Source organism: Ictidomys tridecemlineatus (genome assembly GCF_052094955.1).
Source record: "Ictidomys tridecemlineatus isolate mIctTri1 chromosome 1 unlocalized genomic scaffold, mIctTri1.hap1 SUPER_1_unloc_2, whole genome shotgun sequence".
Taxonomy (NCBI): Eukaryota; Metazoa; Chordata; class Mammalia; order Rodentia; family Sciuridae; genus Ictidomys; species Ictidomys tridecemlineatus.
In genome coordinates this window covers 1,109,509-1,181,597 of record NW_027520943.1, presented here as the reverse complement: position 1 = coordinate 1,181,597, position 72,089 = coordinate 1,109,509, and the positions used below count along the sequence as shown (strand labels likewise).

General features: G+C 40.8%; 1 long non-coding RNA gene across 9 annotated transcripts; it reads right to left on the bottom strand.

Moving 5' to 3' along the window:
* Positions 1-20,591: 20,591 nt before the first annotated feature.
* On the bottom strand, positions 20,592-46,564 carry LOC144372190 (uncharacterized). 9 transcript variants are annotated; one of them, XR_013432223.1, is made up of 11 exons: positions 46,363-46,561; positions 36,735-36,789; positions 34,831-35,006; positions 34,485-34,732; positions 29,256-33,799; positions 28,168-28,236; positions 26,793-26,952; positions 26,496-26,617; positions 24,979-25,137; positions 24,460-24,822; positions 20,592-24,002 (listed from the first exon to the last, which is right to left on the bottom strand). It is a non-coding gene; the product is annotated as an uncharacterized LOC144372190 (long non-coding RNA). The 9 variants fall into 9 exon arrangements; XR_013432219.1 differs by adding an exon at positions 36,247-36,337 and having other exon boundaries at positions 26,793-33,799; positions 46,363-46,564; XR_013432222.1 differs by having other exon boundaries at positions 28,168-33,799; positions 46,363-46,563.
* Positions 46,565-72,089: the final 25,525 nt, after the last annotated feature.

Genomic DNA, 72,089 nt, shown 5'->3' with positions numbered 1-72,089 from the left:
TTGCAGAGGCTGGCCTAAAGCATGTGATCCTGCTGCTTCAATTTCCTGAGTTGCTAGAATTAGTCATGTGCCACCAAACCCAGTTTACAATCTCTGTTCTAGCCAGTCCAGTGGTGCACACCTGCCTTCCAGCACTCAGCACATTGACATAGGAGCACTCAGCACATTGACCTCAGGAGTTCAGGACTGGCCTGGCCAATATACTGGGACTCCACCTCAAAAAAACATAAAAACCACAAAACTGATTGTCAATTTTTCTTTCCTTCTCCACCTCTGTGGATTGAATCCAGGAGTGTGTTACCATTGAACTACAGGCCTATGATTTTTAGTTGTTTTTATTTTTTATTTTGAGACATAAAACAATTATCTTCCAGTTACTGATCCTTGACTTGTGATCCTCCTGCCTCAGCCTCTTGAGTAGCTGAACTTATAGATGTGCACCCCTGTACCAAACTCTATTATTAGTTTTCAAGTATGCAGTAAATTAACTGCAACAACCATATTGACCACTATATCTCCAAAACTTACACATGTTTAACTGAAACTTTGCAATTTATGACTAATATACTAGCCTATTAGGACTAATAATAAACAAGTTCCCATTCTATTTTATGAAATAGTTTGAGGTGCACTTGGTATTATCCAGGCTGGTAGGCATCTGCCCCTCTTCAGCCCTTGCCAGGAAGCCAGCCAGGTCTATGATTGTTACTGTTGCCACATTTTTAGAGTCAGAGACATGTTGAATGTTTTGCCCAAGGTCAAAGAGTCAGGCAGTGTTGAGCTTGAGTTCCTGAGCTGGAGTCTCCAGAGTGCAAGGATCTTCCCTTCCAGGAGGGAGCTATAACAGCCCCTCTGAGCCTCCACTCATGCCCAGAAAACCCACTTCTCTGAACCTAGGACAGACAGCACAGCAGCCATAAGAAGCAGAAAAAAATATGAGTATATAACAGGTGTGGGGGTCTTAGCACTCTTTTCAGGAGAGTGAGTGAGGGCTCAGGCACAAATCCCCCACATGTGGCTCAGGAGATGAACTTCTGTGAGTGTCCTCTCATTGCTGGGTGTGAAGGGAGAATGAGAGGCCAAGCCTCCCCTGAAAGCCTCCCAATACATCACTGAGCTAATGGTAAGCTAAACACAGAGTCAGTACATGGGGGCTCTCCCTAATGTTCATCCCACAGATCACATTCAAGTCTCTGGGTGCCTAGAGGCAGGACAAAAAAGGGCTGGAACCACATCACTGCAAGAGACCATGGGGGGCACTGTTGGTGACCCATCCCATTGCACTTCTAATGCTCCACTCTAAATGTTTCATATCATATGTGAAAAAAAAATTCCAATAAAAGGTAAATCTGGGGGTGCTGGGGTTGTGGCCCAGTGGTAGAGTGCTTGCCTAGCATGCATGAGGAACTAGGTTCAATTCTTGGCACCATATAAAAACAACTAAAATAAATATATGTGTCCATCTACAACTAATACACACACACAAACACACACACACACACACACACACACACATACATAAATATAAAAAAACCAGAATTTTCTTTAAAACAAACTATTGGAGTAGTCTCAGTCCTCATTAATAGCTGAGGAAACTGGGAACCAAAAATGTAAGGACTGGCCCAAAGCCAATTAGAAAGTTAGTGTTTCAGTCTTTTCTTTCTCTTTCCAGGGTCACCTTAGTGTGCTCTGAAGCCCTGTGACCTGGACCCTGCATCCTCCAGGTCCATAATCCCACTGTTATGCCCCAAGTGCTTCAGCTTCATGGCTAGCCTGACATCAGGGGCTTCCCCCAACACATGTGCCACACACAGACCCCCATGTCTCAAAGCACACCCAATACTCCTCACCTCCTGTAAGGGTGCAGACTTGCCCCTCCTTGAGGAGACTGAGTTGCAGACCTGGGCCCAGGAAGTTCTGTAAGATGGTGTGCTGAGTAGTGCACATCCATTGGCCCCCAGTTGGTACCCTGCTCCACTTGAAGGCATACAGCCTCCAACATGTACCTGCGAAGCAACAGACCAAATGCAAGGAGTCACTACCCACCTTGGCCTGGTCTCCTTTACCACTCTCACCCCTCAGCTAGAAAAGCACAGAGCCGAGGGCTCTCATCCAGGAGCCTTATCCAGGCTGCCATTCCCCTGTACCACATTTCTTGGGGCAAGAACCTACAACGACAAGGAAGAGTGAAATTCCCAGAAACTTCTAGAGCACCCTGGAGAAAACCCCAAAGGATGGGAACAGTGAGTGTCAGGGCCTGGGAGCTGGGGTCAGAGACCAGGTAAAAAGATCTAGCTTCACCGCACCCCACCAGCCCCAGGCAGGGTCCACCACTTGAGCCCTTGGTTTACCAACTCACTTGGGTCACAGGGGAGCAAATATCATGATGGAACAGTTCCTGGTAAAGCCCTGGTCAAATGTATTATCATTATGGAGGGAGATGAGGAAGGGAAGAGGAGCTCAGAATCAGAAGGACTACATAAGATCATCTCCCAGTGACTCTCCCTAAGTTGGTCAGGTAAGCCAGGGCTCAACCTGGGCCTGAGGCCAGGCTCTAGGTACAGGGGTGCCCAAGAGTGAGTGACCCAGGCCCTCCTGCATTCTGAGGCTCCTAGGAAGAGTGACCTCCCTAGACCCACTTGTAAGTAGCTCTCCCCATACAGTTCTGACCCAGCACCCACCTCTCCTGCCTTCTCAGGGTTCCTCATCCCCTTTTGCCTCCCTTTGCAGGATCCTTATTCTGTCTCCATTGGCCACAACTGTCCTCTCACCATGTTCTTCCATGTACCTTTTAAGATCTTTCTAGTGCTGTTCTGCTCAACTGATCCAAAGATGGTGTCACCACCCTGCTCCTCCTTTACTCTCTGAATCTTGATTTTTTTCTAAAAATCTACCTTAACTGAATTTCACCATCTGGGAGAGCAGTGGCAGTGGAGGATACCCAGACATATTTTCCTAGTGAAAAAATCAGATTTTCCAGGAAAACATGGGCTGCAGGCCTTCAGTATACAAAGCAGGAAAGGTCAAGCTCAAAGGTCATTTCCTTCCCTGGACACTGACTGTCATCTTCTCTTCCTTATTCCACTTTCTTCTTCTGCTGAGTCCATCCATCAGCCTCAACCCCTCCTCCTTCCAGACCAGGTTGAGTTTCACCCCAACTTCAAGAGCTTCAGCTAGCAAACACTCTGTTATAATGGAAAGTGGCCCAGCAGCACCTCTATCCACCCCCAATTCTCCCATGGCAAACATATGAAGACTTTGATCTTCAATACTTTTCTCCACCAGAAGGAAAGATGATTCCACATCAGAACAGTTCTGGAATATGTCCAAAAAGCAACATGAATCATGTCCTTTATGAGGTTATGCCTCTTTTAAGGTGTTCACAGCACTTAAGAAATGAATATACCACCAGATGCAGTGGCGCACACCTGTAATCCCAGTGACTTGGAGCATCACAAGTTCAATGCCAGGCTCAACAACTTAGAAAGGCCCTCAACAATTTAGTGACACCCAATCAGAAAACAAAATATAGCAAGGTTGTGGATGCAACTTTGGTGGTAAAGCACCCCTGAGTTCAATCCCTAGTACCAGAAGAAATAAATTAATAATGGCAGATTATTTTAAAAATTACAGAATTTTTAAACCTAGAGAAAAAATTTTGATTATAATATATATATATATAATGTATAGAAAATATTGATTGTACATAAGGTATAAAAAATGCTTCAAGGAATGATAATAAATTCTTAAGAACTGATCAGTAAATGTGAATACCTTCCTCCCCCCACATGGAACCCTATCACACAAGTGGAATCCAACAGCTCTGAGGCACACAGACCAGCCTCTCTCACTGGCTCCACTCCTGGGACTCCTGCTTCAATTCTGTGTCTTAAACACCCTCACACTCCACAGGACCAATATCCAGCAGCAACTTCTTCTTGCCCCATCTTCTGACCAACTTCCTGCTGCCTCTCCTTCTTCCCCTTATCCTGGGGGATCAGGGCATCAGGCTTCTCTGTTCCTTTCTCTCTTTCCTTCTATCCCCAAATGTTGATTGTTCTGTTTATTGGTTCACTCATTTATCCAGGTGTCTTTTCTTTGTGTGCTGGGATTGAAGAATTCAGGCCCTTGCACATGCTAAGCACAAACTCTACCACTGAGATGCACCCCATCAGAAGTATTTCAGGGCATCAAAAATACTTCTCTCAAACTGGGCACCATGGTGCACATCTATAATCCCAGTGACTTGAGTCAATGAGGCAGGTTTGAGACCAGCTCAGCAACTTAGTCAGACCCTGATTCACAATAAAAAATAGCAGGGACTGGGGATGTAGGTCACTGATAAAGAGCCCCTGGGTTCAATACCCCGTAGCAAAAAAAAAAAAAAAAAAAAAAAACACATCGTCCAGTCACTGCACGGGGGTGGAAAGCACCCTGCAAACAGCATGGCCAGCATACATTCAGAGCAGTGAGGTCAGCTGCAACACGAGGCCCTGAGAACCATGGGAAATGGCCAGGGTAGAGTAGAGAGAGAGAGTATCATAAGAACCATGTAGGCAACGCAGCTCACAGCACCCAGGTATATTCAGAGGAGAAGCCCAGAGAATTAAGTGCTGAGACAGCTACTTCTGGTTTCAGAGGCTGTGTCCAGTTCAGAAAGAATAGTCTGTTGGCTTTGGCCATTAATGAGAGCATCATTCTGACAGCAAGGGTTGGACTGACCCGGGCCAGGAAGTGAAGGGTGAGCTAGTGAACAAGGGCAAGTCTTTCAGGGAATAAGACCCAGAAGGTACAACAGGTAAGGGTGGGACTTGTATGGCTTTTAAGATGAGGCACAAACATATGTAGATGACCATGGAAAGGAATGGTAGTGAGGTAATAGCAGCACATAGGGCACTTTCTGGTACCAGCCACTGTTCTATGTGATTTACCTGATTTAACCTACAATTTCCTCTTTTATTACAGATAGGAAAATTGAGTGACCCAGTGGCTAATTAGCATACCCAAGGTCTCCCTGCTGTTCAGTTCTAGAGCTGTAATTTGAACTTATGTGGTTTTTACCAGAGTCTTTGCCACCAACCACCAAACAAGTGACTACAGGAGGAGTTGCAGTCAGGGAATGGAGTATGGTGGGAATGAAAGTTGGAGCATGGGGTCAGTGCCTGAAATTAGTTCTGCCAATAATGGAAGGTAGCCCTGTTTGTTGAATGCCAGAGGGCAGACCACATTTAGGTCCCTTGAGACTTGAGGATCCTGGTCTTGGAGAGTCTCTCTCTGAGCAGAGGAAAAAGGCCAATGGCCTCTGGCCTGACCTGGGATGGAAGAACCACATGATAGAGAAAGGGAAAAGGCTGCCAGCAAACTCAATGATATACTAGAAGCTGGAGAGAGGAGAATACAGGCAGACCACAGGGCTGAGAAAAAGGGTCAAGCATAGGAGTCACAGGTGGGAGAGGAAACCATATATGGCCGTGGTGGGGTCCTGAATATAAGGATGGGAGGTGATGAACAGACAGCCTCCTCTGTCTGTTCAGCTGTCTCAGGGTCTTCAGCTTCCCCTCCCCCACTGATGCTGCCCACCAGTCTTCCTGAAAGAGCCTTTAGTCAAGTGATTTCCATACTAAAAGAATCCCATGGCAGAGATGCCCACTCCTATCATTCCTAGTTGAAGCTCAAAGAAAAATAAATATCACAGAAGGTGAAGAAAGTAATGAAACTGTTCCTCACACAGGAAATGAGGTTCCAATCAGAGGGAACAACAAGGAATGTTGGGGAAGAAGCTTAGTGGTCTTGCACCCCTGACTCAATCCCCAGTGCTGGAAAAACAGCAAAACTAAGGACTCCTGCTCTTTGGAAGATGCTATGAAGAAAATAAAATGATAAGCCATGAAATGCAAGAAAAGATTTGCAAAACATAGATCTGAAGCCAGTATAGAGAACTCCTGAAACCCAGTAAGAAAACAACACATTTTTTTTAAAATGGGCAAAAGATTGAAGCAAACACTTTACCAACAATATACTCATGGGTGAGAAGACATGAAAATATGTTCAACATCATAAGTCATTAGGAAAATACAGATTGGAGCTCTAATGAGATACCACTACTCATTTATTAGACTACAATTTGAAAACAAAAAGAATAGCAATAAATTACAGTGTCAAAATCTAATGAGGATGTGAAGCAACTGGAAATCTCATTCATTGCTGGTAGAAAGTAGAAATGGTGCAGATGTTTCCTAAAAATTCCCACATATGTTTACCTTATGACTCAGCAATGCCACTCTTAACAATTTATCCAACAGAAATGAAAAGTTATGTCCACATGTCTCTGCACCAATGGTTGTTATAGCAGCTTTATTTATAACTGCCCAAAACTTGCTGGGCACAGTGGCCCGTGCCTGTAATCCCAGTGGAATGGAAGGATAAGACAAGAGGTTGGCAAGTTCAAAGCCTCAGTAACTTAGTAACTTAACAAGGCTTTAAGCAACTTAGTAAGACCCTTTCTCAAAATTTTAAAAATTTTTCAGAAAGAAAATATAAGGGTCCTGATGGTGGGGTGGGGTGAGGCTAGGAATGTTGCTCAGAGGTTAAGCACCTCTGGGTTTAATCCCTGGTACAAAACAAAACAAAATAAACCAAAAATAATACTACCAAAAACTAGATACAAAGTAAAAATCCTTCAATAGATGAATGTATAAATAATCTCTAGGGAAAAACAATACTATGCAGAAAGAAAAGACAATAAACTACTGATATGAGCAACTACATATATGGATCACAAATGTGTCATGCTCAATGGATGAAGCTAGACTAAAAAGCCTACAATGCCATTTATACATGATTCTGGAAAGAGAAAAACCACAAGAACTCAGAGATGAATGGATTCTCTGGGGTAATGGAACTGGTTAACCTTGATCTTGGAGGAGAGTATACAATGTCATTAGTCAAAATTCCTAACTATAGACAAAAAGAGTGAATTTTACTGTTTTTAATTATTCAACAATAAATGACATTTTTACAAAATGTTACCATGCTGCCCAGATTTCCACTCTTTCTAAACTACTTCCCATGCTTGATGATCTTTCTAATCTTGAGCCCCAAAGGATCAAACTCATTGCCCATGCCACCTTGTGCTTGAACTAGATCCATTTCTTCATCATTCTGTTAACACCCTACTTTCAGGTTTCTGTGCCTTTCTGCAAAATTGTACCTCTCACAGTAAATGCCCTTCTGTCTCCTCTCTAAGTGCACACCAAGGACACAAAGAGGGACATGTTCTATTCTACAGCCTGGGTCTTGCCAAACTCCCAGTCTCTTTCAGTCTGCTATATCACTCAGGACTCACCCCTTGGCTCACAGAGTTCCTGGGTATCTCCCAGTGTTATTCTGATTGCAGGTTGTTTATCAACAAAAGTAATTGATGTACTTACTCACCTCTACACCCATCCCTCAAATAACTACCACCTAGCACACCCAGCACACAGTAGGCTTTCAATTCAATGCACCCAGGAGGGAGAATGTCCAGCAACCTCCAGGGTATGGAGATATATAAGCTGAATCTTCATAGATGGGTCTGGAAGGACTCCTGAGGCACCATCAGGGCCAAGCCTGCAGATAAAGCACAGAAAATGCCTAATTGCAGAGGTGCAAGTTGCCTCCACACAGCCAAGGGCACAACACTCATACCACTTACCTGATTCTCATAGGGTCGCCTGGCATTGCCCACTGCCACAGCTTTGATGAACAGCTTCAGAATTAGGGGGAGAAGGAGGGCTCCTGCGGGTATAGCCACTAGGATGCTTTGCACAGGCTAAGAAGTGAAGCCATGGAATAGCTCCTTCTTGGCCCAGCATTTCACCCACATCATCCCCTCCATCCCTCCCACCGCAGCTAGCACCGCCCACCAACTCTCACTCCCTGGACTGGACAGTTAGTCCAGTAAAACGAAGTGAACCCTAACTTCACCACAGTGTCCTCCCACCTGTTCCTTTTCAACTTCTTTTATGCTACTCTGTGGTCCCCCTAGATTCTTAACTTCACAGGCATCCTAACCCTCCCATATCCCTGACTCCACTGGCCCTCCACATGTCCTTCAAAAGTCCTCCCAAGTGACTTCTCCCTCTAGCCCTGCCCTTGGTCTCCCCCATTCCTTCTTGGCTGTTCACCCCTACTTCTCCACCACACTAGCTCTTCACACTGTGGGCCTTTGGGACTGTGTGGATACATCATGGTATAGTCCAGGAATGCCATGTGCCTCCTGTGCATGATGAAAAGCACACAGGTGGCCAGCATGGCACCCATGTAGAGGCACAGGGACAGGAGGAGTAGCAGGTAAAGCTGGATGTTTGATGCCTCACACAGTTATTAAAACACCTGCAATGGTGATCAAACTTTTAGGGGAGACGAGGCAAGACTGAGGATCCCTATGGAATGGCCTCCATCACCCCCTAATCCTGAGGCCTCCCCCAATTAAGCCCTCTAGGCCTCCTGCTCTTGCCCTACACACAGGTTCCATCTCAGAAAGAACCTGGAAGAACCTGGCATTTCCAGGGTTAGAGCACAGTTAGGACCCCATGGCTCATCAGGTCACCTGTCCTGAGTGAGGTGTATAGAGACAAAACCTGCCTGGTGTCGCTTGGAGCAGGATATAACATCTCTGGACCTCTGTTTTTACAGAAACTGAATCAAGATAAAAAAACATCCTCGCCCATCCAGACATATGCATTTGTGAACCCAAGCAGGATGGGCACATCAGAGAAACACACTCAGAGCCCAGGAAACTCTCCAACTGGGACACCCAGACCAAGACAGGCAAAGATCCCCAGGATATGGCAGCAGTCAGCTTAAAGGGCTGAGGATCTAGTATCAGCAAGCCAGGAGAGAGGACAGTCACTACTTTTCCTCCCCAACTCCACCAGGGCCAGCACAGATGAGCTCCCCTCTTTGGCATATCAGCACCTGTGCAAGCAAGGACAGCCTCCATGGACAGCTACAGACACAGAGGTGATGACATATATAAGTGACCAACAGAGGCTGAGAGCCACTTGAAGCACTCTGGGAACATGGTCTGATAATCCCATCTGGCCTACTCATGATGTGAGGTTCCTGGTCCTGTCAAAGTGCCTAGGGACAGGTTGGTGAGTGGACAGGGAGGAGGAGCACTCACTTCCACACAGACGTCACAGCTTTTACAGTGGAAGGTTTGAGGCAGAAGTTGAAAATAACAGGTGGGACACCACAACATTTCGTATAACCTGCCATTCACTCATGCCATGTAGGGAGCCTCAGGGTCCTGCTCAAAGGTGCCAGGCAGGGAAAGAGGTTTGGGCAGTGGAGGAGGCCCTTGTATCACTCTGCTGCTCAGGGCAACCCATAGCATCACTGGGAAACAAGAAGGTGGGGTGGAAGTAAACAGGGGAATCCTGGTCCTTGTTGAGCAAGCTGACAATTCAGGTAGGCGGCAGTCAAAGAGAAGAGGCTGTCCGGCCTCAAGAGCTCTGTATGTTGCTCCCCCTTTTGGAATAGTAATCAGTGCTTGGAATTGTGTGAAATGGGAAGGAGGAGGAGTGAACTACATGGTTTTTGAAGAATATGTAGGCCTCTCATGCCAGCCTGTCTAGGCCTCTCTTCTAAAGCAACTGGGAAACCTTCAGGGATTCTGTTTTTTTCACACTTCAATGACTTGGGAAGTGAAGTGTCAGGGCCCAAGTAATGATGACAGAATAAGAAGGAATCCTGAGGTCACAGGTGGGGTCAGCCCTTTAGAAATAACCCCCGTAGGCACCAGCCCTTTGGGTGCCATATCCCTCTCCCAGGGTTCTGAGGCCTTACCTCTGTGTAAGATGCCTGGGTTCGATATAGTCATAGAAATGAGGCTGTAGATAGTGAGGAGGCAGAGAAGACCCATGGCCACTGGAAAAGCCCACTCTTTTTTGGGCCAGTGCTCATCATCTGAAACAAGGGCCAGACTCAATTCTAATCTGGGAAAACCCAGAGCCCCCATGAGGCCCTGCTCACCTGAGGTCAGTCTCACACACCTTAAGGTCAGATCTGAATATCCAGGTAGAGTCAGACCCCATTTTCTTCACCAAATATCACCAGCATTATCAGCCTCCCATACTTCTCTAAAAGCCTCAGGCTCCCCAGGTCTCTGTGCTTCTAACTAAATATCCTCCTTCCCCTCCTGGCCTCCCTCCACTTCCCTGCCTCTGCATTCTCACTGTCTATTTCCTGTCTGTCTCTTGGTGAGAAACCTGACAGCTGGCATGGAGACTCATGGAAAGGTGAAGAATATTGTGCTCAGAGAGACCAGTGCTGTCACAGTCAAACAAGCCCAATGTCTCAAGAAAAGCCAGGATATGGCTGGGGGTGGGGGTGGGGACCAGAAAGCTTTTGAGATACTCATGCTCTGATGCCTGCTCTCAAACAAATGAGAGCCAACCCCTCCTTCTCCTGGCTTGGCACTCAGAGTACCATGACTACAAGTGTGACATCAGAGTGGTTCCAGAATGGGGGCTGTAGCTGCTTTCAGTGCCCTCTGAGAGCAACCCTCACCTGAATTCACATACACACCTGTATACTGGGAAATCCTACTTTTACAATGGTGGCTTTGTTGGAGCTGGTGAGGATGGGATCTGGTTTGTCCTCCAAATGTTCATAGGCTGGAGAGTTGGTCCTGGGTGTGGCAGTGTTGAGCTGGTAGCACCTGCAAGAGGTGTGGCCTAGTGGAAGGTAATTGTGCCACTGGGGATGAGATCCTTGGAAGGGAGTAATAAACTTCTCATGGGCCCCCATTAGTTCCAGTGAGAGAGGCTTGTTATAAAAAAGAACAAGACTCATGCTCCCCAGTTTCTCATCATGCAGCCTGTACCCCTTGCATTTCCTCTCACCTTGATGCCATTCACCATATTGTGAGCACTCTCACCAAAGGTTAATCACAGTGGCTGCCAAATGTTGGACTCTGAGCTAAATAAACCTCATTTCGTTATGAAGTACCCATTCTTGGGTCATTTGTTAGAGCCAGAGAAAGCAGGCTAATACAGAGACCATGTATTATGGTTCCAGGGGAGATGGCATGGGGAGAAGTTTGGTGATGGTTATCAACTCTCAGGCCCAGTGCTAATTGAAGTAGGCAGTGCTCATTGCTCATCCTATCTCTATTTCTTTCTTTTTCTTTAAACAGAGTTCCAGTTTCAGGAAGGAGTTATCAATCTACAAAACTAAACAACTTCCCAGTTCCCCTCAAAATGAAAAATAAAATGTTTTGGGGATGTGACTCAATGGATAAGCAACCAGGGGTTCAATCCCTGATGATGATGATGATGATGATGATGATGATGATGATGATGATGATGATGTTGTTAATGATGATGATACTTGTACATGTTTATGGCATACAACATATTTTGAATCATGTATATACTGAAGAATGGCTGAGTCAAGCTATTGAAGATATACACTCTTTCATATACTTATTTGTAGTGAGAACCCTTAAAATCTACTGTCTCAGTCATTTTCATGGGTATATAACATTACCAACTGTAGTCATTCTGTTGTATGTTGTTATTAACTGTAATCATTATATTGTATATTAGATCCTTGAAACTCATCCCTCCCATCTAAGTGTAATTTGATCTCCTGTGACCAGCATCTCACCAGAGCAGAGCCAAGCCACCCTTGGGCCCCTGGCAGTCACTACTCTGCTATCTATTTCCTTTTTTATACATTTTAAAATGAATGATAGCAGACTGCATTACAATTCCTATTACACATATAGCGCACAATTTTTCATTCATTCACCTTGATGGGATTAAGACAAACCAAAGATTAAGAGATTCTGAGTGTGTCAGTGAGGGTGTGTTTAGGAATGATTGACATGTGGCATAACAACTGAAGTGGAGAATCTCCCTAAAGTGGGTCAGAACCATCCAATAGCATGATGGATTGAATGGAATACAAGGTGGGAGGACAAGGAAGCAGTAGCAGATACAAGTGTAATTCTTTTAGGAAGGGTTCTTGATTGCTGCTGCCATCACTTGAGAATATAAGACTCCCGCTTCTTCAATCCTGCAAAGTGAGCTCTGCCATTAATAATCTAAGTAGTTTCTGGAAGCCTTCTGTTTCAGACTCTGAGAGTACTTTTGATCTCTCTTGTTTTGGGGTCTTCAGTCACTTGTGCAGCTACTGGTTCCTCCAGCTCTAAGCCTGCAGATGGCCATTGGGGACTATTCAGTTTCTGGTCAAGTAAGCCAATCTAACCAATCCATTTTTATAATTATACTTCCTGTTCATTCTGTTCCTCTGCAGAGCCCTGACTAATACACCTTCCTGGTCACTGTTTCTGCTTCATCCCAGAAATTTTGGTATAATGTGTTCTCATGATTATTAGTTATCCTCTATCTTATGCTTTTTTCCTTGATCAGAATATTATTTTATATGCTTTTTTGCTTTTGACAAATTTGTGAATTTTCACTTCTATTTTATTATATATTTCTAGCTTTATTCTATTGAGGGTTTAGAAGATACTAATGTGTGTAAAATATTTTGCTGAAAAAATCTCCAGTATGGGACATAAATACATTTCATGAGGGATTATGGCCTCATTTACTCTAAAGAGCCCAAAATTCTCTGATTATAATATTGGGGTTTCATTTTTCAAGTTATGAATTGGATGGAGTTTTGGATGAGGTGATAGATCAATCCGATTATAACACCAGATCTGAAACCCAAGAATCATTTGTCATTTTAAATTTCTTTTTGGAAGTATTCCTAGTGACAAGTATTCTACAACACAGGCAGAGTTCAGGAAGGAAAAGGGTTACAACAAAACCAAGTTGTGATAGTCTAGGTATTGTGCTGACAACCCTGCTGAAGCCAGAAGAAAAATGTCCATTTTTCAGTGTCTTGTATGGAGCAAGACTTCCTATTACACAGACTAACAGATAATTGATGCTGTTGTTAATCTCATTAAGTGAGTTCTGTAATGGAATTTCCTTTCAGAATTAAAGCAAACACCACCCAGGTTCCCAGTGTGGTTGGACACTCACTGGAGGCCAGAGGAGTTTCAGAACACCAAAGCTGCTGCCTGCTGAGTCCCACATGCTTGGTGGTACCTTGTGTGAGGCCCACAAGGCCATGGAGCAGCACTTTCCCTGCTGTGTGCCACAGGCTTTGCATTCTGCAGACCAGGCACCTGGGCTACAGAGGCCTCCAACCCTGAGCTTAATATGTCCTGGGCCCTTGTCATTGTCCTTCCATATCCAACCGCCAGATACTTCCTATGACTACCAAGACTTGCACTGCAACCTGCATCCCACACCCCAAGCGCATCCTCTCTGGCATTGGTCATGGAAAGATGACTTTCCCTGGGCACACAGCACCTTGAGCCATGGCACAGAGCTTCCTGTCCTGGACTCTGTGTCTGCAATCCAGAAGAAGCCCCAGGCGCCCCCAGGAAAGTCAGGGGTCTTCAAAGTGCCTTGCCATCGACCACCTGCTGGGTTTTTCTTGTTTTCCAGGTGCGTGGGTGAGGGATGTCTAGAGCCCAAGACCTCTGGTGGTGACCCTTGTAAGAGTCCTCTTCCCCCTGCTCCCATCAGCATCCAGGAGACAAGCCAAAGCTGCTGGGAGTGGATCCAGGCCCTTCTGCACAAGACTCCCTGAGGCTGCTTGAGTCTGCAACCTTTGGGACCCAGATGCACTGAGATTTCTCCTACAACCATGTTTGGAGGAGCGTTTTGGAAGGGATCATCTAGAAGTAACGCTTCTGTTTGCTAGTCCACCATGGAGGCTTCAGAGCTCTTGTGCATTTTTCTTCTGTTTTCTCAATAATATTGTGTCAATGCGAAATTCTTGGTTGTAGTATACTCCTGTTGGGGATGTTGGGGAAAGAAGAGTCTCAGAACACTGGGTGGTGAGAGACCAGGTCTAGATCTAAGGGGTTAATTCTAAACCTAACGGGGCCCTCCCTCATTGTTCTTTCTCTGCTTATTGGCAGCATGATTTGGTGGTGTCTCTAGGTATCCAGAGCACTGGTGTATTGGGTGTTGTACACGCACTGCATCTCCAAGTAGATACACAGCAGCATTGAGAACCCAGATGAGAAATGATCTTCCTTTGTTACCCTGCCATCTAGTCCTCCCAAGACTATTTAAAAGGTGCTTTCACATCTTACAGTTGACTAACTGCTACCTCTGCCTGTCTTCCTTTCAAACCCACCTACAATCTTCTTCTTCTTGGGACTCACAGTCTGCCCAGGCAGTCAAGATTCAATGGAGTGGAGCTAGGGTTGTGGCTCAGTGGTAGAGCACTGGCCTAGCATATGTGAGGCTCTGGGTTTGATCCTCAGCACAACATATAAATAAATAAACAAACAAACAAACAAACAAACAAATAAATAAATAAATAAAATGTATTAAACAAAGATTCAAAGGACTCAAGAAGCCAGAGAAGAAGATCAAGACTAGCCAGGGAAGGGCAGGCAATCTGCCCAGTCTGAGTCACAGCTGCTACTATACCCTTGACTGTGCTCATTGTGAGGCCATTCAACAGACCTCAATAGCTAGACCTCCAAACTCTAGGCCTTCGTATTCTCCCATTGGCATAGATCCTCCAGAAGACTCCACCCAGAGTGTTCTGCTGCCAGGGGTCCTGCAAAGTAAGCTACTAAAGATGGCCTTCTTGGACCCAACTTTGTCTAGCGTTTACATAATTTGAACTTGAAATCATGGATCTTTGGTTTTTTACAACCTTACAAGATGTATCTCCAATAATTTTTAGTTTTTGTTTTGAGACATTATCTAATGAAGTTGCTAAACAGTTTTTTGAATTTTCTTAAAGTATTTTTGTTAGGTGTTTATAAACTTTTTATTTTATTTGTTTGTATGTGGTGCTGAGAACCAAACCTATGGCCTCACACATGCTAGGCAAGTTCTCTATCACTGAGCCACAATCCCAGCTCCTTGATTTTTTTTTAATACCACAATTAAACTTAGGGGTACTCAACCACTGAGCCACATACCCAGCCCTATTTTGTTATTTTGTATTTTATTTACATAAGGGACTCACTGAGTTGTCTAGCACCTCATTGTTGCTGTGGTTGGCTTAAACATCACAATCCTCCTTGCTCAGCCTCCATAGCCACTGGGATTACAAGTGTGTGCCACCCTACCTGCCTTGTCTTGAATTTGTAGTCCTCTTGTGTCAGCCTTCTAGGTCACTGAGATTACAAGCCCGTACTATCCTGACACCTGGCAGGATTTATCTTTACAATCAATTTATTATTCAGGGAGCCAGAGAACTGTTGCTCATTGATATTTTACAAAATATCAAAATGTAGCTACATTTTTGCTCCAGTGAATTAACTGGAAACAAAACAAAACAGTGAATAAATTAATTGTAATAAACATATACCAAATAATTTTGTTATGCTAGAATATGCTAAGGTCTTCTACTATATAATTCTGGGAAGAAAGTGGATTCAATAAGTTTTGTATTTATAGCATCTATTTGACTAAGAAGAAAAGTGAGGGATGACTTCAAATTGCATTAGAAACTTTACACCCAATAGTATATAAGAGAATGAAGCAGTTTGATTTTGAATGAACTCATGAGATGGCAGTTCCCTAGGTTTTTAAATCCAAGTATAAAAGGCTAATCCATTGGATTGACAGTTATGTTTGTGTTTATTCTTGGTATTGGTCTCCTGGGATGAAATTTCACCCTGAGTTTTTTGCATGCACTCTTAGTTTGGCATTCTTGTTTCAGACCAAAGCTCTTCCTTTCTGCCACCTTCTCTTTCCTTTCCCCTCCCTCCACCCACTCTTTCTTCTTTCTCCCCTCTCTCTATTTTTCAGATACTGCACACAACTTTGATAGATCCCAAGCTCCAGGATGACCTCTGTGACTTCTATGGCCAATGCAGCTCCAGACACTGGCTTCTTCCTGGACCTCTAGGGAGTTTTTGTTCCTGAATCTTTTCTCCTGCTACCTCTTCTCCTGGAATTCTACAGCTCTTTCAATGATGTCCTCCCCCACCACGTTTCACCCAATCTGACTGCTGATGTGTTCTTACCTTAAAACTACACGACTTTTTTTCTGGAGCAAAAAGTAATAATGCTTGTGGGCAGTGTGAACCTGTAATCTGGAAAGGAGAGTTCAGACAACACTGGGTATCCAGAGTTCTTGGCTGTTATGGTGCAAAGTGGAGCCATGAAGAGATGTTTCGAGGTGAAGTGTTTGAAATCATAATTGAAGATTCAGAAAGAGAGCAAATTGGGATGAGTATTAGGGAGAAAAAAATTGATGTGAATGAGGCAAAGAGAAAATAAAGTACATAAGATGGGATGCTTTAAGCTTTTGAAAGTACTAATTATTGATAATTACATATTATCAATGTCAGTCACTCCAAATCAATTAGAAAAATGATGAAAATTATGGAACTCTTCAAATTCTCGCAGAGAAACACATAACATTACTAGCTTTTTAGTAGCAATGTTGAGCCTAGTCTCACCAATGTTAGACACCAGGAAATTAAAAGAAACACATATTTAAAAGGCATATTAGAAAGAGTTAAAAACTTTCATCACAGGGTCCAGGGATGTAGGTCAGTGGTGGAGCACTTGCCTAGCATGAATGAGTTCAAGGATTTGATTTCTGCTATATAAAAAAGGAGAAGGAATGTTCATTATAATCCATGTTGTTAAAATTTTGGCAAAGGACTAGGTTGTGGCTCAGTGTCAGAGCACTTGTCTTGCACATGTGAAGCCCAGGGTTCTGAAAATAAACAAAGATAATATGTCCTTGTGAAACTAAGAAAACCATTTTAAATAAACATTTTTAAATAATGTTGGCAGAAAGATGTTCCTCAATATTGGTGTTTGAATGAATTTGGTATGCAACATAGCCATGTGTTTTAACAATTTTAAATACACTGTTTTGATATAGGAATTCCACTTTTAGGAATTTATTGTACAGATTTATTCACAGGAAAAAAAACTCTATTAAGGAAAAAATAGTGTTCTTTCATAGTACAAGATGAAAATAATCCACTTAGTTAGAAATAAAGCAACCCTTAAAATCTCAAAGGGAATAGACAGCATAGAGGTTCTAGGACATATTAAATATCCTTATAAATCTAAGAGGTAGAGAGCATTAAGGAATGTAATATATATCTAAATTGTTATGGTATTTAAAACATGGCTCCCTTTTGATATGGAATCACATAGATTTTACATCTCTAAACAAAGATAATTATGCTACAAAATTTTATACATTTTGTATAGGACCTTTAATAAAAAATATTTGAAAAAATCATTCTCTAATTTCATATTTTCCACTTTCATTCTCTTTCCTGTACTACTGGAAATTATTCTAGTGAAATGAAATTTAAGTAATGAATATTCTAGCAAAGTATTTAGTAAGACTCACAAAAACTACAAAAATATTATGAGATTTTAGTTTGCAAAATGGATGCAAATGATATCAAAGATAATTATATAAGAACTTTATAAAATTATAGATGGATGTAAAAGTTACTAAAGATTATTCAATGACAAACTTTTAAATAATACAAACATTACTAAAGACAAGTAAATGTGTCATAGTACAGTTAAGTGGAGGTCAAGTCAGGAGATAATTCCTCTTACTGGTGCATTCACCAGCTAAGACCAAAGCACTTGGCCTCCCTCTGTGCTACTTATCAAAGACTGAGCCTTCCTCAGCCTGGGGAATTAGAACACATACGGTGGCCCTCTGCCCCTAGCAGAAACCCACCTGATCCTTTGGCATTCTTTTGCCTTAAGGTACTCATTCCTGAACTAAAAACTTAATCAATACATTAAATTAAAAAATTATTGTCAAACACTATGGTTTTATAAAATATGCTGATGTTATATAACAGGTGTTATATTATGCATGATAATTATTTTTTTCTTTCAGTTTCAAAAGAAATAAAAACAATTTTGTAGGACCATAATGTATTTTAAGGCCCTAGACACTTTGCACAGTGGATGGGTGAGCCCTGCCTGAAATCTTACTGATTTATGTTAACAGCAGCTAAGGCTCCATCTCTAGAGGGCCAAGTTATAAACCTACTACAAAGCAGAGTTTGTTTGGCCCAAATGAATTGTTAAGAAGCAAGTTTGTGAAGGAGTCTATACTTTTATGGATGTTCTTAGAGCTCCTAATGATAAAAACTACTTCTCCTTGGATCATTGTGACAAAAAATGTGATAGTAAAATCCACACTATAACTTCTTTCTCTCAAATATATGCCACAGAGATTTTTTCATGGATCAGTTTTAATTCAAGATCATGAGACTTTGATTATATTTCAGAAAAATAATACCATATAGAAAATGAACGTGAACATAATCTGAGGAGTGTCCTGCCCTAAATTTAAATAAAAAAAATCACCATTTATATAAATGTAATAATTTGAAATAGTTAGGGATTGAGAAAGTCAGCCATAGAGGTAGTTGTGTACTATCTCTATGCAATATTGATGTTGCCCATTATCAATAATGATATTTGATTATTAATGTTGCCCATTATCAACCTCTAAAATGTCTTTAATTCCAGCTACTCAGGAGGCTCAAGCAAGAGGATCATAAACACACAAGCAACATAGTGTGACTCTCTCTTCCAATATAAAAACAGCAGGAGATGTAGCTTGGTGTTAAAGTGCCCCAAGTTCAATCCCAAGTTGCAAGGAGTGGGGGGGGGGACTTTTAAATGTCAGGTTTTTCGTTCTTTTGTTATCTATTACTTTATTTTGCCCATATTAAAATTTGGATTCTGCAATCTGAATACTCAGAAAATGAGAAATTATATCCCATCTGATTCAAATGTATAATATGTCAAAGTCATTGTACTGTCATGTGTAACAAAAAAATTATAATGTGCTATGCTATGTAGTTTGTCTCATCATTTTCAATACTGAAAGCATAGTTGTATAAAGATTGAGACTTCTAATTTTGTTTTATGTAAATAAACCAAAGGAAAGTACATTATTAAAATGCTCGATATTTTGGTAGACATGGTGTATGTGTGTGTAAAGCAGTGAAAGGTTCTCAAAAATGAAGATGTCATTTAGTACTATTACATTTGTAAAATATAACATCTCACAAGGTCTGGAATCATTTTTGCACAGTTACATATGTGGTCATGACACACTATAGGTGTTTTTTCCCCCCTTGGTGGTGCAGGTGAGTGAACAAAGAGCTTCATACATCTCTATACACAACTACAACTCCATTGTGTGTGTGTGTGTGTGTGTGTGTGTGTGAGAGAGAGAGAGAGAGAGAGAGAGAGAGAGAGAGAGAGAGAGAGAGAGAGAGAGAAAGAAGGACTTTTAATTTTGCTGTCACTGGCCTTGAACTTATTTTCCTCCTGCTTCAGACTCCAAATCCCTGGGATTACAGGCCTTGGCCTCTGCACCTATTTTCCTTTGTTTATTGTGGAGGCTAAACCTCGAGTTGTCCCCAAGTTTCAAGAAAATCCATGAGAGGGAGAGGAAGAAAAGCTGATTTAGATTTTAGCTTTTTAGGAAAAAGGATGATCCTATTGGAATCCTGTCTGTATATCTGAACCACAAAAATACTCCAACTTCTTCTTGACCTCTACTCCCATTCCATGCCACAGACAATTGAGACTCAATTTAGCTGATGAGAAAAGCAAGGCAAACAAGTCTGATCTCACTGTTCAGTAAGACCTAGCACCTAAGCCCCTCTAAATCCAAATCCCCTCAATCTAAAACCTACGGGGTTTCAGGGAACAGGAAAGTTTAAAAATCCATGTCCATGCTAATGAAGGCATTACATCCCATCAAGCTGAGCTCAATGTATAATTTATGTTTTTATCTTTTGAGACAGGATCTTGTTCTGTTCTCCAGGGAGGCTTCAAAGTCCTGGGCCCAAGCAATGCTCCTGCCTGAGCCTCCTGTGTAGCTTAGACTACTAGTAAACAACACGGCACCCTGCTGATGATAATTTGATAAAGCTACCTGAGCCAACTGACATTAGGCATATGACCCCACCCAAAAGCTTTCAGTTTTGGTGGATCTTAAAAGAAAATCTGTAAAGTCTCTTAACCTAGACATAGCCCACCAGGGCAGGATTCTGTCACTGTCTGGACATGTCTGACCTAGAGCTGATGTCTTGGATCCCATGATTGTTAACTCAGAAGTCCCAAGACTAGAGATTTCATTTTGATGTCCTTCTTAGTTAATAAAAAATTAACTGTAGACCATTTAAAGGATATTTATTGATGCTTATTCTCTCTCCTCTTCTGAAAGGTCACATTCAGTTTTGAGAAGACACCATCAAGTGGCCACCCAACTATACATTCTGTTAGCACACTACCCTCATATCTCCAGAGATGGCATTGAGTTCAGCCACATATCTGAGCTGGGTAATTGGCTCCTTCATGCCCCAGACCTACCTATACAGCTTCCCATCCTGACCCTTTACTCACCCCCTCCACATCAATAGACAAGCAGTGAATACAGGAATGGCTCATCATGAAAAATTCAATCACATTAGAAACTAGAAGAATTCTCAGTTCATCTAAAAGAAGAGTTCTTTAACAAATTAATTACACAAAGAATTTTTTTATTCAAGAACCTTAATATCATTTCAGAGATAAAAAACAAAATGAGGGATGATTATCACAGCCAAGATTTCAAAGTGCCTAGGCATGCAGAGCATAGTCCCAGTGCATGAGTCCACAGGGGCTGTATGAAGGTCCCCAGTGGTGTATTTCAGGTTCCTTCTAGGGCTTTGGCTGAAGGGCATTGTACTCCAAGGCATCCTCAAGATGAGATTCCTTTCCTTTCTGGGTTCCTCTGGGATGTGAGCCTCTGTTTTCATCAGCTTCTAGGGACATGCTGGGCTCCAAGAAAAGGCCTGAGTGTGGGTTTGTCCAATTGTCCAGGCACTGGCACCTCCTGGTTAGTTCAGGACCCATTGGTCCCACTGACCATAGTGTTTGCAGATATTTGAGGTGACTAGAGCTCCTGAGAGGTTTTAGTCATTGGCTGCTGGATGGTCTTGAACTTGGTGCTGGTCCATCTCAACTCCCTGCTCCTGTGTAACAACACATACTGTTAGTGCACGACCTCAGTTCCCCAAAGACAGCTCCCTGCTCTTTGTAAGCCCAGTGAGGCAGTTGGCTTACTGGAAAATTCACATCTCTGCAGCTCTGGAGGCACTGGGAGGAGTGGCAGCTTAGTGAAGGAAAATTATCTGAGTTCAGGCCTAGGGGAATGCGGGGCTCTGGACAAGATCTCCTAAAAGTAAATGATCTCCAGGTTGACTGACAGACTTCCATAGCTTCAGCTTTCCTACCATGCCAAGGTGTGTTTTTACCTGGCCTAGGAAAAGGACCAACTCATTCAGTCTGGTATGGACTGAAGCTTTTCATAGTGTTCTGTCCAGTAGTTGACCTCACAAGTAACACCCAATCATGTGGGAGGGACATTCATTTGCATCATACATTGATTGAAGAACCTCATAAGATTAAGGTGCAAGTGGACCAATCCTGAAGGCATTTTTGAAATTCCTTGGTTTTGATTGAATTAGGGAAAGGATGCGAGGATGAGGTAGGATAGAAGCAAGCCTCTAGTTCTTTCAAGTTTCAATTCACTCCAAAAATTCTTTCTCTATTTCAAATAAACATAGAAAAATTAACCATCTATGGTGGTGCACCTCTGTAATCCCAGCAGCTTGGGAGGTCAAGGCAGGAGAATGTTGAATTCAAAGCCAGCCTTAGCAAGGGCAAGGTGCAAAGCAACTCAGTGAGACTCTGTTTCTAAATATAATACAAAAAAAAATTCAAACTCACTGGTCTAATTCTGCACTTAATTTTTGTTAGTTTTTCGATGATTCTCGTGATTGAATATTAGGCTTTACCACAGATCTTTCTCTCAGCCCATTTTATCTTGTGTTTAAGACAAGATCTGGCTATCTTTCCTAGGATGGCCTCAAACATCTGTATTTTTTCCCTCAGTCTCTTGCTTTATTCGGATTGCCTGCAAGGGTCACTACACCTAGCTAGTTCTCCACATATGGACTTGCTGGTTTCAGAGACCAGACTCAGTGGTGCTGGATCATACTCTTAAGACCATGGATATGCATACCCTTGATGGCCTTGACAGTTTCACTGTGTTTCAAAAGTGAACACAAATATTTGAACCTCTTGATTTGCAAGATTTTGTGGAGCTTTTTGTATAAACACAATAGTGAACCATTTTCACACATAACTTTTAACAAGTTATAGGAAGAGGATTGATTCATTCTTCAGGAGATTATATTTTTAATTGATGTAAAAAGTTTCAGGGGACATACCCAATTGTATTTAGAAGAAGTTTTAACATTTCCTCTTTTGTTTTCCTTTTTCTTTCTTTCAACTATTTTATTAAGTATCATTGGGTATTGAATCTAGGACTTCATGCATGCTGGCAAGCACTCTACCACTAATCTGCACTCAAAGTCTCCATCTGCAACTTATTAAGATCTTTTTATGTACATTTCATCTGCTGCTTCAAATTCTGACATAGTAGCCTCTGATGAGCCTTAGCACACCCCAACTCTCTATTGTTCTGCAGTGGACATTTGTATTGCTGCTGTCCCCATAACCACACATAATTGTCTCTATGAACCTGTGGGAAAATTTCTCTAGAACAGGTGACGATTAATAAAACTGTTTCATAAAAAGTGTATGACCTTAATTTTACTGATAATTGACAGATTGTTCCTTAGGGTGCAGCATTTATTTTCCAATAGTGATGTGCAGTAATGCATGCACATATTCCCCCAAAACACTTGGAATGACCCAGTATTCTAACATTTGCCAGGGGTTTTGTGGCTCTGTAGAGGTTTACTCTGGTGCTGATGGCTACCTGTCCAGTCCTTTCTAATTTCTGAAACTCTCTCTATGGGCCAGTTGCTGTGTGATTTTTGAGAGACATTCTCTGATATTCAGTCTGAAATCTGCTTTTGGTTTTTGATCGGATTGCTAATTTTCTTTATCCCTTGTGCATAAACTGTGTGTGTTCAGTGTGGGTTCCTAAAGACTGAAGAAATACAATCATGCTATTATATTAGACTTTGTGCCTTGAGCTTATTATAATCTCTTTTACTTTTGAAAACCCCAGAAGAATGGATACATAAAATATTACATTTCCTGTTGGGCTGGGGTTGTGACTCAGAAATACAGTGCTCACCTAACATGTGTGGGGCCCTGGGTTTGATTCTTAGCACCACATAAAGAGAAATAAAGAAAGGTATTGTGTCTATCTAAAACTGAGAGAAAATATTTTAAAATACATATTCTCCATAAAAATAATATTTAAAATTTTTAGGATGTTTTTATAAGGTTAGTTTTATATAATTTTTTCTTTGAGAAAATATACAGGTAAAACAAAACATGTCTTTCAAAATTTCATCTAGATACTTTATAGGTTTTTTTCTGTGTAAGCCTTTCCATCAAGAAATACATTGTTTAAATAGAGACATTTGTACATTTTCTATATAGGTTAACTCATTACCACAGGGATCCAGGGACAAGAGGCAGACATTCTGCCTTCCAGGACCTCTTCTCCCTGGTTGGTATTAAACTGGATCACAGTGACACCACTCAGAGATGCTAGTGTCTGAGAAGCTGTGCTGGTCAGGGACAGCCTTGTGGCTGTCTTAGACACTGAAGACTCCAGGCCCTTCCTTAGGTAGATGCAGGATACAGATATTGTGCAAAGAGACACATTTCCCAGCTAAGGAGCTCCTATCATCCCATACTTTCTTTCCTATACTTCGATATATTTGTTTCAGGCTAAAATTTGGGGATTCTTTGCATTGCCCACTCTGGATACTTTCCATATCTCTGTCCACCAAAGGAGACCATCTCTAAGGCTCCAATGTCCAGTCCACAGCACAGCTCAGAATCAGAGCTCTGTCTCCTACTGCTTGCAGCACTCCTCCATCCTCTCTTCTCTCTTCATTCTGCCTCCTGTTGATCAAGAGAACCAAATATTCATGAGAGCCTGTACAACAACATCAATTGCCTATTAGAAAGTAAACAAGGAGACTTTGGTAAGTGATACATCTTACATTTTTCATGAACAGAAGTAAAAACAAAATCTACCAATCTGAACACTCAGTACTCCTAAAACTCAGTGGTCATGAATCAGGGTTAGAAGTTTGCATGTCTCTGGAGAGCCTGTCTCAAGGACTATACGGATTTTACCAAGAGAAGCTGCCAGGTCAGGCGACTGTCTGGTTGCTTTGCAGCATGGCACTCTCCTGAGGATGAATTTGAGTTCTTTGATATCATAGGCATACGGTTCTGGAAAGGCAGGCAGGGAGAACTAGGGATGGTTCTATGGTGTATGGGCGCTAGGAAAGTGTCTGGGTGGAAGGAGACCAAATATAGCAGCCCCCATGGCCTATATTTTAGGCTTTCCCACCTGGGTTCTCCCAGCTGAGGACAGAAAGTGGAAGCACTTCCCAGAATCTTCTAAGCTCAGTGACAAAGGAAACTGGGATCTTACTGTCACTCTGTAGATTTCAGAGCCTGCTTGTCACAGGAGTGATTGGTTTATGACTTTGGCCTCTAGATCAGAAGAAGCAGTGGCAGGGCTGAAAGAGGAGGGAAAAAATTGAGTGGCTGCTCAGCATTTGTTATTTATTGATGGCCCACTTGAATGAACAATTTCAAGGTAGAGTTCATTATGTTGGATGATGATGGTACTCTTGGCAGCAAATTGCTTCACAAGGTTGGGTCCGATGAACTTCAGTAGAAAAGCAATCATCTTTACTGTCCTGTATATCTAAGAAGAAAAAATTTAAAAATAAAAGAAAAAAAGAAGACAAATCATCTTGGATGTAATTATAATAAATCTAATTGGTATGAGTAATTCATTAGATTAAGTAATTAATTAATTAGATTAAGTAGATTAAGGTTAAAATATTTCACAAAGGCTTACTCATTATGAAACACCAGATTCTCTGTTTTCTTTGTGTATGTGAAATCCCATTATCACAGCACTTCTTCAGGGCATGTACCTTTGCTTCTACAAAGGCTTAATTCATTATCCAAAATCACACCAAATGCAATGCTGCAACCGAGTCCTCTGTAGAGAGTCCTGTTAGGAGAAAAGATGGAAATCAATTCTCCACTCTTGATTGGAATTCTCAGCTACCTGTTTTGTTTCTCTACTGATGAATTCCTAAATTAAAAAGACTAAGGGGAATAGAAAGGTGGGGTGGGGGAATGGAAAGCTATACTCTTCAAATATCAAAAAAAAAAATATGGTTCAGACTTAAATTCTTATCTCAACATTTAATAGATTAAAATGTGATTATAAATTTAAAATTTTTAAGTCACAGCTGGTGGACATTATTCAATCTGTGAAGTGAGAACAAAATTCTTAATTTTGAAACTTATGTCTTAGGATTCTAAGAAACCATAGGTCAGTCCAGCATAGTTGTGTCACACACTTGTCATCACAGCAAATAGGAAGCAGAGGTAGAAGGAACAAAAGTCTGAAGTCAGGTGAGGGACTAAAGGAGACTCTCTCTCAAAATTATAAAAAGCCTGGAAATGTAGCTTTGTTCTAGTGACCTGGCTTCAATTCGCAGTACTGAAGAAGAAAAAAGGAAATATGAGCAAAGTAACAAAAGTTCCTGAAACATAGTACAACAAATAACCTTTGTAAAGGTTTGATCATTCTTACATGATCATACTGCTTATTATCTTAGAAGCATAAACCCAATGAAGAACAAAACTGTGGCCCTTTAAAACATCTCCCTAATGTAAAAGAATTTTTCATGTTTTACTACCAGAGCCCCTTTATTGGTATTTTCTTTTAGCCACAGAGCCTTCCTAAATATCCCAGGCTTTCTAAACATTGAAGTCCTCCCACCTCAGGTTCCTTAATAGTTGTGATTACAGGTATGGCCCACTGTTGCAAGGTTACCAGAAATTGGTTATTAAAAAATTATCAGAAGCACACATATATTTACATCTTATAGAAACACCGGGCCCCCTGTTTAATGATCCCTTCAATGTCATCAATGCTGCATTATTATTCAATCAAGCATATTTCAGCAAGGTGTTATGAAAAGAGCTACATGTATGGCATGTTCTCTCTCAAATGTAGAATTTTAGAAACAAAAAGTTTACTTGAATGTAGAGTAAGGATTATTAGGGTCTAGGAAAGATTGAGGAGAAGATGGAAGACAAGTTGGTGGAAGTCACCAATGCCCTTGGTATGAATGAAGATATAACATGAACCCCTTTAATGTTTGTTGTAAATATCTCAATAGATACATTTTAAAACAATACAAAAAATGAACATGAAAAAAACTAATTCTTTTCTCTCCTGTGGGAGCAGGTGCAAAATTCTGTAGTACTTGAGTTCTACCTGGAAAGAGACCACAATGTGGGGGGAAATTCCCCACCTTGGGATAGCCTTGAGCAAGCAAGAACCAATCCACTTACCTGAGGGTTGCTGAGAAGGATCCTTAAACTCACAGAAATTACTTCCTTTATGGATAGGATTGGAGGCTTCTGTATAAGCACCTATCAGGTCTTGGCATCCCCAAGCTACTGTAGATGAGGTCCTAGTCCCAAAAGATCAGTGCATGCAAAAGTACAGAAGGAAAGATGAGCCTGTTGGATACCACATATGTCTCCCAGGGGCATTCCCACAGCTTTTTTGGTCTCTGAAACCCATTTCTATTTCAGATCCACTGCCCTGCGCTGCCAGCCCCACACAGGAGCCCTGCAGATTCACACCTTCCTTGTTTGGGTTGGAAGGTACAAGGTGGAGTGGTGTCCAAACTGAACCTGGAATATCCAGCTATAGTAGTGTCTTGGTGCAGGCACACTTTCCATCTGTGCCCTTCGTATTCTAGACCTTTAGGAAGATTTTCAGATTAAATCAGCTTCTTTTGGTCTATAATAACATAATGAGATTTGTATTAATGGATTATAGTAATTGTGAGGGATTTTCTAAAAATATTTATTTAGTTGTAGATGCACACACAGTATCTATGTATTTTTATGTGGTACAGAGGATTAAACCCAGTGCATCACACATGTGAAGCAAGCACTTTACCACTGAGGTATGGCTTCAGCCCAGAGAATTTTTCTAAATGACATTTTATCCACTCTTTAGATAAAAGAAAAAAAAGTAAGTAGTTATTTCATGAATTTAGTCAGTTAGTTGTAAAGGAGAAGAGCAAAACCCTCAGTGAATGGCAAAACAAAAGTCCCTTCTTTTGACATTTGCCTTTAGGTTAAGCCCCAACTTTTGTCTTGCCATTTTCAAACTTAAGCTCTTACCAGCACCAGATTCTGAGTTGGGCCCTGGCTACTATGCTACTCCTATCATTCAGAATCCTATAAGTGAGTTATCATTAGGTTTATCATAGAAAGCATATCATTTCTTATGAAAAATTGACATTTTCCCTTTTATCTTGTTTTATTCAGAGTGAGAAAACTAGAGGGAAATATGAAAGGCAAAGGGCAAAATATGAAAAAATGGTCTCCTCTCAAGAATGAAGGAACTGGCAGGGGTTGTAGTTCAGTGGTAGGGGGCTTGCCTATCATGTGTGAGGCACTGGGTTGGATTCTCAGCACCACATAAAAAATAAATGAATAAAATAAAGCTATTGTGTCCATCTGCAACTAAAAACTTTTTAAAAAAGGAAGGAACTTAAATTTGATTAACAATTAGAAGTGTTTGAATAAATGATCTGCACACTTCTTTTACTGTCATTAGATATAAAAAGACAGACTCTTGATCTCCCATTGTTTATTAATGTTCTAGGTTTATGAAAAAGTTTTTAGAAAATAGAAAAAATATCTTAACTCATTGCTTAAGAGATCCTGACAAATCGTAGAGTGTACTTATTAATCACTAAAGGCCACTGAAATGAAAACAATGTTACTGAGATGTAAAAAAATTTTAACTACCTAAAATAAAACTTTCTTTTGCAGCAACATCAATACCCCAGAGTATATCCTAACATTTGAAAGGGTGGATGTTGGAGCATCATGGTGCTGAAGACCAGTGTGTCTCACTGATCCAAAGCAGAATCAAGAGGCAGAGGTTGTTTTGTCTTGCCTGCCTAATGGCTCATTCCAACCACGCCTATTCACACCTCACCAAGCAAATATCTTCACTTCTGTTCTTTTCAGTGGTGGTAAGTGTGCTGCAGCAGCCAGCAACAGGGTCCTGTTTGTGAATGAAAAACAGGTAAGGCTGTCTTAGCCTTCCCACTTTCTGCCCTGTGGGCCTGGGTCCCATTGGCTGTGGATTGTAGTCTACTGACTGCTGTGAGCTGTTCCCTGCTGGGAGGCCTTCACCTGAGAGCAGGCTGGAACTAAACTCTCAGGCTCCCCACAGACCTACTGAATCAGAATCCCCTGTTAAAGTATGAGCAGGTGATTCCTTTTGGTATTAGAGTTTGGGGAGCACTCTGGGAGCTAAAGAATGATTTTCTAAGGGTGTGGAAACCAGAATTAGACAAGCATCAGTATAGATAAGTAAATAAAGTCAGGTCACATCTAGGAGGCCAATTTTGAGTGAGTCTGGGAAGTGGGAGACTGTCCCTGAGGGATCTTATCAGGAACCTGCCCCTGCTCCAACCTGTTGTCAAAGTAACCAGTCTCAGGAAAATCTCTGCCCTACAAGGAGCTATAAGGTTATTAGGGTGTTTTTCCTCTACTCCATCCTGCCCTTCCACCTTCAGCCTACCTATTTCCCACCTTTTGGCCATCCCACCAAGCATTCCTGGGCCTAGTCATGACCACGGGAAGGAGAAAAATAAGGAGGGAAGGAGAACATCAAAGGAAGCCTAGGACATATAAAAAGGGCAGAACACCTGGCTTCTTGGGATACCAGGATAGCAGCTATGCCCCCTTTCTCCCTCGCAAGAGTAGTCTTTTAAATAAACCCTGCTTCATTTTCTTGCCTTGGCCTGCTTCTCTAATGTTCAAACTTCAACATGTGCAGAAGCAGCAGTCTTCACCAATAACCAGTGATATCATATTTGGAGATTCATATTTTGAGGAGCTTACCTCTATACTGAGGTAAGCTCCTCTCCATACATCCCATATCAGTTTGAGGTACATCTTTCTTTCTCTTATTTTGGAGGATGATGGGTACCTGTTTGCTATTTAAATGCAGTTAGTGCAGCCACCACTCGTCAAGACTAGGGTGAAAGGTTTCTGGCCTAGGCAGCTGTTAATCACCTGTTAAACACAGAGCAGGTATGTTGGCGCCTGGTGAAGCCTCTTCCTACTCTTCTGTCCAGGCTCAGAGAGCAATTGGCTTGAGTATACAGTGTCCCTAGTCCCGATCTTCCTTGGATGTGTGGAAGTAGATGAAGGAGTATGGACAACATGAGGAATTTCTGGCCTGAGCTACAGTCAGGAAAAAATTCTAAGATTCCTTCTCTGAAAATTTCTCCCGGCTGCCCTAGGAGGTATAAAAGGTGACCTGTAGATGAATGACACTGATGGAAAGCCCCAGTTACATTTGCCTCCATTTGAGCCACACAACACTCCCAACCCCATGTCCATTCCCTCCTGGATGCTCCCTTCCTTTGCAAATCAGAAACACTGGCAAACACTGGAGAAGGAGAAAAGAGTGGGGTGGGGTGGGGGGGCGCAAGGGGCACCGAGGGGAGTGCGTGCGATAGGGGACCCAAGCAAGGGGCCCCCGGTTTGACGCAACGACCCAGAGCGGCGCCACCTGACCCCACAGCACGCCACGAGACACGACGACGAACACGAGCACAGGGGCCTGGCACAGGAGCCAGGCCCCAGGACTGGAGCTTAAAGCTCCATGGTTAGGGAGAGCTAGCTTAGGTTAGGGGCAGCCCCCAAGGGAAGAGGGCAGGGGAGGGAAGGTACGGGATCCCGCAGGCCAAGGTCAGCGCAGCGCCCATGTCAACTGCCAGGTGTAAGGCTACAGGCAGCCAAGGGGGCCCAGGCTAGGGGCAGGGCTGTGTTTCCCCTAGGGAGCTTCGAGGGCTCAGAGGCCAGCCCATTGCACTCCTCTGCAATCCAGGGGAGTAGATCCTCCAGACAGGGACCTGGAGCCAAGCAGGGCCAAAGGAGGGCCCTGGGTGTGGAAAGGATGCTAGCGCCAGCATGAACCTTGGTGTCTGGGTGGGTAGGGACCCGGGACCCATGGAGGAGCCCAGGCTGGGGAGAATCAGGTTGACTGGAGGGACCAGGCAGTGCAGGGATCCCACAGCACCAGGGCTAAAGAGGGGAGGTTTAAGTGGAGGCACCAGCAAAGGGCCTGAGATACAGAGATGGGGACAGGGCCAGGGTTCTGGAGATGAGTGGTCTGGGACTATAGCAAAGAGCCAGGCCCAGGTCTGGAAAGCCAGTTACCACGCCCCTCATCAGTCCCAGGGGATGGGAGGAAGGGAGTGGTGACAGTGGATCAGGTGGCACAGGGGGGAGGAAGGCTCAAGGCTCAGGTCCACCTCAAGCTGTCTGGGGTCCTGGAGCATGGTCACAGGTCTGAGAAAGAGGATGTCTTAATGATCCCTACTAAGGGGCCCAGGCACTGTCCCAGGACTATGTATCTAGGGAAAGGGTCTTGAAACCTAGACAAGGATGGAAATCTATGGCCATGGAAGTTGTACACAATGACATCGTAATTTTGTGAGGCCAAGTTTTTACGACCAGGCAGTAAACATGTGGGAATGGGATAATGGCATAGGAGTGGTGCAGGAAATATTAAAAAGAAATTTAAACGGGTCCAAAGCAAGACATCTAGGCAACAAGTGTAAAGAGCCAGTAACACCAAAAGGAAGAGATGCTGGGCATGGGGGTGGGGGGGCTTATGGAGTATCTATCTGCAGCTTCCCAAAAAAAAGGCCACAACACTTGCATTGCCCAGCCAAATCCCCATATCCGGTGCCCACACTGGCACTGTTCAGCTGGATCTTATTTCCTGCACACATACCTACTGTGCACCTACGGTGTTTCCTCATAACCCTATTTCTCACACTTGCATGGTAGAGCTGAGAGGCCTGATTGCCTGTTATATTTCCAGCTCTGCTGCTGTTTCCAGTGTTCAGCCCCAGGTGTGACAGGAGCCCAGCAGTCCCATGGCAATCCAATCTCAGGAAATCAAAAGTTCTAGGCAACCCCCTACCCCCATTCCACCTCACCACTATATGAAGGAAAGAGACTTACCATCTGAAGCAGGGACATCCGGCTTGGCCACCAGTAAAGCCCCTCAAGATGGAAAGGGCTTCTTCCTAATCATTTCAGTAACATGATTCTCACACATCAGGTACTGGCTATGAATGGGTCAAACTGGCCCTTCCTGAAAGTCTGATATAGGAGACTTCCAGGAGCAAGTCTTCTGCTCAAACCTCAATTTTTTTGTGTGAGAATCATGCAAACCCATAAAAAATACTGAACTGTTGACAAAAGGTTTACCTCTGTGGTCTCAGTTACAGTCACATATGACATAACTTTTCAGTCAATGAAGATCAGTTTATAAGTTGGTCCCATCAGACTAGATCGCTTAGTGATGTAGCCATCTTACTTTATCTGGGTACATACTCTGATGTTTGCATATGGACAAAATTACCTCAGGATGCATTTGTCAGAAAACATTACAACATAGAGCAATACCTTAAGTGTATGCCTGTGAACAAGCATCATTTTTTTCCTTTATATAAATCACTCTTACTTATATGCCTTACAATTAAAATTGTCTATTGTGCTCCAAAGAGAGGCTAAGGTAGAAAAGCTGCCTAAAATTTTACAGCCTGCTGCCTAAAGCTAGGAGTGTCAATCAGTGATTGCTTCCCTAGCTTGTACCAGGCCCTGGTTTTTAATCACAAGAACAAAACAAGTCCTAGAGCCTTAGTCTTCTAATTCCACCAACAATATGGGGCCACCAAACCAGAACAAATTCAAGTGAATTTGCTCTTTCTCATCTCAGATGTGAACATGTTAATCCTGTGTTGACTTCATAGGATCAATTCCCCTGCTATAACCCTTCCCCTAATAACCAACCTTCCTCATGTCTGCTCTTTATTGAGTCTGAGTTTCTTCTGATATTCTAGACACTTGGACAATACAAAGCCATAAAACAAATTACATCATGAAACTCAGTTATAACAACTACATTATGCTAAAATAGAACCAATAATAAAATCTGTTACTGTTTTTAATCTGGAAAGCTCATGGTTAAGGCAATGCCACCATGTTCCAGAGGTGAATGTTCATGAGAGTTCTGACGTTACCAGTGGGATAAACTATTAGTTTGCTTAATAATTTGAAGGGACCACAGGGAGGTGGTGAAAAGTATAAGCATATGGGGCATGAATGGAGGAAGTAAGTCATTATGGGTTTGGCCTTGAGGACAGTATTTGTCCTTGGCCCCTTCCTTTTCTACCCTGGTTCCCCACTGCCAAGAGCTGAGCAGCTTTCTCTACCATGCCCTCTGCCATGATATTCTGCCTCATTTGGGTGCCAGATCAATGGTGCTAATTGACCATGACTGAGTCTACTGAAACCATGAACCAAAATAAACTGTTCTTTCTCCAAGTTGTTCTTGTTTAGGTTATTTTGATCACAGCCATGAAAAACTGACATAGCATCTTTACATATTTTTTAGAATATTTTTTATTTGTCAATGGACGTTTATTTTAATTATTGATATGTGGTGCTGAGAATCAAACCCAGTGCCTCACACATGCTAGGCAAGCACTCTGCCGCTGAGCCACAACCTCAGCCCTGAAGTTATTCTTAAAAATATTTATCAAATATATAAAACGTCAATCATATAACCACAAATATTGACTTAATAAAATTATTAGTTACAACACCAGAAATGTACCACTTGCCTGAGACTCTGTTCCTCACAATTAATATCCTGGAGGCATCAACGTATAGGAACTTGATGACAAGTACCAACACAAAAGTATTTTATTTTTTAAATACATGACTGAAATTACCATTAATTTTAAAATAAAGGCACTCTGCTTATTTTTCTATGAAATCTTTATACTGAAAATATAAATGTTCCTCCTGGTAAGAAAATATCCACCAAGTGCCTGAAAACATGAACCAATAACAAATGTATTCCTTAAGTACATCTTATCTTCATTTTCCTTGGAAAACCTATATTCAACCATTTCAGTTAATACTCAGTGGAAACTAAAGTTGATCATTCCCTTCCATCTTATAGAAGATAACACTCAACTATTACTAACAATTAAGCATAAAAACCAAAGTTCCTAAGCAGTATAACTATATGGAATACAACTATTTTACTTCATTTCGCAAATGTTGCTGGTCCTTAACCATGTGCCAGACATTACAAATTACTTCTACTGAATTTCCATTACAGTCCTCACATGGGACCATTATTTCTATCATTTTTGAAAACACACAAGTGATGAAAATTTTTATAAATCCCATATCAATATCATGCAGTCAATGTCCACAGGTCAAATTCAAACTCCAAAGCAAGACAGATTACCAAAAGACCCACAAAGGGGTTGGACACAGGAAAGAGGGTCCATCTGGTTGCAGCTTGTTGGGCCAGGCCACCCAACACCAATTCCTTTTCAATTCCCTCTTCCAGACCCTCTTTGCCCCCACCCACACAGCCCTGGGTGCATTTTCAGCAGCACTCACCCTAGAACTTTGTCCAGCAGGTTCTTCACCTCAGTACTCACAGTTTGTAGAGACCAGGAAGGGCACTGGATGCAGCTGGGGAAATGCAGGAAGTAGGTGTGAAAAGTCCAGTTTCACTTGAAGGGTCAAAGGTGAAGGACAAATGCAAGAGCTCATGGATGCCAGGCCTGGGAAGAACCTCAGTGTCTAATGTACCATCCACTGCTTCCTCTCAATCCTCCTCCACAACTTTGTAACTTACTTCACCATCTACTAATTTCTTTCCTATTGCCAATCTCTCCCCCACTAGAACATATACCCTTTTAAGGGCAGCAGTTTTCCTGGTAAGGAAAGTGTTGAAGCAATGTCCCCGCAGTCTAATTGAAAAAGATCATGTTTGATTTGGACATAAAGTGAAAACTGTTAATGCAGAATGATTCAAAGGTGAAATTATTACACTTAGAGCTGTGACCTAAATCAGTTCATCTTATTTTGAATAGAGTAATTGGGTGGTAATCATACACATGTGGGGTATGATTGAAGGAAGTGGGTCACTGGGTACCTATCTGGAATGGGTCCATTTTCCCTATGGCCTCTTCCGCTTCCCCTCTTTCTGTCTCCTGGCCAACATCAATGGGGCAGCACTCCTCCATCATGCCCTTCTGCCATGACATTCTGCTTCATTTTGGGCCCAGAGCAATGGAGTACGTCCACCATGGATTGAACCTCTGAAACTAGTTTTCTTATCATGAACTTTGTAGTTAGTGACAAAAACCTGACTAACACAGGCCACAAGCCTTGTCTAGTGGAGGTGAAGGATACAGGAATGCAAATACTAGAAAATGCCTCCTTGGAGGGCCAACCAGTAAATAATTCTGCCTTGTAGGTCATCCAGTGTGCTCCACTACTCAACTCTGTTCCTGTGCCAAGAAAGCAGCCATGACTGTGTTCCAGTGAAACCTTACTTAGAAAAACATGTGGTAGGCCAAATTTGATGCACAAAAAAACCATGTCCTGAATGAAGTAAAGTTCAAGTACAAAGAAAAATGCCATCATTGGATTGGGTGGATCTGTCAAACAGAAACAAGAATGGCAGAGGTTTTAACAAGTCTAACAGTGACACAAAAACCTGAAAATAATGCCCCAGGCTGAGAGTGGTGGCTCCTACCTGTAATTCCAGCAGCTCAGGAAGCTAAGACAGGGGGATTGTGAGTTCAATGCCAGCCTCAGCAACTTATTGAAGCCCTAAGCAATTTTCTGAGACCCCTGTCTCTATGTAAAATATTAAAAAGTGTTGGGTAGGTGACTTGGTAGTTAAGCACCACTGGGTTCAATCCTCAGAACCTAAAAAAAAAAAAAATTAAAAGGTACCACATTGTTAGCTAGAGACAGGACCACAAATGTAAACATTTAGAACCTGAATCTAACCTGAATCTAATATCAACCTCACAGCCTCAGGAACATATTTTGTAAGGTCAACACCCACTTGAGTTTATAAGGTCAACACCCAGTTAAGAGTTTAACACAGGTACAACTGAATTTTATAACCAATCTCATGGTGGAACTAAAGGACACAAGCTTTTAGGGACCAGACAGGAGTACTGAAGAACATTTCTACTACCTGATGATACCTGCACCAATTACACAAAGTAGAAAATAAAAAAGAAAGAAAAAAAATGAAAATCCATCATTTCTCATTCTCATTAAAATTATTAGAAAAATCACTGAATCAGCAATAACCTCATATAAAAGTCCCTTTCAGGGCTGGGATGCAACTCAGTTGATAGAGTGCTTACCTTGCATGCACACCATGTTGGGTTCAATTCCCAGCACCACCAAAAAAAAAAAAGTCTCCCTTTCACAACAGACATAAAATATTTAAATCCTCAGAAACAAACAACATGAAATATATGCAGCTCGGGGCTGGGATTGTGGCTCAGTAGTAGCGCACTTGCCTAGCAGGAGCAGGACCTGGTTCAATCCTCAGCACCACATAAAAAAATAAATAAATAAAAGTATTTTGTTGTATCCATCTACACCTAAAAAAAAAATATTAAAAAAAATGCAGAGCCAAACTTCAGTAAGGGGAACATGTGGTGACTGAAGGGAACACATGCCCTGCATGGGTCAAAAAAACATTAATTTTGGAAACAAGATGTCATAATGAATGTTAATTTTAATCAATATCACAAACTTTGGGAGCAAGATAAAGTTGTTGGAAAATATATTTGAAGAGGTATGGGGAAGGGGGCCAATCTTGTAAAGACTAGCTGTGATATGTGGGAAGCCAGAGTGAATGCTTTGTCTATTTCTGGACCCCACAGTCCTGTAGGCAGGAGCAACCAAACTTTTTTTGGTTAGAGAGGTGTGGTGAGGGCAGTGCTGGGGATGGAACGCAGGGTCACTCTATCATGGAGCAACAATGTGGCCATTTTAATTTCGAACAGCATTTTGTAAGTTGCTGAGGCTGGCTTCAAACTTGCAAACCTGCTGCTTAAGCCTTCCCAGTAACTAGAATTATAGGCATGGGCCACCAGGCCAGCCAGGTTCTTCTTCTAAGAAATCATTTTCTCCGCCCACTTACTCAATAAAGCTCCTGGGTAGCCTTTTCAGACTCCAGAATTACAAAGGCTTGAAATAATGGCATCTTCTTTCCACCTGGTCATGGGTTGAGCCTGGAACCAGGGCAGAAAGTGGCTTGGTTTTGGTGCTAGGCCATACGTTATGTAAGTATGAAATATTTCTAAATACTTCTAAATTTTTGATGTTTTGGAGAGTTTTCCCTCCTTGCTAGAGCATGATGTGTTGCCAGACCTTATATGTCCCATCAGACTTTCCATGTGTCAGCCACTGATCTAAACTACTGAGCTTCAGAAAAATCTCAACTCCATAGTTTTGCCAGACACCCTGAGAGCCTAGGTTAAGGTAGGGCCACCTCTGTCATGTGAAAGACCATGACACTTCTCTGAAATCCTGGAGCCAAGCAGTGACAAGGCCTCATCAGCTGCAAATTAATCTCAGAAGCCTCATCAACCAATACCACCTGTATCAACTAGTAATTAGAGACCTTACCTGTTATTCTGACTGTCCACAAAGGTGGTCAAGCTGGCTTCTCCAAGAACTGCTCCTGTACAGGAAAATCTCAGCTTCAAGGACACTTTACTTTTCACAAAGCCTTTTTCCATATTAATTGAACAGTGGGCTTTAAGAATTTTGGAAACCATTAATATGTGGTTAAAGTACTTCATCTACCAGCAGTATTCTATAAAGATTTTTCACATTATTCTCTCCCCTCTGAGCATGTAAACCTACACAACAATTCTCATTCTATTTCAATAAACTCTGATTCAGCAAATCATCTCTTCATTTCTGTCATATACAACAACTGGCTGCCAGCAGGATTTCATAATTCATAGAGGTAAATGATTGAACAAGGTTCAAATTTTAATTACAATTTTAATGAAAGCATACAGAATACAAATTGCATAGCATTCTTCTTCATGCTCAATATTCCACTGTATTTTCAACTTTGATGACCTGGGAAGAATTTCTAAAAGTGGCAAAAACTATAAGAATTCTGTGCCATGCTCACAAACACTTCTGTCAAATTAGTTGAGTAGCATAAAGCTGTTTTCACTATAACTTGTGATATGTGCACTACTCAGTACCTTAAGATGATGGCATATTTTTTTTTGACCAGTAAGCATATAAAGGTAAATGAGTAAATTACTATTCTTAGTCTTTTCATTTTGAAATTTTGAAACTATTCTCTATCCTAACAAGCTAGAAAATTTTAATTAATTATATATTTAGGTAACAGGAGTTTAACCTAGAGGAACTCGATCACTGAGCCACATCCCCAGCCCTACTTTGTGTTTTATTTAGAGATGGGGTTTCACCAATTGTTTTGGACATCCCTAAGTTGCAAAGCATGGCTTTGAAGTCATGATCCTACTGCTTCAGGACCCTGAGCTGCTGAGTTTATGGGCATGCACCACGACACCCAACTAAGTTACCAAGTTTTAAATACATGGTATACATAAAACAATAGGTTGGAAGCCAGGAATGGTTGTATGTGCATGCAATTCCAGTGAGGTGGGAATCTGAGGCAGGAGGATCACAAGTTTGGGGCCAGCTAGGAAACTTAGTGAGACCCTGTCTCAAAAGCAAATTTAAAATAACTGGGGCTATAGTTCCTTAGTACAGCACCCATATACCCCCAGTCCAGAAAATTAAGGTATGAAGATCTCCACTATCTACACGTAGTAAATTAAAGACAAACAATTTCAGATCACACAGATGGTTCAACTAGGACCTGTCTACATCGCAGAACAAGGCTTCTGTATGCGTTTTACAAGTATCTTTTCAGGTTTAAAACCTCAAGAATACACACTCCTTTTATGAAAACTCAAACAACTGAGTGTTGTGAAGGCACACATCTCACAAGAAAAATTAACATACTCATGGGCTGATGATAAAATTTCCACATTCTTTATAATCCTACTGCCACTATCTCTATCAAATGCTTTAATACCTTGCTTAAATAAAAGCTTCAATTGCTTACTAAACCCTTAAAACAGAGACAAAAACCAAAGTTCTTTAGCAAGCTACAAAATCATTATAAAAAAAATGGAAAGCCCCGGCCCCTTGTAATCCCAGAAACATGGAATGCTGAGGCAATAGGAATGCAAGTTCAAACCTAGCCTCAGAAACTCACCAAAGCCTTAAGCAACTCACTGAGGCCCTAAGCAATCACCAAAGCCCTGTCTCTAAATAAAATATAAGAAACTAGCTCGGTATGTGATGCAGTGCCTCTGGGTTCAATCTCCAGTACCAAAACCAACCAAACAAACAAAGATACAATAGCGACACTCCTGTGAAAACATTACTACCAGCAAGGATCACCAATACATCTTATTATACAGAAGATTACCACTGATTATTCTAAACACTTGAAAAGTCTTAATTAAAAACAGGAGAAGACTGGGGTTGTGGCTCAATGGTAGTGAGCTTGCCTGGCAGTTGAGATACTGGGTTGGATTCTCAGCATCACCTATAAATAAATAAATTTTTAAAAATGTCCATTGACAACTATATATATACTGAAAACAAACAAAAAACATGAAAGCCAGGCACAGTGGTAACCATCTGTAATTCCCTCTCAGTCACTTGGGGAATAAGGAAGAAATATAGAAAGTTAGTGAGCAGCCTGGGCAATTTAGGCCTTGTGCCAGATTAAGCAATAAAATCTGCTGTGGCTAAGCCAGGCGAGGTAGTGCACATCTATAGTCCCAGTGGCTCCAGAAGCTGAGGCAGGAGGACTAACAATTCAAAGCCAGTTTCACCCATTTAACTAGGCAGTAAGCAAATCAGTGAGACCGTCTGTAAAAAAAAATATTTAAAAAGGGCTGAGGATGTGATTCAGTGCTTAAGTGCCCATGGGTTCAATGTCCTGTACATAACAAAACAAAAAAAACTCAATGGCTGTAGCTCAGTAGTAAAACTCCCCTGGATTCAATCCCCAGTGTCAAACACACACACACACACACACACACACACACACACACACACACACACAACATAAGAATGAATGTACAAATTGTTTATAAAGTACACACTTTTCTAGCAACTCTGCAAACTGAGGAAGGAGGAATCAAAGTTTGAAACCATTCTTAGCAACTGAGGGAGACACTTTCTTAAAATATAAAGCAAAAAAAGACTGGGGCTGCGGCTCAGAGGCAGAGCACTCAGCTGGCATGTGTCAGGCACTGGGTTCGATCCTCAGCACCACATAAAATGAAATAAAGTTATTGTGTTCACTTATAATTTAAAAAAAATATGAAAAAATAAAATAAATAGAAAGCAAAAAGGCCTTGAATGTAGCTTAGTTACAGAGAATATCTGGGTTCTACCCCTAAATACCCACAAGAAAAAAAAGAATGTTGGCCCATGAGTGCAGCTCTGAATGTAACCCCCACTCCCGCCAAAACCAGAGTACATATATTATCATTCATTAAATTGCTTATGTGGGCTGGGGATGTAACTCAGTGAAATAGTCCTTGCCTAGCCTATGTGAGGCACTGGGTTTGATCTTCAGCACCACATAAAAATATACAAAAACAAAACAGAAATATTGTTTCCATATATAATCTAAAAAAGTATTAAAAGTTCTTGTTTGAGTTATAAGAATACTAGTAAACAAATATCTTTACAAACAAGAATAGCCAGTTAGAACACAATGGGGGAAAATTCATTAGGAATAGACAGGTTGGTGGTTGGTGCCTCCCTGAACAAGAACACTAGACATTAAACCCAGGGCCTCCACGAATGCTCAACATTGAATGTATACCTCAGCACAGAAATCAGCAATTGTTAAAAATATTAACAATTCAAAGCCAGTTTCATCCATTTAGGAATAAACTCACATGCAAGTTCTACAATTATAAAACTGCAAAACTTTCTTGAAATGAGAAAAAACATCACCCAACTTGAGTCAAACCTCTATTTCGATGAAAAACATGAGAAACACAAAAGAGGGCTGGGGATGTGGCTCAAGCTGTAGCGCACTCGCCTGGCATGCGTGCAGCCCGGATTTGATCCTCAGCACCACATACAAACAAACATGTTGTGTCCGCTGAAAACTAAACAATAAATATTAAAATTAAAAAAAAAAAAACACAAAAGACAAAAGCCTAAACCTGGACGCAGGGAGTACCAGCCTGTAGTCCCAGGTGCTCAGAAAGCTGAGACAGGAGGACAACTTGAGCCCCAAACTTTATCGCAAACCTGCACAACATAGGAAGACACTCTGAAAGAAAGAAGGAAAAAAGGAAGGAAAGAAGAAAGAAAGAAAACAAGCAACAAATATGAAATAACTCTACTCTGGATTTGAGGCCAAGGAAGAAAACTTGCAGGCTAGCCTGCTTCTAAATAAAAAATGAAAAGTGCCAGGGATAAAGCTCAGTGGGAGATCACCCCTGGGTCAATTCCCTAGTTCCAGAAAATAATAAAAATAATAATAATGATAATAATAATAATAATAATAATAATAATAATAATAAAACCATAGAGCAGTTCACAAAGAACTGGACAGGCTAACATAGTGGCACACATGAGCTTGGGAGGCTGAGGCAGGAGGAGCACAAATTCAAAATCAGCGTCAGCTATTTAGTGAAGCCTCAAGCAACTCAGCAAGACCCTCTCTCTAAATAAAAATAAAAAAACTGGCTGAGGATGTGGCTCAGTGGTTAAACTCCCCTGGGTTCAATCCCCAGTATCAAACACACACACACAAACACAACACAGTGAATGTCCAGCTGTTAAAAAGGTACACTCCTTTAATTAATCCCAGCAACTCTGCAAAATAAGGAAGGAGGAACCAAATTTGAAGCCAGCCTTGGTAACTGAGGAAGCCACTGTCTTAAAATAAAAAGTAAAAAGGGCTTGGGATTTAGCACAGTGGCAGAGAATCTCTGGATTCAATGCCTAAACTACCAACTTAAAAAAAAAGTTGGCCGATGAGAGCAGCTCTGAATTTAATCCCCAGTTCCGCAAAAAATAGAGCATGTAATATTATGATCCTTTAAATAAAGGCATCAGAATGCTAGAAAATAAATATCTTTATAAACAAAAATAACCAATTAGAACACAATGGGGAATAACTCATTAGGAATAAATGAGGGTTTGAAGAGTTGGGAGAAGGTTGATGTGATGACGCAGGTGAATGCTAGGCATTAAACCCCAGGCATCCACACATGCTCAACATTCACCCTACAACCTCAGTACAGAAATCAGCAATTGTTAAAAATATGTAACACCTAGGAATAAACTCTTATGCAAGCTCTACAATTATAAAACTGCAAAATTTTCCTGAAATGAGGAAAACAAAAGACAAACGCCTAAAACTGGACCCAGAATGTACCAGCCTGTACTCCCGGCTTCTCAGAAAGCTGAGACAGGAGGACACCTTGAGCCCCCAACTTTAACACTGCACTGGAAAATATAGGAAAACCCTCTTCCAGAAAAAGAAAACAAACAACAACAAATATGAAATAACTCTACTCCAGAGGTGAGGCAGTAGGATGAAAAGTTGCAAACTAGCCTGATCTAAAAAAAAAAAAAAAAAAAAAAAAGGTCAGGGATAAATCTTGGTGGTAGATCACCCCTGGGTCCACTTCCAGTACCTAAATAAATAAATAAACGAACCAAAAAGCAGTTCATAAACAACCGGATAGGCCTCAAAACAAACAAACGAAAGACATATGTACAACAGAAACACTCCTATGGAAACATTACTACCAGCACCAATCACCAATACACTTACTATACATAAGATTACCACTTATTATCATAAACAATTTCAAAGGAAAACTCTTCATTACAAAATGTGAGAGCCACCCAGAGAGGTGACTATCTATAATCCCCCCTCAGTTGCTGAAGTTAGAGAGTGGCCTAGGAATTTAGACCTTCTGCCAAAATAAGCAATAAAAATTGTAATGGCTAAACCAGGCAAGGTGGTGCACACCTGTTACCCCAAAGGCTCCAGGGATGAGGCAGAATGAATGTGAGTTCTAAGCTAGCCTCAGCAACTTAGCAAGGCACTAAACAACTCAGTGAGACCGTGTCTCTAAATAAAATATTTTAAAAAGGCTGAAGATGTGGCTCACTGCTTAAGTGCCCTGGATTCAATTCCTAGGGGAAAATAACAACAAACAAACAAACAAAAATGCATAGCTATAGCTTAATGGTGAAATTTCCCTGGTTTGAATCTCCAGTGTCAAAAACACACAATACACACACATACACACACACACACACACACAAGCACACACAAGGGAATTAATGTCCACCTGCTTACAGAGATACACTCCTTTAATCCAAACAACTCTTCAAACTGAGGAAACAGGAATCCCAGTTTGAGGCCAGCTTCAGCAACTGACGAAGACATTGTCTTAAAAACTACAAAAGGGGCTTGTTTGTGGCAAGGCACTGAATTCCATCCTCAGCACCACATAAAAAAAAATAAATTAAAGACAGTGGGTCCAACTACAACTGGAAAAAAGAAAAAGAAAAAACTTAAAAAAACATAAAAAGACTTTGAGATGTATCTCCATAGCAGAAAAATATCTGTGATCAACCCCTATATCTCTAATAAAAAAAAAAAGCTGGCCCATCAGTGAATCTCTATATTTAATCCCCAGTTCTGCCAAAAATAGAGAATGTATATTATCATTCATTAAGTCATAAAAATGCCAGAAAACAAATATCTTTATAAACAAGAATAACCAGTTAGAACACAATGGGGGAAAACTCATTAGGAATGAATGAGGGGTTGAAGGGTTGGGGGGTGATGAACACCGGGCCTCCACACATGCTCAGTATTCACCTATACTCTCAGCACAGAAATCAGCAATTGTTAGAAATATGTAACACCTAGGAATAAAGTCTCATGCAAGCTCTACAGTTATAAAACTGCAAAACTTTACTGAAATGATAAAAAAACTTCACCCAAATGGAGTCAAACCTATATTTGGATAAAATTCATAAAGAAAACAAAGACAAATGCCTAAACTGGACTCAAAAGGTACCAGCCTATGGTCCCAGCTGCTCAGAAAGCTGGCACATGAGGTCAACTTAAGCCCTGAACTTTAAGGCTAACCTGGACAACATAGAAAGACCCTCTTCCAGAAAAAGAAAACAAACAACAACAATAAATATGAAATAAATACTTCAGAGGTAAGGCAGTAGGATGAAAAGTTGCAGGGTAGCCTGCTTCTAAATAAAAAATAAAAAGGGCCAGGGATAAAGCTCAGTGGTAGATCACCCCTAGGTCTCATTTCTAGTTCCTGGAGACAAAATAAATAATAATAGAACTATAAAGCAGCTCACAAACAAAAGGATATGCCTCAAAGCAAACAAACAAAAGATATATGTACAATAGTGACACTCCTGTGGAAACATTACTACCAGCACCAATCACCAATACACTTACTATACATATAATTACCATTGATTATCATAAACACTTTAAAGGAAAAGTCTTTATTAGAAAATGTGAGAGCCAAGCATAGAGATGACCATCTATAATTTCCTCTCAGTCTCTGAGAGGGAAACTAAGGCACTAAGGCAGGAGGAATGAAAGTTAGAGAGCAGCCTGGGAATTCAAACCTTGTGCCAAAATAAGCAATAAAATTGTCATGGCTAAACCAGGCAAGGTGGTGTACACCTATAATCCCAGTGGCTCCAGAGGCAAGGCAGGAGGATTGTGAGTTCAAAGCCAGCCTCAGCAACTTAGCAAGGCACTAAGCAACTCAGTGAGACCCTGTCTCTAAGTACAATATTTCAAAAAGGCTGAAGATGTGGCTCAGTGCTTAAGAGCCCTGAATTCAATCACTAGGGAAAAACAACAACAACAACAAAATGCATAGCTGTAGCTTAATGTTGAAACTCCCATGGTTTGAATCTGCAGTATAAAACACACACACACACTCATTCACACACACTCACACACAGGACACACACACAATGCACGCACACACACACAGGATGCACTCACAAACACACACACAAGGGAATTAATGTCGAGCTGGTTACAGTGGTACACTCCTTTAATCCCAACAACTCTTCAAACTGAGGAAAGAGGAATTTCAGTTTTAAGCCAGCTTCAGCCACTGAGGGAGACATTGTCTTAAAAAGTAAAAAGGGGGGCTGGGGTTGTGGCCTAGCAGGTGCGAGATGCTGAGTTCCATCCTCAGCACCACATAAAAATAAAATACAGGCAGTGGGTCCAACTACAACTAAAAAAAAAAAAAAAAACTCAAAAAATGTAAAAGGGTTTGAGTCCATAGAACAAAAATATCTGCGATTAATCTCTAAATCCCCAAAAGGGGGGGGGAAGCTGACCCAGCAGTGCATCTCTCAATTTAATCTCCAGTTCTGCCAAAAATAGAGCATGTATATTATCATTCATTAACTCATAAAAATACTAGAAAACAAATATCTTTATTAAAAAAATAACCAGTTAGAATATAATGGGGAAAACTCATTAGGAACAAATGAGGGGTTGAAGGGTTGGGGGGTGGCTGGCAAGCCACTGCAGGTGAACACTAGACATTAAACCCCAGGACTTCCACACAGGCTCAACATTCACCCTATACCCTCAGCACAGAAATCAGCAATTGTTAAAAATATATAACACTGGGCTGGGGATGTGGCTCAAGCGGTAGCATGCTTGCCTGGCATGCATGCAGCCCGGGTTAGATCCTCTGTAACACATACAAAGAAAGATGTTGTGTCCGCCGAGAAGTAAAAAATAAATATTACAAAATTCTCTCTCTCTCTCTCTCTCTCTCTCTCTCTCTCTCTCTCTCTCTCAAATATATATAATAAAACACTTAGGAATAAACAAACTCTCATGCAAGCTCACAATTAGAAAACTGCAAAACTTTCCTGACATTATGAAAACTTCACCCAACTAGAGTCAAACCTCTATTTGCATGAAAATCATAAGGAAAATAAAAAACAAACGCCTAAACCTGGACCCAGAAAGTACCAGCCTGTAGTCTCAGCTACTCAGAAAGCTGAGGCAGGAGGACAACTTGAACCCCGAACTTTAGGACAACATAGGAAGACCCTCTTCCAGAAAAAGAAAACAAACAACAACAACAAATATGAAATAACTCTACTTTTGGAGGTGAGGCAGTAGGATGAAAAGTTCCAAGCTAGCCTGCCTCTAAAAAATTTAAAAAGGCTAGGGATAAAGCTCAGTGGTAGAACAACTCTGGGTCTAATTCCTAGTACTGGCAGAAAAAAAAAATAGAACCAAAATCAATTATAAGAAAAGACTGGCTGGGCAAGGTGGCACACACTCCATAATCTCAGCAGAGCTCAGGATGTTGAGGCAGGAGTACAAATTCAAAGCCAGTCTCAGCAATTTAGCAAGGCCCTAAGCAACTTAGCCATACCCTGTCTCTAAATAAAATATAAAAAACCACCTGGAAAAGTGGTTCAGTAATTAATCTCCCTGGGGTTAAAACCCCGGGACCCCCCAAACTGTAAAAAGACAAAAATGTTCTACCACACAGGTGCTGAACAAAATGCAAAGGAAGTCTACCTACCGAACCTACAGAAATGCAAAGACTCAACCCTGTTGCTGGACCTTGGGTACTGACCCAGCGATTTCACTTCCACAAACTCATTTTGAAGATTTAGGGCAAATTCAACAAATATATTCCACAAACTCGCTTAAATAAGGGCAAATAATGTGGGCAAACTAGTGCCTGAGTAGATCCCAAGTATTCCGAAATACGAGCCTAGAGGATACCAATTTTAGGCCAATCTCAAGCAAGTCAGTGAGACCCTATTGACTCAAAATAAAAAGTAAAACAAATAACAAAAATGGACTGAGGGGGCTGGGATTCTGGCTCAGTGGTAGAGCGCTTGCCTACCATGTGTGAGATGTGGAGTTCAATTCTCAGCACCACATATAAAAAAGTAAAATAAGATTCATGACAACTAAAAATATATTTTGGAGATGGAGCTCAGCAATAAAGTAGTCCTAGGCTCAATCCCCATTAGCAAAACTAGTTTAAACAAACAATAGCAGACTACTATTAGGAAATATCAGAGCTTTGGCTCATTCAGGCTTCTAAAACAAGACCCCATGGCATCTCTACCTTGCAAACAACCATTTATTTCTTACCGTTTTGCAGGGGTAGAAGTTGGAGATTGAAGACTGCTTCCAAATTGCTTAAGACACCTTCCTGCAGGCTCCTCACAAAAGGGAGAATCACTTTGGGACTTCCTTTACATAGCCACAGCTATATCCTGGGTTGTGGACTCCACCCCCAGGGTCAAAAGGTGGAAGGGTCCTCCCTCTAGGAGATAAGTTTCAGCACACTAATGGCACACTTCTGGCATCACCACTCCCTCAATAGGGTGGAGTAAATTAGAGTGCATCCAAAAAAAAAAAATCACTCAGCCTTTGGGAAACTATTTAGACCATGAGGCAAACAAACTTTTCATGTTTTGAGACAACTAAGGAAATCCAAACACCACCAGTGTGACAATAGTAATGAATTACTGTTGATAGTCTTAACTATTTGTGAAAACTTAGCATTGAGAGATATACAATAGAACATTCAATGCAATGGTTTTGCTGGCCATGCATGGTGTAAAGGTAAAATTTCTAAGCTGATTCTAAGCCGCAGAGCCTGAGTTAAAGTGTAAAGGACCAGGCTTGTAAACCTGCTTCTAAAACTGCAAAGCATGGGTTAAATTCCTGAGGCAGTTAGGACAAGGCCCTACTGACCATTTAGTGATTTATGGACTGGGGTCCTGTGCAACTCCTCACGTAAGCATTCAAGACCTTGTGAAGTTTGTCACGTAGATATTCAGGGTCCAAACCAATCAGTTTGAATGTGTACCCCACCTAGGAGCACCAATCATTCCTGCCCTGATTGTTCCCGCCGATATATGTACTAATCATGTTTCAGAATTGTTGTTCAATTTTCCCGCGCCTCATGATGATTTGTTCTGATGTATGCAAAGCCCCCCATCCTCTCCAAAAAGTGTACTTAAACTCCGCTTGAACTCTGCTCTGGGCTCTGAGCCGCTCTCCCTTCTTGAGTGAGCAGAGTCCCAGCGCGCTGGAACAGGATCCTCAATAAACTTCCCCCTTGCGATTGCATGAAGTGAGTCTCTTGTGTGGTTTCTCCCCTCCGCCGCTCTGCTGCACCCCAACAATGGAGAAATATTGAAGAGGTGAAAAGTGGCAAAAGCACAATCTCTCAACTTTTGTGAATATTGAAAATGCTCCAGGGCTTCCTTCTCAGTGAAGGAGCGCTTCCGCTCCTGCTCCTGCTCCCATCATGATATGAGGCACTGGGTTCCATCCTCAGCACCACATAGAAATGAATAAAGAGAATAAAGGTACTATGTCCATCAAAACTAAACATAAATTATATAAATAAATAAATACAAAAGAAAGAAAATGCTCCACTATTTTTTTAAGTTATTCATATTTCCATTTACTGATATGAAAAACCTTAAGACAAACTGTCACATAAGGCAGCAGGAAACAAGCCAGGTGCAATGGCAAAGGCAAAGGCATGTAATCCCAATGGCTCTGGAGGCTGAGGCTGCAGGACTGTAATTTCAAAGCTAGCCTCAGCAACATAGTGAGGCCCTAAGCAACTTTGCAAGACCCTATCTCTAAATAAAATTTTTAAAATGGCCGGGGGATTTGGCTCAGTAGTTAATTGCCGCTGGCTTCAATTTTAATTTATTTATTGGTGCCAATAAATAAATAAATAAAAATCAAAATTTTAAAATACCAGGGAACAAAATGTGAGTTCATTCAGGTAAATTTATGTCTTATATGTGCATGGTAAACACAAATCCAGGGTGATAACCTCAAATTAACTATGAAAATATTAATACTGAAGTCACATTAGACTATGATTTCCACGACTACTTCCTAATGAGACATTTCTGCATGACTTGAGTTTTAAAATAAACTCTGTTTTCACAATTTAGTAAAATAAAATTATTTAATTTTCTAAATGATACACAGGCACAAACATTAAGAAGCTCTACTAAGGTCCTAGGGGCATAGCTCAGTGGTAGGGTGCTTGCCTAGGATTATGAGTCATATTTGATCTCCAATACCAAAAAGCAAAAAAGAACTATAAAGGGCCAACAAGGAGGAGATTAAAGCTGCAGACCTTAGGTCAGTTGACGGTCACCCACAGAAAAATCCAAACAGCAAGGGGCAATAGAAGCAGATACCTTAACAGACAGTGGGCAGAGCAGGAAAGTTCAGAGAACAACAGACAAATTAGAGTCAGGAGAGGTATGGAGGGGTTGTGTGGGCAACCAAAGAATTCTGATTCTCCTTCACAAGACAAAAAAGACAAAGGAAAGAAAGAGCAGGCTGCTAAATTTAGCAACAAGATATTGAGGACCTAAAGGGAGTGCTCAGCATAGTATTTTATGCAAATAATGTAAATTTCCAGAGGCGCCCCCAAGTCCTACAGGAGTTGAAGCACAGATCACAATCTAGGGGGAGAAGGAATGTTCCCAGAACAGCCAGAACACCCACAGGTTTTCTAATAAAACAGCTCAGACCTTGAGGCTTAAGGATAGTTTCCATCCCTTTGCTACTAAAAAGAGATCAATCTGATGCAAAAATTTTAAAATTATAATCCCTTTACTCCACTGAATAAGTACATGATGCAGGGAATGAAAGGTCAGCAGTTTGTGCTTGATTCAGCATCTGTCTCCACACTGGACTTTAAAGCCCTTCATAGAAGGTCACCCACAGGCCAAGAGCAGAGGCTCATGTTTGAAGGTCAACCTCTAGGGGAGAAGAGGCAGGAGGACTGAGAATTCATTGCCAGTCTCTGATAAACCCAACCTGATCTTTTATTAAATTGGGAGCCATCTTGCCACAAAGCCATGAAAAGCTAATTTCGGCTTTACTATAAATTACTGCAAATTCTGAACCTGCTTGGAATGCCTGCCCGTGCCTTGAACTCACCCATGCCTGGCTCTCTGACCAGATAGAAGCCCTCTCTGAAACTTTAGTGACACTTCATAAATATTGGCCTTCCCTGGCCAGACAACGACCCTCTCTGAGACTCTAATGGTCCTCATAAATTCTGATGTTGGGGCCAGCAAAAAATGTAAACTACCATTAGTGTGATGCTTGTCAGAGTTCTGTTATCTGTAACCCCCCTTTTGTGTAACTTTCTGGGCTATAAAGCTGGGCTGTAGGAAAGGTGGGGCTGCTGTCTTGTTCCCACCGTTTTGGGAGGAAAAGGCAGTCCGGCTGGTCGAAATAATAAGCTTGCTTTAATTTGATTTTAATTGGAGTCAGTGGTCTTTTCTTGCATCCTGGTCTAACATCTCAACGATTTATGAGGCCCTTAGCAACTTGGTGAGACACTGTTTCTAATTAAAAAATTAAAAATTGTCTGGGGATGTGGCTCAGAGGTTAGGTGCCCCTGGGTTCAATTCCTGGTGCCAATAAATAAATAAAAGAGAATCAAAATTTTAAAATGCCAGGGAAAAAAATGTGAGTTCATTCAGGTAAGTTTATGTGTTATATATGCATGGTAAACACAAATCCACGGTGATATCCTCAAATTAACTATGAAAATATTAATACTAGTATCACATTAGATATGATTTTCTCGAGTACTTCCTAATGAGATCTTTCTACATCACTTGAATTTTAAAATAAACTCTTTGTTTTCACAATATAGTAAAATAAAATTATTTCATTTTCTAAATGATACAGAAGAACAAACATTAAGAAGCTCTACTTAGGTGCTAGGGGCATAGTTCAGTGGTAGGGTGCTTGCCTAAAAGTGTGAGGCATATTTAATCCCCAATACCAAAAAGCAAAAAAGAAATATAAGGGGCCAACAAGGAGGAGATTAAATCTGCAGACATTAGGTCAGTTGAGGGTCACCCACAGAAAAATCCAAACAGCAAGGGGCAATAGAAGCAGATAACTTAACAGACCCTGAGCAGAGCAGGACAGGTCAGAGAACCACAAACCAATTAGAATCAGGAGAGGTAGGGATGGGTTGAGTGGGCAACCAAAGAATTCTAATTCTTCTTCACAAGATAAAAAAGACAAAGGAAAGAAAGAGTGGGCTGCTAAATTTAGCAACAAGACACCTAGGACCTGAAGAGAGTGCTCAGCATAGTATAAAAATTTCCAAAGATGCAACCCAGTCCAACAGGAGTTGAAGCACTGGTCACAATCTAGGGGGAGATGGGATTTTCCCAGAACAGCCAGAACACCCACAGGTTTTCTAATAAGACCACAGCTCAGACCCTGAAGCATTGAAGTGGTACTCCCTCTCTCCACAGGAAGGTCTTAACTGGGATTCTCCAGAAATCTTTACCATGGCTGATTTTAAGACTATCAGCAAAAGAGTCTCTGCAAAAGAGTTCAATGTATAAACTTCCTATATTCTTGTTGCCCTATTTTATTTAACCACTGGCAGAGAAGATAGCAGACCTCCAGGTGCTGGACACCCCTTACTAGTTTTTCACAAACATATTCAGTATACTACTTTGAATAGATGTGCAAACAAGGCCTCTGGCCTTGAGTTGGGCTTCACAGAGATGTCTATATTTTTAAGATAAGTTACAATTGGGTTCCTTGGTAACAACTGGCAGGGAGAGGAAAAAAGGGGAAAAGAAGCTCTCCCCTTCTCAGGTGTTGTCCTTGAAGAGTTTACTTGCCCAAAACAGTGAAAGAAGAAGCTGTTTTAATGTGAACTTCTGCAGACTGTGAACTTCTGAGACCCTCCCCTTACATGCTTGGTACAAAACTTTGAAACTTTCTGAACTCGGGATTCAGGGAATTGATTGATTACAGCAAAGGCTCTACCCTATGAACCTGGCTACAGCCAAATAAAACTGTTTCCTGCCATCTTCGGTGCCTTGCCTCATTCGTCCCTACAACAGATCAACCTCTGTTGGGTCCGGAGTACTGTCCAAAGTAGTTGAAGCTGAAATGAACCCAGGGAGTTATCAGAGTAGTCTCTGTTCAGGGACAGCAAGTAGAGGGGAAACCGTGACTCCCTTTTTGTTTCGTTGGGAATTATTGGAATTTGGGCAGTATAGAAATTCTGTCCTGGCAATGTCTGTGGGAAAGTGTGTAAAACTTGGTTAATGAGACAGACAAAGAGAAAGGTTCCGACCCAACCCAAGGGCCAAAGCAAGTGCAGAATCCTGATCCAGGTTTTCCTGGTAACTATGGAGTGAAACTCACTCCACAAATATTGTGTACTCTGTGAATTAGAATGGCCCACCCAAGATGTGGGCTGGCCACCAGATAAATCTTTAGAAGAGAGAGTCATTTCTGGGGTCCGTTTGATTGTTGTTGGAACCCCTGAACCAATTTGCTTATATTGACTGCTTGCAAGAGATAGTTCAGAAACAGCCCCCTTAGTTGAGAACCTGTCTAGATGGACAGTCCAAGCTGATGTTCACCAGGAGCATCTCTAATACCCAGCGGAAAGCAGCTAAACAGAAAATATGAGTAGGAAAGGGGAAGGCAAACAGTTTTTCCTGTGAGCCAGAAGACGACCCAATCCCTTATGTGCCACTCTACCCAACTTTGCCAAGACCACTGGGACAACAGACTCTCCTTTCAGTCCCCTTGTCCTCAGAGGCAACACATGATGGCCCCCAATACTTGCTATTCCTTGCTATGTGATTTCCTCAGAGCTAAAGGCTTCCTAGGACCAAAGACTCATTCACCTTCAAAGATGAAGGTAGAAGATCTGTCCTAAGACCATAGCTACAACTCAGATGAGAAGTCTCCAGATGCCCCTGCAAGGGACTAAAGGACATACCCATGTTGACCAGAAGGGAAATGTCTGAGGGAGACAAGGCAGTTTTGTGTGCCAGCCTTTCACCACCACTGAGCTCATAAGCTGGAAAAATCATACTCCCTCCTACATGGAGAAAGCTTGGGCCATGACTGATCTGATGCAGCCCGTTATCCAGACCTAGGACGGGGCCTCAACAAAGAAGAAGGTCTAAAAATGAAGAGATGTCAAGAAGCCCTCATAGAAACTCTAAAAGAAAAGTAAAAAGAGAACAAAACACACTGTCTGGGCCCTGAGCCCAAGCCTAAGCCCAGCACATCTGCAGACAATCAGAGCTGAGATTTGCCTCCCGCTGCTCCAGCATCTCCCTGTTGCACCCTCCATAGCCCTGAACATTTCTCTGGCAGCAATAATCAAAAGAGATGTGCCCAACTGACTCAGAGCTAAATGTCCAGGCCACCTACGCTGCCGCCCCTCCGTCTGCCCAGAGGTTTCCGGGAAAGGAGGGGCACATACAAGTGTAACAGCCACAATGCAAGTTTGTCAGTAAAGAAATGCACAGGTGCAAGCAACAGGTGATCAATGCAGCCTTAGTGGGACAGGCTCAGAGAGCCATTTGCCAAAAAATACCATCCCAGAGGGCTTTACTGAGAAGTGTGCCAGTGAGTTGATTAAGGTGGCCACCAAAGTTTTCATCAATTGAGATCCAGAGACTCAAAGACAGGCAGACCAAAAAGATGAAGAGGAGGATGAATCTTCTTACAGTGGCCCTCACCACAAACCCCAGGTCACTCAAAGGGGGGGGTCTCACTAGAACAAAGCCAATGGTCCAAATGTTTATAAGAAAAAAAGGCATGGCCAGAAAAATGGGAAGCCTCCAGTGGCCCCAGCAGGCAAGCACCCACTGCCATGCTCAAATGCTAAGCCTTGAACAGAGAAGGAGTGAATATTTTCCTCCAGCCTTTGGCCCCAGCCCCTCCTTTCAGTTTCTTCCCACTTGCTTGGAAGTTGATGATTGACGAATATGGCAGGGGTCTCATAGACACACAACTGCATCTGATGCTCAGGACCCAGCACCTCAGGAGGGCTCAGCTGCTGCGAGCCTCCAAATGAACCATGAATATGTTCATGTTAACAGCCGATAGTGGGCCATAGGGTGCTCACTCCAAAAGGACATGCCACCCTGGCTCCAAGCCACACGCTGGGAGCCACCAGCAGGAAGGGCCACAGAGCCCCATGCACCCAGGCATACTGAACAAAAACACAAGTGGGGCAGTTACTATGGACAATTAGAGCAGGCTTCCACCTGGCAGGAGGAGAAAGCCACACAGTCAAGGAGCAACACCTAGGTGGGCACAATGTGGCTGCCACACTGGGACCTGCACGGGACCACACCACTGCCCTCCATCCTTGGCAGACAGCCCATGACGAGATTGACATAAGTGGCTTTTACACAAATGATATGCCAGATCATCAGTCTCTGTTAAGATTTACATTAGATTTAAGAGTTGGAGAATCCTAGCAGCCAAGATCCTGCACTGAGAAATAACAACAACAACAAAAAATTTTGCATCTTAAAGCACCAGAGGCTCTATATATGCCTCCCTTCCCTAAATGACAGTTCCTCCCAGGTGCTTGAGTACACCATCTTTGTGAGAGCACTGGACTCTAACGTAAAAGTCCACATCTATAAAGAAAAAGTCAAATACCTTAGTCACCATCTGACTCAGCAACAGAACAGAACAACCACTGGGCCTCAAAAGAAACAGGAGATCTGCTCAATTCCAGTCCCTTCAACCTGCCATCAGACTAGAGAATTCTTGGGGGCTACTGAGTTCAGCCATATATGGATCCCCATCTTTCAGTTAAGACAAAACCCCTCTATGAAGCCACAAAGAGTGGAGAATGGGATCCTCTAATATGGGGGCCAACTAAGCAAAAGGCCTTTGAAGATATTAAACAAGCACTCACCGGTGCACCTGGATTAGGGCTCCCTGACCTCACAAAGCCTTTCTTTCTGTATGTCCATAATAGGTCTGGAGTGGCTATGGGAGTTTTGACTCAGATGCTGGGGACATGGAACCTTCCAGTGGCCTATTTGTCTAAACAGCTGGACTCTGTAGCAGAGGACTGGCCACCTGGTTTACGGGCCCTTGTAGCCACAGCTCTTCTGGTATTGGAAGCTGATAAAGTGGCCATGGGACAAGAGCTGGTTGTCAGAGTACCTCATTCAATTTGACATTGTTAGAATATAAAGGACACTATTGGTTGGCTAATGAAAAAATGGTCAAATATCAGGACATGATATGTGAAAATACACATATCCATGTCAAGGTCCTCAGAACTCTACACCCAGAGAATTGACAGAGAGGCCAGGTTACCTATCTGCAAGAAACGGGAAGAAAATCCAGCCCCATGTTTAAATGCTGCCCTTCTGTCTGGCTGACTAGCTAACAGAATAGGAGCCAACATACTCCCAACATGAAAATAAGTGATTTAAGACTGAAAAAGAAACTTTTCTTTTAGGTGGATGGTGGAGATTTTCTGATGGCTGGAACAGCCATCCCGGAGATTCTAGCCCCAGCCTTTATCAGACAGTTTCGCAGAAAAACATGTTGGACCTATGTTACTGCTGATGAGTCCTTGCTTCCGCAATGCTTAAGTATAACACCAGAGAAGTACACCCAGGCAAGTTTAGAGTGGAAAGTAGAAACTGTATTAAGGACAGCAGTAAAGACTTCTACCTGGAGGAAAAAGGGTACCCAAGAGGTGCAATCTGTGGAAGGGATTATAGCTAAAGTCTTCTTTCATCTTTCCCACATTTCTGTCCTTTGTTCTGTTGTCTTGAAGTGATAGAATGTAGATGAGCAGACTAAAGGTGAGGGGTAGATAGGCCAGAGGAGTAATCTGAGCAGGAAGGGCCTGGGGCTGCCTTTGGTTAGCACTTCCCAGTTGGCTGGGAGCTGCTTCTTTAACATTTCTTTAGAGTGGGCTCTTGGCCTTGGGAATGTTAACATTTCAATTTCCCCAACTGCTGCTCTGCTTTCCTGGGCTCCATTCTCAATATTGCCTTAATTTTATATTTCACTGGTTATTAGACCCGATTTACTAACTACACTATATACCTATCTTTAAACGTGGCTTCACATACAACACTTGAGACAGTTCTGAGTTGACATTTCTATGTCCCCTGGCAGGAGTGATGGGTGCTCCTAGGTGGGGTACACATTCAAACTGATTGGTTTAGGTCCTGCAATGCCTACGTGCCAAGCAACTCAGAACCCTTAGCTATTAAACAACCAGAAAGTCAGTGAAAATATTTACTGGGCAGTTCCAGTATTGTACTAACAGCTGCAGGGATTACAGGTTTTGGGGGTAGCAGAGGGACTCTAACAATACCTAGCCTTTTACTTTTTAACCCAATCTCTGCACTTTGGAAACTTTAGGATGCCTGGTTTTTTACACTTTAACTCAGGCTCTGTGACTTAGAATCAGCTTGGAAATTTTACATTTACAATACCACCTCATTGATTAGAAAGGTATTGAAGAATACAGGGGATTGAATAGTATCCTCGTCAGATTTCTCTGTATTCCCTTTTTCTGTTTGCCTCTGATTAGAGTTAGTGGTTCTTTTCTTTTCTTTTTTAAAAGATTGGTGTTTTTTGTTTTTGGACCTTTATTTTGTTTATTTATATGTGGTGTCCAGAATTGAACCCAGTGCCTCACACATGCTAGAAAAGTGTTCTACCCTGAGCCACAACACCAGCCTGAGGCCTTTTCTTTCTTTGGATCTTTTGTCTCTTCACTGAGGAGGCCTGGAGACTTGGCAGAGTTAGCAGAGCAGTCCTTGTCACAATGCAGTGATGCCAGCTGACACCATCCTGTGAAAGACCTCTGGACAGAGAAGATGGTTTTGATGCTTGGCAGTGATCTATAGAAGACCTCTGTATAGAAGGGAAGTGAACCAGGAACCCAGAACAGCTGGCGTGAGCATTGAGCACCCCTGTTGGCTGATGCCTTCTTGGGGTTCTCAAAAACTAAAGTGATGGAAATGTGTAGGATCTAGGGTGCCAGGTCCTGCTGCTCCTGATGAAGCCCTAGTTCTTTCAATTGACTCTAATTCCTACCTGTGAGGGTATTGTCTGCACTGAATCATTTCTTCTGCCTAGTTTATCAACTGTGGTGTGTTGATGAGTCCACCTGTGGGGTTCCCAGCCTCAGCCCTAGTCAGGTGTACTACTAGAGGTCAGCAGGAGAGGGGTTCTCTCTGTTGGAAGAAGGCTGCTGGCTTTCCTCAATGGCCTGTGTGGAGCAGCATGGAGCACACAGACAAAGAGCACACTGATGGGCCTGGTAGTGATACTGTCAGCACTGTTACAGTAAGCAGCTATTGCCACCTGGCAGGGCCACTTTCTAGGGCTTACCACCATGACAGGAAATGTTAAACTGATTAGGGACTTTGACATCCTGCCAAAGCGTGTCTGGGGAAGCCAACGCCAGAGGTTGATGAGCCAGACATATATGTGCAGCACTGAGAGGTTGGTCTGTCCAGAAAGCTCAGCTTCTGAATTGAGGGGCAGGGCTTGTAGCAGTGCAAGTACAGCCAGTCCCAAAGTATCTTCAAAGACCCGTTGGGCACGTTCTCCCTGCACTTCCTCTTGCCAACCAGGGAGAGAAGGCTTTGGTCCTCACCCAGATCATGTTCGACATGGTGCCTAGGAGCTAGACAGGACCTTGGATGAGCTTTTCTTGATGGCTTTCAGACCCACTTGGCCTCATCTGGGCATTCTGGGTGGGACAGGGGAACTGGGGTTGCACACAGCATATCAACCAGGCCTGACAGCTCACAGTTTAACCTCCTTTACTTTTTTTTTTAATATTTATTTTTTAGTTGTAGTTGGACACAATACCTTTTTATTTTATTTATTTATTTTTTTGTGGTGCTGAGGCTTGAACCCAGGGCCTTGGACATGCTAGGTGAGCGCTCTACCATTGAGTGACAACCCCAGCCCTAACCTCCTGAGCTTTAAGAGAATACATTCATGCTGTTTTAAGCCATTAAGTGAGTGTGGTAAATTGTCTACACTCAATCATTTCTTCTGCCTTGTTTATCAACTGCTTAAAGTCTGAATGTCTGGCTTTCTATAATTAGATTTTGGGCTGTTGAAGTGAAAAAATATTATTATTTACATTTTTTTTTGTTTTGAGTATTTCTTTTATTTCTGTGCCCCCAACCCAGTATTGGAAATTGAACCCAGGGGTGCTTTACCACTAAGTTTCCTTTTTAGCCCCTTTTTAAAAATGTTTTGTTTTGAAACAGGGGCTTATCAAGGTGCTAAGTCTGGCCTCAAACTTATAATCCTCTTGCCTCAGCCTCTCAACTTGCAGAGATTACAGGCAGATGCCATGGTGCCAGCTTTTTTTTATGTACTTCTTAGTAACCAGAAAATTGCATACACATATATAATCACCTGTAAATAAGTATGCAACTTAATGCAATAGCATTTTACTTTTTAATTTTGTCTCCTCTTTTTAAAACTTGTTCTTTTAGATATACATGATGGTAGATGTATTTTGACGTATTTTACTAACATGGAGTACATCTTATACTAATCAGAATCCCATTTTTGTGGGTTATACATGATATGGAGTTTCACTGGTCATGTATTCATTTATGCACCTAGGAAAGTCATGTCCAATTCATTCTATTGTCTTTTCTATTCTTATCCTCCCTTCCTTTCATTCTCCTTTGTATAATCCACTGAACTTTCATAGCTGCTCCCATTGTTAGAGCTGCAGATCAGAGAGAAAATCTGACTTTTTAGAACTGGCTTTATTTTACTTAGCATGATAGTCTACAGAGCCATCCATTTACCATAATTTCATTCTTCTGAGAATATTCCATTGTGTATGTATACTACATTTCCTTTATCCATTCATCTTTTGAAGGATAGGTTGGTTCCATAGCCTAACTGTTATAAACTGAGCTGCTATAAACATTGATGTGGCTGTGTCATTGTATAATGCTGATTTTTAGTCCTTTGGGTATATAGCATGGAGTGGGATAACAGGGCCAAATGCTAGTTCCCATTCCAATTTTTCTGAGGAATGCAAGAGCATTTTAAAAGTCAAAAATTTTAAAAATAGGGCTGTGAGTATAGCTCAGTGATACAGTGCTTGCCTAGCAAGCAAGTGCAAGGCCCTAGGTTCAATTCTCAGTATTGCAAATAAATAAATAGAGAGATAAAATTTAAAAATTAGAATCTCCAATTGTTGTCATTTCAAAAATGATCATTGAACTCATTGATAAAATTATAATGTAATTCATGGAAGAAACAATTCAATTGTCTAAGAGCCTTCCAAGGAAGCAACACTTGTAAAGAATGGTATGTCTGTGTCTATGTTAGTGGCAAGTTAAGCTGCAATAGAAATGAGTGAGCTATCTTTGTTGCAAATGAGTTACCTACAGATGAAATATACCACTTTCTTACTAGCTTGGGGAAGAGATCAGCCTGCTTGCTAAGGAGAATAAATTGTTAGTGCTTGAGAAGTGGGAAAACTTCGAAGGGTCCTGAATTCCCAATGCTTATCATGTGCTTTGTGTATGTTTTGTTGAATTTAATTTTGTACTTTAAAGCAGAAAACTTCCCCTTTAATAAATTGATACAGTTGACATTCTACTTAGTATTACACATATAATAAAATGATCTCAGGGGCTGGGGCTGGGGATCAGTGGTAGTCAACTTGTCTGGCATGTGTGAGGCACTGAGTTCAGTTTTCAGCACCACATATAAATAAATAAAACAAAGGTCTATCAACAACTAAAAATAAATTTAAAAAGGAAAGAAAGTGAATTTAGTCCTGATATTCTGCCACAGAATGCACACACCATTGGAAAAATGATAAGAGAGTTCTTGAGCCTCTTAGGGAAAATAGAATGAGAAATAATGCAAGCATAAAATGAAACAAAAGAAGATTCTCTTTTCTTTTAACACAGTTGATTTCTTGATATACTGATTTGCTAATCCCTGCTGCTGCTTCTATGTAAGAGAACATTAGTCATCTTGACCCATTGGCGTTAATGATTTTGGTAATTGTCAATTCCATTTGCATTTTCCTTTTGGAGGGGTGACCAGAGACTGAACTCAGGGGCACTTGGCCTATTTCCAGCCCTAGTGTATTTTATTTAGAAACAAGGTCTCACTGAATTGCTTAGCACCTCACTTTTGCTGAGGCTGGCTTTGAACTTGCAATCCTCCTGCCTCAGACCCCTGAGCCGCTGGGATTACACCACACCCAGCTGCATCTTCCTTTTGAACATGCAATTGTGCTCCAAGGGTAGAGAAATTTTGCAGCAGTGTCTGAAATTGAGCAGAAAAAGATTAATCTCATTAAAAACACTTGAGTAAACAGGGGAGAGAACAAAGAGTGTGCTAGTAACACTGGTCCCTGCTGCATGTCTGCATGTACTCTGGATGAGATTCATGGCTTATCAACAGCTATAGCTACTGTCTGTCATTGTTGCTGCTTCTTTTTCTTGGTCCCCTGGGTACCAAAACATCTTAACTGAGATGGAGTCCCTAGAAAGAAAACTTTTATTTTTCTGTTTCCCCCAAATTGGTGGCCAGGCTGTATTGCTCCAATGCTAGTCTTCCATACATCACAACTGTCTGTTTGTCCTTGGCCAGCTCCTTAAAGTACACTGGACATACTATTAGGCATATTGGCTGAAATGATGAGAAATAAAATGCATCAATTAAATTACAATACATAAAAATATTTTCTTATAAACTCACGATACCTGAAATTAGCAAGTGTATGGCTTGTCTCAATTAATTTACCCCTAAAACTCTTCAAGAGCTTGAAGATGAAGGTGGCAGGAGATTTAAGTGGAAGACAGAACTTAGCTCTTAGCTTAGGTGCTCTGAGCTCCTTCCCTTGGTTTGAGTGTGGTGCTGAAATCCCAGTGCCAAGGGTGAATGGGTTGTCTTCTCATTCTGGTCCTCTTATTTTGTGATTGTGTCTTGTCAACTGTCATTTTCTTCTTCCCCTGTCTCCCATTGCATCTGTTTTATGCTTTTCCTGTGTCATTTTGCCTTTAGGGTAATTTTGGTTGTTTATGTTGGGTCTCAGCTACTATTAAGATTAAGTTCCTTGACAGTCAAAAATTTATTACTCAGGCTGGGGCTGGAGCTCAGTGGCAGAGAACTTGCCTAGCCTGTGTGAGGCACTGGGTTCGATCCTCAGCACAACATAAAAATAAATAAATAAAATAAAGTCATGCTGTCCAACTATAAAATTTTAAAATTATCACTCATATTTGTCTCTCACAACATATCAAAGCTCTGTGCACATACACATTTGCTGAGTATTTATTGACTGAATAATGGCAACTGATTGAATTATTAACCTACAGATTCTTACAGGGCCACGTCTGCAATGGTCTGGAAGAATTACCTGGTAGATGCTTACCAAGGATTTTTACTGTATTCTTTTAAAAATTATGTAGAGTATAATTTTGTAAGCAAATTCCTTTCTTAAAAAAAAACTTAATGTATTTTTTTAGTTGCTGATGAAACTTTATTTTGTCTTATATGTGGTGCTAAGAATCAAACCCAGTGCCTCACACCTTCTAAGCAAGTGCTCTATGGCTGAGACACAACCCCAGCCCAGCCCTGTTTTTGTTTTAATTGATGATGTTTACATTCATAGAAAGTTTTGCTTTTTTTTTCTTTTGGTAGTGCTGGAGATTGAACCAGGGCCTTGTGCAAGTGAAGCAGGCAGTCTACCAACTGACCTATATCCCCAGGCCCATAGAATAATTTTTAAAAAGCTGTATTTATCCATCAAATCTACCTTATTTTATTTGTTGCCACACTCAGGATTGAACTATGGTCTGGCACATGCTAGGAAACACTCTTCCACTGAGTTGCATCTTCAGGCCTACTTCATTCTTTGGACAAAGAACATGTATATAAGGATATTTTAGAATTTTTAAAATGACCAAGCACATCCCAAGATACTTATTATTTGAATAGAATTTATTGTCTGTAGAAGTCTTGGAGCTTCAAATTTCATTGAAAAGAAATACTGATGAAGTCTAAATCAATCACAGTAAGACAAAAATGAAAGTAAATTTTTCACATGGAGTCATTAGGCTGGTTTCAAACTAGCCCATTTTTCCTTTTTTTTCTTTTTGAAAATGATGTTCAGTTAATCTATATAGCCTTTTACATAGATAAACTAGAACCACATTGTAAAAGCTATACCTTTAGTCATTAACTACTTAAATCAAACTCTGATAGCTTTTAAAAATATATTTTTAGTTATACATGGACATAGTATATTTATTGTATTTATTTATTTCCTGTGTGGTGCTGAGGATTGAACCCTGTGTTGCACATGTGCGAGGGAAGCTCTCTGCCACTGAGCGTAACACCAGCCCTCAAACTCTGCTAGATTTGATTGTTTATATCAGTAAGCCCTTACTCCACTGGGTCACCATATCCCTCTGTTGGAAAAAAAAAAGAAAGGTGTTAGGAAGAGGAAAGAAAGAAGGGATGTGACAGCTCATGCTGAGAAGGACCCCCTCTGTCCATTCACCTGTCCATTTAGAGCACAGGTAACTCTAAAATATGTCCTAGACCACCTGTATTATTTTTACGTATGATACCCAATTATCAAGAGTCCCATAAAACCGTGTCAGGCTAAACCAAATAAAATAAACCAAGGGTGAAAAAAAATTGAGAACATTTGGAAAATTACACAAAAATGTTAATAAAAAGGTAGAGATCATTCAGTCATATTTGAATTAAATTCTATAGTCATATAATATATTAAATAAGAAGTATTGGGTCTCTGATTACCATGTGTTTCTGACATTATCTAGATCTTGGGGCCAGATATGAGTGCTCAAATGATCTGGTGCTGTGCACTGCCATATGTGAAATGAAAATATTTCTAACAAAAATATCACGGAATATATCTGATTCAGCTACTTACAGTGGAATTTGAATTCTGGAATTATTAAAGAAATCATCAATTTCTTTGTTATTAAAAAGGACTGAATTGTACAAAATAAGTGTATTGTCTATTATTTATGACTCAAGTCTAAGATTTTTTTTGGAAAATAAATAAAATCTTTATGTAACTATTAATCTGACATCTGGTGTTTTACAATAACAAATAAGAAAGTGTTGACATTTTATAATTTGTTGCTGACACAAACCCATGAAATGAAATGTCATCCTCTAATTATTTATTGATACCAACCTATCACAATTCCTACACTAACTTTGAAATGTGCTGTATTTAATTTTCTGGTACCATCAATCTCCCCGCAGCATAACTCAGGTGACTCAACATAATCTTCAGATTAAACAGTGCCTCCAGTCACTCTATAAACACACTATGTTCCAATAAGGTTGAAAAATGTGTGAATAAGTTCAGTTGCAATCACTAAGACAGGCTTCTGATTAATGGCTGTTAGAGTAACCACCATCCTTTGAAATGAGGAAAATTTTTCTTCTATAAGTTTACAATTGGAACAACCATTTGATGAAGAAAACTCACTCTTCATTAAAGTTGGCAAACATGAGAAATGGATGATATAACCACTTCCTAATTTATTCATTAGTTTAATTCTTTTTTTGGTACCAGGAATTGAACTCAGGGATGCTTAACAATTGAATCACCTCCAAAGCCCTTTCTCACTGAGTTACTTAGAGCCCCGCTAAATTGCTGAGGCTGGCTTTGAACTCACATTCTTTCTGCCTCAGCCTCTTGAGCCATTGAAATTACATGCATGTGCCATGGCATCTGGATATTCATGGCATCTTGTTTATTCTTCAAAAAATATTGATACTACTGTGTGCCACCCACTTGCCAACTGCAGATACAAAAGAACAAAGTAGACATGGTCTCTGCCTCAAGGAATTTGCATTGGAATTAAGTCAGTCATGTGTTGCCACATGCACTTTTTAAAATTTTTTATTTGTTCTTTTTAGTTATACATGACAGTAGAATGTATTTTGACATATTATACATATGTGAAGTATAACATCTCATTCTATGATTGTACATAATGTAGAGTTGCACTGGTCATGTGTTCATATATGAATGTATGAAAGTTATGTCTAATTCATTCTACTGTCTTTCCCATTCCCATCCCTCCTCTCTTTCCCCCATTCTTTCCTGTCCAATGCAATAAACCTCCAGCCCTTCCCTCATTCTCCCACTTATTGTGAGTCAGCATCCACATATCAGAGACAATATTTGGCCTTTGGTTTTTGGAATTGGTTTATTTCCTTTAGCATTCTACAGAGCCATCCATTTACTGTCAAATGCCATAATTTTATTCTTCTTTGTGGCTGAGTGATATTACATTGTATATATATTCCACATTTTCTTTATTCATTCATCTGTTTTTACTTTATTTGTTCTAATTAGCTATACTTGACAGTAGAACACATTTTTTTAAAGAGAGAGTGAGAGAGGAGAGAGAGAGAGAGAATTTTTTTTTTAATATTTATTTTTTAGTTCTCGGCAGACACAACATCTTTGTTGGTATATGGTGCTGAGGATCGAACCCGATCCGCAAGCATGCCAGGCGAGCGCGCTACCGCTTGAGCCACATCCCCAGCCCCAGTAGAACACATTTTGACACATCATACATTAAGGGAGAACTCCTCCCTCTTCTGGTTGTACACAATATAGAATAACACTGGTCGTGTAATTGTATATGCACACAGGGCAATAATGTCTAATTCATTCTACTACCATTTCTACTCCCATATTCTCTTTTCTCCCTTCACTCTCCTCTGTCTAACCTCAATTACATCTGTTCTTCCCTAGCCCCCACCCCCTTATTGTGAATTAGCATCCACATATCAGAGAAAACATTTGGCCTTTGTTTTTTTTTGTTGTTGTTGTTGTTTGTTTGTTTTGTTTTGTTTTGTTTTTTAAACTGGCTTATTTCCCTTAGCATGATAGTCTACAGAGCCATCCATTTACTGGCAACTGCCATAATTTCATTCTTCTTTAAGTCTCAGTAATATTCTACTGTGTATATATACCACATTTTCTTTATCCATTCATCTGTTGAAGGACATCTAGGTTGGTTCCTCAGTTTGGCTATTGTGAATTGAGCTGTTATAACATTGATGTGGCTGTATTATTGTAGCATACTGATTTTAAGTTCTTTGGATATATAATGAGGAGTAGGATAGATGGGTTAAATGGTGGTTCCATTTCAAGTTTTCTGAGAAATCTCTATACTGCTTTGCATTATGGTTCCACCAATTTGCATTCCCACCAGCAATGTATGAGTGTACATTTTCCCCTATATCCTCACCATTATTTATGATTGCTTTTATTTTTAATAATTGTCATTCTGACTGGAGTGAGATGAAATGTTAGTTTTGATTTGCATTTCTCTAACTGCTAGAGATGGTGAACACTTTTTCTTATATTTTTTGATCAATTGTATTTTTTCTTTTGTGAATCATCTGGTTCCATTCTTTAGCCCATTTGTTGATTGGGTTATTTGTGTGTGTTTGTGTGTGTGTGTGTGTGTGTGTGTGTGTGTGTGTGTGTTTTGATTTTAAGCTTTTTAAATTCTCTATATATCCTGGTGATTTATGTTCTATCTGAGGTGCGTGTGGTAAAGATTTTATTTAATTCTGTGGGCTTTCTCTTCATGTTATTGATTGTTTCCTTTGCTGAGAAGAAGCTTTTTAGTTTAAATCCATCGCATTTATTTATTCTTGATTTTTCTTCTTAACACTTTAAGTGTCTTGTTAAGGAAGTCAGTTTCTAAGCCAACAAGGTGAAGAGTTAGACCTACTTTTTCTTCTAGTAGGTTCAGGGTCTAATAGAAATAGAAAATAAATAAAAAAAGTTTAAAGACATCAACAAATTTCTGGAGACATATGACCTATTCAAATTGAATCAGGAGAACATACCCAATTTAAACAGATCAGTTTCAAGCAATGAAATAGAATATGCCATCAAAAGCCTACCAACCAAGAAAATCCTAGGACCAGATGGATTCTCAACTGAGTTCTACAAGATCTTCAGAAAAGAATTAATACCAATACTCCTCAAGTTATCCCATGAAATAGAAAAAGAAGAACCCCTCCAAACTCATTTTATGAGGCTAATATCACCCTATGCCAAAACCAGACAAAGGCACATCAAGGAAAGAAAACTTCTGTCCAATATCTCTGATGGATATACATGCAAAAATTCTCAGTAAAATTCTGGCAAATTGAATGCAAAAACATTAAAAAGATAGTGCATCACAATGAAGTGGGGTTCACCTCAGGGATTTAAGGTTGGTTCAACATACAGAAATCAATAAATGTAATTCATCACATCAACAGACTTAAAGACAAGAATCATATGATCATTTCAATAGATGCAGACAAAGCATTTGACAAAATACAGCACTTCTTCATGTTCAAAACACTAGAAAAACTAGGGATAGTAGGAACATACTTCAACTTTGTAAAAGCTATATATGCTAAACCCAAGACCTGCATCATTCTAAATGGAGAAAAATTGAAAACATTTTCTCTAAAAAACCAGAACAAGGGGCTGGGATTGTGGCTCTGTGGTAGAGCACTCGTCTTGCACATGTGAGGCACTGGGTTCAATCCTCAACACCACATAAAAATAAATAAATAAAATAGAGATATTGTGTCCAACTACAACTCTTAAAAAATATTTAAAAATAAAACTAGAACTATATAAGAATGCCTTTTTTCAATCACTTCTCTTCAACATAGTCCTGGAAACTAGCCAGAGCAATTAGATGAAAGAAATTAAAGAGATATGAATAGGAAAAGAAGAACTCACTATCCCTATTTGCCAATGACATGATTATATATATAGAAGACACAAAAATTCCACCAGAAAATCTGTAGAACTCATAAATGAATTCAGCAAAGTCAGAGGATATAAAATTAACACCCATAATACATCAGTGATGAATCCACTCAAGGAGAAATTAGGAAAACTACCCCATTTGAAATAGACTCACACACAAAAAAAAAATATTTGGGAATGAATCCAACAAAATAGGTGAAAGACCTTTACATCGAAAACTATATAACTCTAAAGAAAGAAATTGAAGAAGACCTTAGAAGAAGGAAAGATCTCTCATTCTTGGATAGGCAGAACTAGTATAGTCAAAATGACCATACTACCAAAAGTGTTATACAGATTTAATGCAATTCTTATTAAAATCCCAATGAAATTCTTCACAGAAGTAGAAAAAGCAACCATGAAATTCATTTGTAAAAATAAGGGACCCAGAAGAGCCAAAGCAATTCTTAGCAAGAAGAGTGAAGCAGGAGGCATCACAATATTAGACCTTAAACTATACTACAAATCCATAGTAACAAAAACAGCATGGTATTGGCACCATAACAGACATGTAGACCAATGGTACAGAATAGGAGACACAGAAACAAACCCACATGAGCACAGTTATTTCATACTAGACACAGTCACCAAAAACATTTGTGGAGAAAAGATAGTCTCTTCAACAAATGGTTCTGGGAAAACTGGAAATCCATATGTAGCAAAATGAAATTAAATCCTTATGTCTCACCCTGTACAAAGCTCAACTCATTCTTCTGTGGAGGGGCATCTAGGTTGGTTCCAAGTCTTAGCTATCTTGAATTGAGCTGCTATGAACATTGAGCCCCATGCACTCTTGGAAAGAACCATTGTCCAGAGGTTTTTCTGTATTCAACCACACTTCGTTCAAAGTATATTTTCCACAGATAATATTCACAGGTGTGACTTAGAAGAACTTGATCGTGCTGTAAAAAGTTTGAAACAATTTTCTAAATGGAGGCCCACAGAGCAATTGAGAACATCATTTACAATACCTTGAAAGACTGACAAAGCATTACATAATCTCAAAAGACTATAATCCGAGCTGGGGATGTGGCTCAAGCGGTAGCGCTCGCCTAGCATGCGTGCGGCCCGGGTTCGATCCTCAGCACCACATACCAACAAAGATGTTGTGTCCACCGAGAACTAAAAAATAAATATTTAAAAAAAAAAAGACTATAATCCTATGGTCAAAATGTTCAAGATTAAAATAATTTTTCATTCCTACTACCTAATGTTTCTCAGCTTTCTGCATCAATAAAGTTCTTTGAAACATTTGAAATCTTTTTTTTTTTTTTGCAGTGGTGAGGGCCCATAGTCCTAGTTTCTTGGGAGGCTGAAGCAGGAGAATTGCTTGAGCCCAGGGGTTCAGGGCCAGCCTGAGCAACACAGTGAGACCTCCATCTCCAAATAAATGAATGAAATATAACATTAAAGCACTTTACAAGAAAAGCTGCAGGAAATTGATTTTCAAGGATGGAAACACATGGAGGTCACCACAGTGGACCACCTTATAGAATTGTTACATTTTTCTCAACTTCCCATCATTCACATCTGCCTGTCTCCAGCAATTGGGTTGTGGTGAATGTGGAAAAAAGCAATGTTCACCGGTCCTCTGCACAGTCCTGGCACATACCAAACACTGAATGTAATATTTACCATCATTGCTGATTTATCTTATTACTACTTTTATTTATTTTATAACTACTTTGGGTTGTTAACAATTTTTTAAGCTTTTTTATAAGTATGATTTTAAAATACATAAAATCCACTGAAAGATTATTCTAGGAAAATATAAAAATCTCAGGGAAATTATCTCAAGCCCCTGCTCCAACAACCACAGCCCATCCCTACCCCTAAGGGAAGAAAGAAAGAAAGAAAAAAAAAACTCTTAAAGAACAGTCGAGGTATTTTTCACTCCCTGGATCCATCAAATGAAAAATTTGAAATGTGGCATGTCATATTTCACAAATCCAGCAGGTGGCAGGATTCCCAAATGTAAATGCTCTGGGGCTGAGAAACAGAGGTGGTGCCCTGAGGGGAGGGCAGTGTGGAATCTGTGGACTTTCAGGAATGTAATACTTCCTTCAAGAAAATAAGAAATCAAAACAAACAAACAAACAATATTTTAAGGTCTGGAAACCTTCCTGGATGTATATCATCTGCCTGCCCTGGCCTGCTGCAAGCTTGTGAAATAAACAAAGACCATGTCTGATATTCACAGTCACTCTTCTCCTTGCCTTTGCCCTGGTACTCTGTCTGCTTCCTCTATGGAAAACTATCTCCAGGAGAATAACTGGTATATAAATGTTAAAGAAATGTAAATCCTAGGGCTTTGACTTCAATACCAACACAGTCAAGATTGTCAATAACAGTGGGACTTCACGTTTTTCAAATGTGCTCCCAACATTCATAATAAAAGTGGCCCAGTAGAAGTGGTTCAAAGCAAGGGCATCACAGTCTCTTCTGTGCTCTTGTCTCAGGTAACTGTGCCAGGAAGTTTTCTTTGCTGTGACAAAATACCTGAGAGATCAATTTAAAGAAGGAAAGATTTGTTTGGGCTCATGGTTTCAGAGGTTTCAGTTTATGTCCCTTGTCTCCATCACTTTGGTCCTGGGGTGAGGCAGAACATCCTGGAGGAGGGGTGTGATAGAGAACACAGCTGATTACCTGGTGGCAGCCAGAAAGCAAAGAAAGAGGAAGAGGGAGGAGCAGGGTCACTATATATCCCTCAAGGGAAGGCCCCAATTGATTTTCTCCACGTAGGCCCCACCACCTCCCAACAGTGCCATCAGCTGGAGACCAAGCCTTCAAAAATGGGCTTTTGGGGGACATTTAATATCCAATCAACTATAATTTTACTCACTGACTATATATATAGAGAACATTTGTTCTCTAGTGCATCTTCTCCCCTACAATCCACAGAAAATAATAACAACCACAAATAATTAGAGGGACCACAGACCAGAAGAAGAAGTAGTTCTAGTAACAACAAAACCCAACAAACCATGTCAACAGCCCTTTCTTTACTCTGGTCTTGGTCATGTAGTCATGATGGTGTTACAAAGCGCTAACAATCTCTGCTGACTTCGGAAATCTCCAATCATGTGTTAGAGCCAATGCATGGGATACACTCACTGTTGTGGAAAACAGAGGTTTGTTTTAAAATTTCATGACTTTTGAAGCAGCCATGTAATAAAGACCTAAATTTCGAGATTTCTGTCATTTCCTTTCAGTGGAGAGTTATCAGAGATAAACAGAAAATTGGTTTAAAAAATTCTATTTAAATGAGTGAAGCTATTTTGTCCTAAAGTAGTGAATCCTAACTTTTTTCCCAAAGGGTTTAGGGAGGTATTTTAGTGACTTAGACTGGTGGACAAAAATCTCTTTTCTTTCCTGACTTTTCATACTCACAGATCTGGTACATTCTGGTTCCCACTCAGGTCATCTCTTGCTATATCCAGACTTGTGACTCCTCTGGGGGAAGGAAAAAGTCAAGTTGCTTCCCTTGTTTCCAAACTATGATCTCAATCTTAAGGTTTTGTTATTGTTATTGTTGTTGTTTAGTTGTAGATGGACATTATACTTTTATTTTATTTATTTTTATGTGGTGCTGAGGATCAAACACAGTGCCTCACATGTGCCAGGCAAGCACTCTACAACTGAGCCACAATCCCAGCCCTTCAATCTTAAGTCTTAAAAACAGATATTATGGGGTAGCTCACACATTCCTTTAAATTTTCTCATCCTCAGAATTACTTAATGGTAGCCAAGATGGTGGTGTATGCCTATAATCTCCGCAATTCAGGAAGCTGAGGCAGGAGAATCACAATTTCAAAACCAGCCTCAGAAACTTAAATGAGACAGTAAGCAACTTAGCAAAACAAAACATAAAAAAAAAAGGTTCTGGGGTTGTAGCTCAATGGCAGAGCACTTGTCTAGCATGTGTGAGGCACTGGGTTTGATCCTCTGCACCAAATAAAAATAAACAAACAAGGTGAAGTGCTGGCACACACCTGTAATTCCAGTGACTCAGGAGGCTGAGGCAAGAGAATGGCAAGTTCTATGCCAGCCTCAACGAATTAGCAAGGCCCTCAGAAACTTAAAAAAAAAAAATAGGTCAGGGCATGTGGCTCAGGAGCATAGTGCCCCTGATTTCAATCTCCAATATAAAATAAAACAAAACAAAACAAAAAAAAACCTATTTGGCACTGGGCAACATTATAGAAATCCTAATGCAACAGTAATCAAAGAACTCACAGTTTGCTTGTCTATATTGTTGGCTTCCCATGTTCATTTCAGAGTGTAGTTTTTCTTTAACTCCCTTTTTTTTAATTGGTTGTTCAAAACATTACAAAGCTCTTGACATATCATATTTCATATATTAGATTCAAGTGGGTTATGAACTCCCATTTTTACCCCAAATACAGATTGCAGAATCACATTGGTTACACATCCACATTTTTACATAATGCCATATTAGTAACTGTTGTATTCTGCTACCTTTCCTATCCTCTACTATCCCCCCTCCCCTCCCCTCTCATCTTCTCTCTCTACCCCATCTTCTGTAATTCATTTCTCTCCTTGTTTTTTTTTCCATTCCCCTCACAACCTCTTATATGTAATTGTGTATAACAATGAGAGTCTCCTTCCATTTCCATGCAATTTCCCTTTTTTCTCCCTTTCCCTCCCACCTCATGTCTCTGTTTAATGTTAATCTTTTCCTCCTGCTCTTCCTCCCTGCTCTGTTCTTAATTGTTCTCATTATATCAAAGAAGACATGTGGCATTTGTTTTCTAGGGATTGGCTAGCTTCACTTAGCATAATCTGCTCTAATGCCATCCATTTCCCTGCAAATTCCATGATTTTGTCATTTTTAGTGCTGTGTAATACTCCATTGTGTATAAATGCAACATTTTTTTATCCATTCATCTATTGAAGGGCATCTGGGTTGGTTCCACAGTCTAGCTATTGTGAATGGTGCTGCTATGAACATTGATGTGGCAGTATCTCTGTAGTACGCTCTATTAAGGTCTTCAGGGAATAGTCTGAGAAGTGCAGTAGCTGGGTCAAATTGTGGTTTCATTCCCAGCTTTCCCAGGAATCTACATACTGCTTTCCAAATTGGCTGCACCAATTTGCAGTTCCACCAGCAATGTACAAGAGTACCCTTTTCCCCACATCCTCGCCAGCACTTGTTGTTTGACTTCATAATGGCTGCCAATCTTACTGGAGTGAGACAGTATCTTAGGGTGTTTTTTTTTTTTTTCTTAGGGTGGTTTTGATTTGCATTTTTCTGACTGCTAGAGATAGTGAGCATTTTTTCATGTACTTGTTGATTGACTGTATGTCCTCCTCTGAGAAGTGTTTGTTCAGGTCCTTGGCCCATTTGTTGATTGGGTTATTTGTTATCTTATTGTTTAATTTTTTGAGTTCTTTGTATACTCTGGATATTAAGGCTCTATCTGAAGTGTGAGGAGTAAAGATTTGTTCCCATGATGTAGGCTCCCTATTTACCTCTCTTATTGTTTCTCTTGCTGAGAAAAAAACTTTTTAGTTTAAGTAAGTCCCATTTGTCGATTCTTGTTATTCACTCTTGTGCTATCGATGTCCTATTAAGGAATTTGGAGCCCGACCCCCCAATATGTAGATCTGAGCCAACTTTTTCTTCTATCAGATGCAGAGTTTCTGATTTGATATCAAGCTCCTTGATCCATTTTGAGTTAATTTTTGTTCATGGCGAGAGAAGGGGATTCAGTTTCATTTTCTTGCATATGGATTTCCAGTTTTCCCAGCACCATTTGTAGAAGATGCTATCCTTCCTCCATTGCATGCTTTTAGCCCCTTTATCAAATACAAGATAGTTGTAACTTGGTGGATTAGTCTCTGTGTCCTCTATTCTGTACCATTTGTCCACCAGCCTGTTTTGGTACCAGTACCATGCTGTTTCTGTTACTATTGCTCTGTAGTATAGTTTGAAAGCTGGTATCGCTATGCCGCCTAATTCACACTTCCTGCTTAGAGTTGATAATTAATTTATTTTTTATAATTATTTATACATGAGAGCAGAATTTATACATGAGAACATTTTGATTCATAGTACACAAATGGAGAACAATTTTTCATTTCTCTGGTTGTGCAAAAGTAAGGTCACACTATTAATGTCATTATA